Here is a 71,742-nt window from a genome sequence, read left to right as displayed (position 1 = left end):
ATAATTTAAAAAAAATAAAAAGGTCTCACTCCCATAATACAATTGTAGAGATTAAGGTGTCCTCAGATATGGCAGATTTGATCAGCACAAGGAAAAAGGAAACCCGTGTCAGTTAGACATGCACATGTAAGCAGATCACATGATGTACGTAGCTGTAACAGACATTATTTCACCAGTTAACACAATGCATGTTGTTTAGCCGAATGCAATATTTACCATGAGATTTAATGCAGCGATAAATGTCAAAAGTCTGCCGGACGCCAAACTGTTGTAAAACCAGCGCCAAAAACAGTGAAGGAATCTCGTTGGAAGTTTTCCCTTTGATAAATGTGAAACTGTTATTATTTTTGCTCCAGTTTGGCATCTTGGAGACTTTTATTATTGTAGCCATCCAAATCCTGGAACTAATTCTGGCATCTTCCTCTTAACAGATCAGCTTCTACTCCACAAGTTCCCTCCTGAGCGACCGGACACAGTTCCCTTCCTTCTTCAGGAGTGTCCCCAGCGACGCCTTCCAGTCCCAGGGACTGGCCCAGCTTGTGTTGTACTTTGGCTGGACTTGGGTGGGACTTGTGGCTGTTGACAATGATTATGGGCAGCAGGGCATCCAGGTCATCAGTAGAGAGATACTTAAGGCTGGAGCTTGTGTGGCCTTCACTGAGAACATCATTATAAGTCAGCCTGACCGTAACGCTCCATACATTGCTCAGGTCATGAAAGAGTCAACAGCCAAGGTTGTGGTTGTCTTCTCCCCTGGTTTAGATTTGACCTTTATATTAAATGAGATGATGAGACAGAAGGTGGCAGGGAAGATATTGTTAGCCAGTGAAAGTTGGTCCACCGCCCCCTTCCTATCAGTGGACAAATACTCAGGACTTCTTTCTGGAACAATTGGCTTTGCTCTCCCCAGTGGGAAAATCCCAGAGTTTCAACAGTTCCTCAACAGTATCCAACCCTCCATGTCTACAAGAGGAGAGTGGGTGAAGATATTCTGGGAGGAAGTTTTCAGCTGCAAGTTCCAAGACCTGAAAAACTTAACAGGCTCATCAGGGAATTCAACAAAACAGTGTACAGGAGTTGAAAACCTAGAAGGCATCCAGAACAGCTATAATGATGTCTCTGACTTAAGGGCAACCTACAATGTCTATACTGCAGTTCGTGTTGTAGCCAAAGCTTTGCAAGATTTGATCGACTGCCATGAAGGAGAAGGGCCATTCTCACATGGAAGATGCTCAGATATTTGGAGTTTCAGACCATGGCAGGTAGAGATCTTTAACAAACCCAAAATTAGAGAACAGCATAATGCAGAAGTAATGATTCTAGACACCTTATGATTGACCAAGATTAGAGATGAGATTACGTTGTGCAGAGCTTTCCAAACCTCATAGGTTTCTTCTCTGAGAGTACTGTGGCAGCACAGACAGAAGGAAACATGTATCTTCTCCCCACTCCACGTCCCTCCTCATCACCTCAGGAGTAATATGTGTATTTCTAAGTGGGCTGCCAGATTACACATGAAGAAGAAATGTATGAGGTTTGGTAAACTCTGTACATTAGAATTTCATCTCTGAAGAAATCTCCTCAAAGGTTCCCAGGAATAAAAGGGAGGGGTTATATGGGGCAGTAGGAGGAGTTGTAGGGAGCGGTTATATTGGGTAATTGGAAGAGTTATAGGGAGAGGTTAAATGGGGCAATAGGAGGTGTTAGAGGGACCCGTTATATGGAAAAATAAAATGAGGTATAGGGGAGGTAATATGTCAACAACATACCCAATTTGGGTGTAAATTACTAGCACCTCTGGACAGATCACAAGGATTAGTTTGATGCATAATGACTATTAAAATGATAAAAGTCCCTCTGCTTTCGCTGAGTCTCCTTTGATAGCCCCCATTGGATACCATTCCTTTACCAGACCCATTGTCTGCACTAACTCTGGACCCATGTTACATAACGGGACCTCCCTACTCTTTCCGCAGCTCTTGCACTATGTGAAGAAGGTGCGCATGAGACTGAGCAGTGGGAGGGAGCTCTTCTTTAACGAGAACGGGGACCCACCTGCGGTGTATGATATAGTGAACTGGCAGCTGAGCCGGGAGGGCGGAATAAAACGGATCAAGGTGGGCAGCTACGATACAGGAGCTGCCATTGGACAGGTTTTCACCATCAATGCTAGTGCCGTGCATTGGGCGTCAGGTGGAAGGGAGGTAAGGTACTGCCATGGAGAGGAGATACATGTATAGGGAGCGGTAGCAGGAGGCGTTATAGGGAGCTGTTATATGGGCGATAGGAGGAGTTATAGTGAGCGGTTTTATGGGGCAATAGGAGGAGTTATATGGATGTTTGAATTGGGCAATGGGTGGAACTACTTGACATAAATGTACCCGCTCATTCATTTACTTACAAAATGCCTTCTCTGTCCCACTGTGGTTCGATTAAATGTTTCAACCTTCAACTTTCATTGCTGGTGACAACGTGTCATGTCCCAATCATCCAGTCTGTCTCAGTCAGTCAGGACCGAGTTTGTCCTTTTTATAGTACTGAATCTGAGTCATATCTTCCTTTTGTACACTTCATCCTTCCAAATTCTCCTCCAGGTCCCTCTCTCTCTCTGCAGTAACAGTTGTCCCCCTGGTTTCAGGAAGGCAGCACTGAGAGGGAAGCCTGTCTGCTGCTTCCAATGTGTCCTCTGTCCCCAAGGAGAGATCTCCAACCAGACAGGTGAGAAGATCTTAGAAGAACTGGAAAACCAACATCAATTCTGAACATAACATGATAGATTATTACATTTATTATTTTTGTGTCTCTTTCAGACTCTGTTGATTGCTTTAAATGTCCGTGGGATATGTGGCCCAATCTCCAACGGGACACATGCCTCCCAAAGTCCAGAGAATTCATCTCCTATGAAGAGCCATTAGGTGCCACCTTGGCTGCTACAAGTGTCTCTTCGACTTTAGTCCCAGTTGTCATGGTTGGACTTTTTATCCACTTCAAGAACACTCCCATTGTCAGAGCCAATAACTACACCCTCAGTTGTCTTCTCCTGTGGTCCCTGTCCCTCGGCTTCCTCTGCTCTTTGGTTTTCATTGGTTATCCCCAACCTGAGACGTGTCTTTTGCGCCAGGTAGCTTTCGGTATGGTCTTTGCCCTTTGTGTATCCTGTATCTTGGCCAAAACCATCATGGTGGTCATTGCCTTCCAGGCCACTAAGCCTGGTAGCAACCTAAGAAAGTGGACCAGCAATCGGGTCTCTTATCTTGTTGTCTTTTTATGCATCCTTATTCAATCTTTTCTCTGCATCGTGTGGCTCTCATTCTCACCTCCGTTCCCAGAACACAACATCCAAACCAAACCTGGGGTCATTATCATTGAGTGTAATGAGGGCTCCCCCATCGCCTTCTGGTGCATGTTGGGATATCTTGGCCTTCTGTCTACTGTTAGCTTCATCGTTGCCTTCCTGTCCAGACAGCTCCCCGACAGCTTCAACGAGGCCAAGTTCATCACCTTCAGCATGCTGGTCTTCCTCAGTGTTTGGGTGTCCTATATCCCGGCCTCCCTCAGTGCCCGTGGCAAGTACACCGTGGCCATGGAGGTCTTCGCCATCCTGTCCTCCAGCTGGGCTCTGGTGGTCTGCATGTTTGTACCCAAATGTTTCATCATATTGTTCCGACCCGACATGAACTCGAGAGAACATCTCATGGGGAAAGACAGAGGTCAGACTCACAAGATCAAATAAATGTAAAAAACGGGATGTCTACTCGGACCCAATAAACCATTTCTACATTCACCTCTTTGTATATTAATTAAAAAGCTTTACCTCTGTTGCTTTTACGTAATTGTTGCTGGGTGAAAAACTCTGTTTGTAACGGAATAAATAAATGGCGGAGAAGAAGTGATAGAATGAATGTGTAGGTTTCAATTATTAATGATCAAGAGTATGTGCGAGTAAATTAATTACTGTAACAGTGCAGAAACAAGGAACACGGTGACACGTCAGTGGACTTATGCAAATGATGTATCGGTTTAATGAAGTCGTAAAAGAATCCCCCAAGGTTAAAAAGTCAGTGCCCTGCAAAACCGGATAAGTGCAGGGTATGATAAAAAAGGATTTATTGAACTCGTGGCTTATGGAAAATGATACGTGGCAGGCGTGCTCTGACGCGTTTCATGCTGTACAGCACATGTCCCGTCTCCTTTTCCATATGCCACAAGTTAAATAAATCTCTTTTTTATCACACCCTGTTCTAAGCCCGGTTTTGCAGGGCGCTGCCTTTTTCACCTTGGTAGATTCTTTTTCACGAACATTCTGGCAGGAAGTTCCCGGAGACTTTCAGCACCTGGCTGTGGGTACACACCTCAGGGGCTACCTGCCTATTACTGCAATGTTGAGAACTGAATACTAAGAGGCCTGTTCTAGTAGCTTCCATAACTTTGCTGCCATGTCGAATGGTTTGGCATGTTCCCACCGAACGGCTTGTCATTTGTGTTATCGCGGTATTCAGAAAGGATCTGAAAGCATTTCCACAAGTCTCGAACCGGGAGCTAGGAAAATGCCAATACTGCTCGGGACAACAGCGATGGTATCTCAGCCTTTTTCTCAGTTCTGTAAGAGCTGCATAAAGAGAGCAGCACAGAGAGAGCTGCCTCTCCCTGCACAGCACTCACAGCGATCTCCCTGCACAGAGAGAGCCACCTCTCCCTGCACAGCTCTCACTGGAGATCTCCCTGCACAGCTCTCACAGGCGATCTCCCTGCACAGAGAGAGCTGCATCTCTGCACAGCTCTCACAGCGATCTCCCTGCACAGAGAGAGTCGCCTCTCCCTGTACAGCACACACAGGTACTCACAGGCCCGGGGGTGACTTGCGGGGGGAAGGAAGAAAGGTACAGCATGGGCAGCGGCAGTGCCAGCCTCCCCCTCACAAACACTATTACACCATGTATATACAGCACAGATACAGCACGAGCAGTGCCAGCCTCCCCCTCACACACAGGAAGGGGAGGAGCTGTGAGCCAAGATGGCGGCAGACCCTGGAGGAGGGAGAGGAGTGGGAACCAGTTCTCAAGCTAATCTGAATGCGGATAAGAAAGTTTCACTGGAAGCTAAAGTGCAGAAATGTTTGCAAAAGAAAGAGTCAGAAAATATGGAAAAAGAGATGAATGAAAATGTTGGGCAGAAAGAAGCTGAAATGGAGAATACTGAAAGTCCGGCTCAGAACCAGACGGGTAAGAGAACTGCGGCTAAAACCAGCCAAAGGTCTAATGAAGCCAGGAGTAAAAGGCAGGCAGAACATGAGAAAAGGAGACTTGGGGTCACAGAAATTGTTATCCCACAAATTAGCAAGGACATACACACTAATGCACAGGCACCTACAGCTACACCTGAGACAGAGACCCCGCAAGCAGCTGCACCTGAGACAGAGACCCCGCAAGCAACTGTACCTGACTCAGTGACCCCGCAAACAACTGTACCTGACACAGTGACCCCGCAAACAACTGTACCTGACGCAGTGACCCCGCAAACAACTGTGAAGGGGTAAAGATCATCGGGAAGCACAAAACCATGTAAAACAGAAGAAAATTCCCTGATGGTGCAGTATTGTGATTGATATGAAAATAAATATTCAAGGTGCAGTGTGCTAAATACTCACAAATATAGAGTGAGCAATGTTCCCATAAAGGTATCTTTTGAATGACAGCCCGTCGGACCGTCAGACAGGTAAGTGGAATGGTAAGTGCTGGAGACCTTAAATGAATAACATAAACACGGACATAGTGCAGACTGTATAAAAATCTCTTTAAAAGTAAGTGTATGTGCAATGCACTCACATGGTATAAAAAGGGTATAAGCGTTTAGATCACACAGGTCGGATCTCAGCAATGTGTAATAGCTGCTCTCTCAGTCCCCCCTCCGCCTCAGCGGGCGTGCGTGTCACCGGTGCGTCTCACCCAAACCGGAAACCGGAAGTGACGTCATCTGCTCTGGGGGACTCCGATCCTGTGGGAGTTTTCTCTCGTCAGTCTCACTCTACGCGTTTCTCCGTATTGCGGTTTCTTCAGGAGTGCCACTTTTTGATATATTTGTTTTTCACCCGCAAACAACTGAACCTGACGCAGTGACCCCGCAAAAAACTGTACCTGACGCAGTGACCCTGCATGCAGCTGCACCGGAGACAGAGAAACTGCATACAACTGTACCTGATACAGAGACACTACAAGCAGCTGAAGGTTGCAGACAGGTGCAGGAATTAGCAGCCACACCCAAGGCAGACACGCAGCAAACAGCCCAGGCTGAGAGCCTGAATGATGCTGGCAATACACCTGAGACAGAGCAGCAAACAGCCCAGGCACAGGAAGAAGTGTCTGAAATAGAAATGGCTGAAGCAGTGGAGAACGCTGAAGCAGTAGAGGCTTTTGAGGCGCAAGAAATGGAGATTCCTAAAGTGGGAGAGAAATCCATACAGCCTGCAGCAGCATCAAAGCCCTTAGCAGAAACAGGAGCAGCAAAAGCAAAGTCCTTAGCTGAAGCAGGAACGGCAGCAAAACCAACAGGAGCGGCCGAGCCAGCTCCCCCACAGCAGTCAGCATGGAGTACAAGACGCCCAGGTACATCTTATATTTCATTTGATGATGCCAGAAAGCGCAGGAACGTTGTCAGACTGCATTATTGGGGGGATATGGTTCGTATACCGGACAGACTTGTTGTAGGAAAAGACTTGATCAAAGTTTCTCTTGGCTTCCAACCCAGTGAGGTGTATGCTTTGTTACATGCTCCTAATAGCAGGAACTACGAAGTCAGCTTTAAGACACCAGAAGGGCTAGAAAAATTCTGGTTTCGTTACAGAGAAGTGAAGGATAATCCCGAATGGGAATTCTATAAAGTTATCCAGGTATCTCACCCTGTGACCGTGGAAGTGATTATTATCTTTGATATTGAGACTGTAGCGGTTGAAGATATATGTTTTTGGCTGCGATATTCAGTCCGGTCCAGTGAAAAGTATGGATGCTGAAGGTTTCTGGAATGGGGGCTACAAGTTTAAATTTAAGCTCAGATACACTCACAATGTGGCATGTCACCTCCCAAACGCCATATATATTGGAAGGGATCGCGGGCGATGTTTTTATTGGGGACAGCCTAAAAAGTGTTTTAAATGTGATTCCCCCAGGCACTTAAGCTCAGCGTGTGACAAAATCAGGTGCACTTTATGTGGTTCTATTGGTCATCACAGCTCTGAGTGTGACAAGGACATTGTCTGCAACCTGTGCTATAAATGTGGTCATTCCTTTAAATATTGCCAAGAAGCCGAACACAACCATTATGGGCAGAATGAAATGTGTAGTGTACAGATTACCGCATCTCCTAGTGATAAAGAGAATACCACAGAGTCATCAGAAAGTCTTCAATTTGCACCTGCAGAAGAGGTTTTAAAGTCTCTGGGTCTGACATATACACTTCCAGCCCAAAGGGGGTCAGACGGAGAACACAGGAGTGATCTGAGTTTTGTACCAAACACAGAGAATTCAACTCAGGAAGGTGATGTAACCCACAAAGATGGCGACAAACCCCACAAAGATGCCGGCGAACCCCGCTAAGATGGAGGCGAACCCAGCAAAGATTGCAGCACAACTCATGAAGATGGCGATAATGAATGGGAAACAATAAAAAATAAAAACAAGACTGCCCAAACCAGCTCAGCTGGAAAGAAAACTACAAAAACTGGAGATAAAGAAACTGTCCAAGAAGAGATCTCGCTGCACAATACATATGAGGTATTGGAGGAAAAGAGTTGGGGTGAAAAGATGGATGACGCAGACCCCGATATGTCGGACAGTCAGACCTCGCATCGGTCTGGATCTATTCAGGACATTGAGATGGCCGGATCATCAAATAAGAGAAATCTGCCATCAGAAAGACCCCCCGGGAGAAAGAAAATGGTCAAAAAGAAAAATGGTGCAAAAAAGAAAAAAAAGGGTGGTGGTGATTCACTAAATATGCCAAAGTGCCCCTCTCCGCTGAAGGTGGCAACAAATTAATGTGTATAGTGTTAAGGGGAAAAAGACCCGGACTGAAGTCTTTTCTATTCTAAAGGACTTTAAGAATTAGATTTTCTTTTTGCAGGAAACTTGCCTGATTACTTTGTGTTATTTATCTATCAGTAAAGTGTATATAGCAGGGGGAATCTGAGAGGTTGGAGAGAGGCGTTTAGGTATCTTTGAAAAGTGAACCTCTCTAAGATAAAATGTAATGTTTGTGATTTTCTGGATGTTATTCTGTAAGTATTGTATGTATTTTTAAATAATTGTATTTTGTATTTAAAATAAAAAAAAGATTCCCCTCACACACATTACTACACCATGTATACACAGCACAGGTACAGCGCAGGCAGTGCCAGCCTCCCCCTCACACACATTACTACACCATGTATACACAGCACAGGTACAGCGCGGGCAGCGGCAGCCTCCCCCTCACACACACTACTACACCATGTATACACAACACAGGTACAGCGCGGGCAGTGCCAGCCTCCCCCTCACACACACTACTACACCATGTATACACAGCACAGGTACAGCGCGGGCAGCAGCAGTGCCAGCCTCCCCCTCACACACACTACTACACCATGTATACACAGCACAGGTACAGCGCGGGCAGTGCCAGCCTCCCCCTCACACACACTACTACACCATGTATACACAGCACAGGTACAGCGCAGGCAGCGGCAGTGCCAGCCTCCCCCTCACACACACTACTACACCATGTATACACAGCACAGGTACAGCGTGGGCAGCAGCAGTGCCAGCCTCCCCCTCACACACACTACTACACCATGTATACACAGCACAGGTACAGCGCGGGCAGTGCCAGCCTCCCCCTCACACACACTACTACACCATGTATACACAGCACAGGTACAGCGCAGGCAGCGGCAGTGCCAGCCTCCCCCTCACACACACTACTACACCATGTATACACAGTACAGGTAAAGCGCGGGCAGTGCCAGCCTACCCCTCACACACACTACTACACCATGTATACACAGCACAGGTACAGCACGGGCAGCGGCAGTGCCAGCCTCCCCCTAATAAACACTTCCATATTTTAGTTTCCATATGAAATTCACATAGCTCAGATAATTAAACAATTTCAGAGCATAATAACCTCTCAAGGCAGAAAGTTTCCAAAGTCCGTTACCTCGTTGGGAATGTGTTATTCTCAGACGAGCAGTCCCAACGCGTACGCAGAAAATGAACTCATTATCTCATTAAAAGAAATTGCCTTAAACCATTTCAGCGCCGCAGCGGTAACAATGTATGTGCTCTGCATATTATGTTCTGCACTGTGATGCTGTTTATTCCAGCAGTGTGAGGGTTACTGCTTATTTATCCTCCAGGGGAACTGAAATTCCCTAACAGCAAAATTGACCCTGTATAAAAAGGGGCTTTCATATAGAAACGGTATGAGACCGACGCAGAAGAGGTGAGTGTATCCTGTCATCATGCACACAGCTCTGTCACTGCACCACCATCCTGTCCTGCACCCCCTTACACACACACAGCACTGTCACTGCACCTCCATCCTGTCCTGCAGCCCCTTACACACACAGCTGTCATTGCACCTACATCCTGTCCTGCAGCCCACCTACACACACACAGCTCTGTCACTGCACCTCCATCCTGTACTGCAGCTCCCTTACACACACACAGCTCTGTCACTGCACCTCCATCCTGTCCTGCAGCCCGCTTACACACACAGCTCTGTCACTGCACCCCCATCCTGTCCGCCAGCCCCCCCCCCACCCCCCGTACACAGCTCTTTTGAGATCAGTATCCTGTGTACTCAAAAATATCTCTTACCAATAATAGGTTATTAAATATCGCTCTCCCTCTCACTGCACAGCCCTGCCACTCACTAATCAGTGTATCTGACACACAACTTAAGCTAACAAAAAAACATCTTAGCGAAAATCTTGTAGTCAGCGGTTAATAACGCTATGGGTCTCCAATTCTTTAAATCACGTTTACTGCCTCTTTATATACTGTAATAATACTAATAAGGATTCCTGCGGGGAGTTTCCTAGTTCTTGGGAGAGTAACATGGAACTGTAACGCTGAGCTGGGAGCGGGAGAAAAACATCCTTGTAGCATTTATAAAACTCTGCCGTCAGTCCTTCTGCTCCAGGAGATTTCTTTCATTGTCAGGGTGCTATAGCATCATCCACCTCGGAGTTACTCATGGGTCTTATAAAAAGGCTTCTGTCTCTTCCTTATCAAGGGTTGGTCATCTTAACTGATTAAGAAACTGCCCTATCTCACTCAGTGCCGGGTCATCTGATGTATATAAATCACTGTAGGAACTTGAGACTAGTTCTTGTATTCTCCTGATTTGTCTGCATCATTACGCCCTCCTCATGTAACAGACCTGGAATAATTTCCCTATCTCTCCCCCCCTTACATAACCCAAAGGGGTCGGGAGAAAAAGATGTCCAGATAGTCCCAACGCTGCTCTCCTCCTGCAGAGTTTATACCTGTTATGCTGGACCTCTAGCATCTTCCTCTTCATTTCTGCTATCTCTTTTTCCAAACCTTCTCTCCCCAGCTGTAGTTCTGAATACAGTCTTGTAAGTTTATTTATCTGCTGAAGATACTGAATATATATATATATATATATATATATAGGCTGCACAACTTCCCGGGTGTCCTCTACTACAGGGGACTCCTCCACTGGGGACGACTCACTGTCCTGGGGGGCACTATTATGCGCTGTCTCAGGACACTCCCTAAAAGAATGACCCTGCCCCCCACAGAAATGACACGTCAGAACATTAGGGCAGAGAACGATTGTGCCCCAGAACCTCACAGTGACCGCACCTCATTGTGTCACAGCCTGCACTTAAATGTCTGTGTGTACCACATTTAAAGTAAAGCTTGGGCTGGCCATTGTAGAAACCGACCCATCTATCCCCTTAACCTTTGACGTGTTACTGCCCCCTGTGGTTGCCCGTCTGTGCCTGGAGCTTGTTTCTGTGCCCTGTTACTGCCCCCAGTGGAGTGGTTGGCCGGTCTGTGCCTGGAGCCTATCTCTGTGCTGTGTTACTGCACCCAGTGGTTGCCCCGTCTGTGCCTGGAGCTTGTTTCTGTGCCATGTTACTGCCCCCCGTGGAGTGGTTAGCCGGTCTGTGCCTGGAGCCTGTCTCTGTGCTGTGTTACTGCCCCCAGTGGTTGCCCCTTCTGTGCCTGGAGCTTGTTTCTGTGCCCTGTTACTGCCCCCCAGTGGAGTGGTTGGCCGGTCTGTGCCTATATCCTGAAGGAGTGTACCTGTTCCGGTTGAGGAGAGGCAATTCAGCGGGCACCACGAGGCAGGGAAAAAGCCCATTTCTGGGTGAAACGCGTTAGAGGTGCAGGGGTATGCTTTTTCCCCCCTCTTTTTAACTTTGCTTTAATAAAGGAAATGTTATACAGCACAGTCCAGCTTCCGCAACTTTTTTTTTTCCCTGCCTCGTGGTGCCCGCTGAGTTGCCTCTCCTCAACCGGAACAGGTACACTCCTTCTGCTTACTACATCAGCCATGGAGCACACAGAACCGGCGTCTATACCACATGTGAGTACAAGTGCTGCTTAAAGAGAGCTACCCCAGGCATATAGGTTTATCTAGTTCAGGGAGACTGCAGAGGTCAAGGGGGGGGTTCAAAGTCTCCCCACTTACAACTCCGCACATCTCTGCCATACCTTGTGCCATCTAGGGGGTTTATGCATATAGCCTCAAGCATGCATCATCACACCAAGTGATCCGGTTTAAATGCAGTCAGAAATATTCATTCTCCAATTATTGTGGGTTTATACAAAGCTCTGTAGCACTGGTTGATTGGGGCCATCCACCCATATACTTTTTTCCTGTGCCTGTATCCTGTCTCTGCGCTATGTTACTGCCCCAGTGGTTGCCCCGTCTGGAACTGGAGCATGTCTATGTGCCATATTACTGCCTTCCATGGTTGCCCCGTCTGAGACTGGAGCTTGTCTCTGTGTGGTATAACTGCCCCCAGCAGACGATTCCTCTGTATCTGGGTTGTCTCTTCATGCATTTCTCAGGAGGCTCAAACTCTGTAAATAACATCCCCCTCTGTTATTCCTGCAGCTCTGTCACTGAACCTCCATCCTGCCCCATATAACCCCTCCAGGCTGAGAGAATGAGCATGGAAAAAGGGTGATTATTATCTTCAAAATGAGCACAGCTTTGAATTAAGTGAATGACGGGTGTCTCCTTTTCCCAGGGCCAGCGTTTATCCCATGCAGCTCCCGGAGACATCACATTCATCACCCTACAGTTTGTGATGCTAGAACATGCTGCCCTGTTCTATAGGACAATGTGGCACGTTATTCTATTCTACACTACACCATTCACGCTGGGGTGCCGCCTCCATCATGCCGAACTCAGGGGGATTGTGGAGGCCGGAGACATCTTAATTGGTGGGGTGTTACACCTTCATGGGGACAAAATATACCCCCAAATTAGCTTCACAGAGGAACCCGCCCCGATTACCCGCAAAACGTAAGATTTATTTCTTTCCAATTTGACGTAATCATTTGTTGATGTCATCTTTAAAGGGTCAGTACCATGTAGGGGCAAAGTACCCTAATGACTGGGATGTGTTTAATGGGGTAAAGTGTCACTCCCATGTTGGGGCAAAGTGACCTAATGACAGGGATGTGTTTAATGGGTTAAAGGGTCAGTCCCACGTAGGGGCAAAGTAACCTAATGACTGGGATGTGTTTAATGGGTTAAAGTGTCACTCCCACGTAGCGGCAAAGTGACCTAATGACAGGGATGTGTTTTATGGGTTAAAGGGTCAGTCCTACATAGGGGCACAGTGACCTAATGACAGGGACCTGATGGTTAAATTGCCTCATCAGATTTCCCATCCCCCACTCTCACGCCCAGGTTGCGGCTTGATAATTACCAGCGTGTCCAGGCCATGCAGTTTGCCGTGAAGGAGATCAACAGGGACCTTGAGCTTCTACCCAACATCACCTTGGGTCTCCATATCTATGACTCTTGTACTGTGATGCAGAGGGCAGTAGCAGGAACCCTACAGGTGCTGACTGGGCATGGGACGCCTGTGCCCAATTACAGGTGCCATCGAGGTGTCCCCTTGGCAGCTGTCATCGGCCATGCAATCTCTACAAACACCATTATGATGGCTCATATCCTGGGGCTGTACCGTTACCCGCAGGTAAGGTTGAGTTTGCTGTCCGTGGTGCTGAAATAATCATTGGAGGATGAGCATTCCGCATACTAGTCTGCCTGTGTATTACACATGTAATTCCACATAGTCAGATACTGTAGTTTAATTTCTTAGGGATGTCTGAATTGGGGGAGTGTTTGTCAACCAAGTGTTATCTTTTCCCTTATCCCGACATGTCCTTATCAAAGATCCAATACAGATAAGGGTAGTTGGGGAGATGGTCTCTAGCTGTAGATGTATTTGCTGAACCCACAGAGACATCACTCACAAGAGAGCCGGCGGAGGAAATCCCACCCCTACCAAGTCTTACTTTACAAAAATAATTTTAAAAAAATAAAAAGGTCTCATTCCCATAATAAAATTGTAGAGATTAAGGTGTCCTCAGACATGGCAGATTTGATCAGCACAAGGAAAAAGGAAACCCGTGTCAGTAAGACATGCACATGTAAGCAGATCACATGATGTACGTAGCTGTAACAGACATTATTGCACCAGTTAACACAATGCATGTTGTTTAGCCGAATGCAATATATACCATGAGATTTAATGCAGTGATAAATGTCAAAAGTCTGCCGGACGCCAAACTGTTGTAAAACCAGCGCCAAAAACAGTGAAGGAATCTCGTTGGAAGTTTTCCCTTTGATAAATGTGAAACTGTTATTATTTTTGCTCCAGTTTGGCATCTTGGAGACTTTTATAATTGTAGCCATCCAAATCCTGGAACTAATTCTGGCATCTTCCTCTTAACAGATCAGCTTCTACTCCACAAGTTCCCTCCTGAGCGACCGGACACAGTTCCCTTCCTTCTTCAGGAGTGTCCCCAGCGACGCCTTCCAGTCCCAGGGACTGGCCCAGCTTGTGTTGTACTTTGGCTGGACTTGGGTGGGACTTGTGGCTGTTGACAATGATTATGGGCAGCAGGGCATCCAGGTCATCAGTAGAGAGATACTTAAGGCGGGAGCTTGTGTGGCCTTCACGGAGAACATCATTATAAGTCAGCCTGACCGTAATGCTCCATACATTGCTCAGGTCATGAAAGAGTCAACAGCCAAGGTTGTGATTGTCTTCTCCCCTGGTTTAGATTTGACCTTTATATTAAATGAGATGATGAGACAGAAGGTGGCAGGGAAGATATTGTTAGCCAGTGAAAGTTGGTCCACCGCCCCCTTCCTATCAGTGGACAAATACTCAGGACTTCTTTCTGGAACAATTGGCTTTGCTCTCCCCAGTGGGAAAATCCCAGAGTTTCAACAGTTCCTCAACAGTATCCAACCCTCCATGTCTACAAGAGGAGAGTGGGTGAAGATATTCTGGGAGGAAGTTTTCAGCTGCAAGTTCCAAGACCTGAAAAACTTAACAGGCTCATCAGGGACTTCAACAAAACAGTGTACAGGAGCAGAAAACCTAGAAGGCATCCAGAACAGCTATAATGATGTCTCTGACTTAAGGGCAACCTACAATGTCTATACTGCAGTTCGTGTTGTAGCCAAAGCTTTGCAAGATTTGATCGACTGCCATGAAGGAGAAGGGCCATTCTCACATGGAAGATGCTCAGATATTTGGAGTTTCAGACCATGGCAGGTAGAGATCTTTAACAAACCCAAAATTAGAGAACAGCATAATGCAGAAGTAATGATTCTAAACACCTTATGATTGACAAAGATTAGAGATGAGATTACGTTGTGCAGAGCTTTCCAAACCTCATAGGTTTCTTCTCTGAGAGTACTGTGGCAGCACAGACAGAAGGAAACATGTATCTTCTCACCACTCCACGTCCCTCCTCATCACCTCAGGAGTTATATGTGTATTTCTAAGTGGGCTGCCAGATTACACATGAAGAAGAAATGTATGAGGTTTGGTAAACTCTGTACATTAGAATTTCATCTCTGAAGAAATCTCCTCAAAGGTTCCCAGGAATAAAAGGGAGGGGTTATATGGGGCAGTAGGAGAAGTTGTAGGGAGCGGTTATATTGGGTAATTGGAAGAGTTATAGGGAGAGGTTAAATGGGGCAATAGGAGGTGTTAGAGGGACCCGTTATATGGAAAAATAGAATGAGGTATAGGGGAGGTAATATGTCAACAACATACCCAATTTGGGTGTAAATTACTAGCACCTCTGGACAGATCACAAGGATTAGTTTGATGCATAATGACTATTAAAATGATAAAAGTCCCTCTGCTTTTGCTGAGTCTCCTTTGATAGCCCCCATTGGATACCATTCCTTTACCAGACCCATTGTCTGCACTAACTCTGGACCCATGTTACATAACGGGACCTCCCTACTCTTTCCACAGCTCTTGCACTATGTGAAGAAGGTGCGCATGAGACTGAGCAGTGGGAGGGAGCTCTTCTTTAACGAGAACGGGGACCCACCTGCGGTGTATGATATACTGAACTGGCAGCTGAGCCGGGAGGGCGGAATAAAACGGGTCAAGGTGGGCAGCTACGATACAGGAGCTGCCATTGGACAGGTTTTCACCATCAATGCTAGTGCCGTGCATTGGGCGTCAGGTGGAAGGGAGGTAAGGTACTGCCATGGAGAGGAGATACATGTATAGGGAGCGGTAGCAGGAGGCGTTATAGGGAGCTGTTATATGGGCGATAGGAGGAGTTATAGTGAGCGGTTCTATGGGGCAATAGGAGGAGTTATATGGATGTTTGAATTGGGCAATGGGTGGAACTACTTGACATAAATGTACCCGCTCATTCATTTACTTACAAAATGCCTTCTCTGTCCCACTGTGGTTCGATTAAATGTTTCAACCTTCAACTTTCATTGCTGGTGACAACGTGTCATGTCCCAATCATCCAGTCTGTCTCAGTCAGTCAGGACCGAGTTTGTCCTTTTTATAGTACTGAATCTGAGTCATATCTTCCTTTTGTACACTTCATCCTTCCAAATTCTCCTCCAGGTCCCTCTCTCTCTCTGCAGTAACAGTTGTCCCCCTGGTTTCAGGAAGGCAGCACTGAGAGGGAAGCCTGTCTGCTGCTTCCAATGTGTCCTCTGTCCCCAAGGAGAGATCTCCAACCAGACAGGTGAGAAGATCTTAGAAGAACTGGAAAAATAACATCAATTCTGAACATAACATGATAGATTATAACATTCATTATTTTTGTGTCTCTTTCAGACTCTGTTGATTGCTTTAAATGTTCGTGGGATATGTGGCCCAATCTCCAACGGGACACATGCCTCCCAAAGTCCAGAGAATTCATCTCCTATGAAGAGCCATTAGGTGCCACCTTGGCTGCTACAAGTGTCTCTTCGACTTTAGTCCCAGTTGTCATGGTTGGACTTTTTATCCACTTCAAGAACACTCCCATTGTCAGAGCCAATAACTACACCCTCAGTTGTCTTCTCCTGTGGTCCCTGTCCCTCGGCTTCCTCTGCTCTTTGGTTTTCATTGGTTATCCCCAACCTGAGACGTGTCTTTTGCGCCAGGTAGCTTTCGGTATGGTCTTTGCCATTTGTGTCTCATGTATCTTGGCCAAAACCATCATGGTGGTCATTGCCTTCCAGGCCACTAAGCCTGGTAGCAACCTAAGAAAGTGGACCAGCAATCGGGTCTCTTATCTTGTTGTCTTTTTATGCATCCTTATTCAATCTTTTCTCTGCATCGTCTGGCTCTCATTCTCACCTCCGTTCCCAGAACACAACATCCAAACCAAACCTGGGGTCATTATCATTGAGTGTAATGAGGGCTCCCCCATCGCCTTCTGGTGCATGTTGGGATATCTTGGCCTTCTGTCTACTGTTAGCTTCATCGTTGCCTTCCTGTCCAGACAGCTCCCCGACAGCTTCAACGAGGCCAAGTTCATCACCTTCAGCATGCTGGTCTTCCTCAGTGTTTGGGTGTCCTATATCCCGGCCTCCCTCAGTGCCCGTGGCAAGTACACCGTGGCCATGGAGGTCTTCGCCATCCTGTCCTCCAGCTGGGCTCTGGTGGTCTGCATGTTTGTACCCAAATGTTTCATCATATTGTTCCGACCCGACATGAACTCGAGAGAACATCTCATGGGGAAAGACAGAGGTCAGACTCACAAGATCAAATAAATGTAAAAAAACGGGATGTCTACTCGGACCCAATAAACCATTTCTACATTCACCTCTTTGTATATTAATTAAAAAGCTTTACCTCTGTTGCTTTTACGTAATTGTTGCTGGGTGAAAAACTCTGTTTGTAACGGAATAAATAAATGGCGGAGAAGAAGTGATAGAATGAATGTGTAGGTTTCAATTATTAATGATCAAGAGTATGTGCGAGTAAATTAATTACTGTAACAGTGCAGAAACAAGGAACACGGTGACACGTCAGTGGACTTATGCAAATGATGTATCGGTTTAATGAAGTCGTAAAAGAATCCCCCAAGGTTAAAAAGTCAGTGCCCTGCAAAACCGGATAAGTGCAGGGTATGATAAAAAAGGATTTATTGAACTCGTGGCTTATGGAAAATGATACGTGGCAGGCGTGCTCTGACGCGTTTCATGCTTTACAGCACATGTCCCGTCTCATTTTCCATATGCCACAAGTTAAATAAATCTCTTTTTTATCACACCCCGTGCTAAGCCCGTTTTTGCAGGGCGCTGCCTTTTTCACCTTGGTAGATTCTTTTTCACGAACATTCCAGCAGGAAGTTCCCGGAGACTTTCAGCACCTGGCTGTGGGTACACACCTCAGGGGCTACCTGCCTATTACTGCAATGTTGAGAACTGAATACTAAGAGGCCTGTTCTAGTAGCTTCCATAACTTTGCTGCCATCTCGAACGGTTTGGCATGTTCCCACCGAATGGCTTGTCATTTGTGTTATCGCGTTATTCAGAAAGGATCTGAAAGCATTTCCACAAGTCTCGAACCGGGAGCTAGGAAAATGCCAATACTGCTCGGGACAACAGCGATGGGATCTCAGCCTTTTTCTCAGTTCTGCATAAAGAGAGCAGCACAGAGAGAGCCACCTCTCCCTGCACAGCACTCACAGGCGATCTCCCTGCACAGAGAGAGCTGCATCTCCCTGCACAGCACTCACAGGCGATCTCCCTGCACAGCACTCACAGGCGATCTCCCTGCACAGCACTCACAGGCGATCTCCCTGCACAGAGAGAGCTGCATCTCCCTGCACAGCTCTTACAGGCGATCTCCCTGTACAGAGAAAGCCGCCTCTACCTGCACAGCTCTCACAGGCGATCTCCCTGCACAGAGAGAGCTGCATCTCCCTGCACAGCTCTCACAGCGATCTCCCTGCACAGAGAGAGCTGCATCTCCCTGCACAGCTCTCACAGGTGATCTCCCTGCACAGAGAGAGCTGCATCTCCCTGCACAGCTCTTACAGGCGATCTCCATGCACAGAGAGAGCCGCCTCTCCCTGCACAGCTCTCACAGGCGATCTCCCTGCACAGAGAGAGCCGCCTCTCCCTGCACAGCTCTCACAGGCGATCTCCCTGCACAGAGAGCTGCCTCTCCCTGCACAGCTCTCACAGGCGATCTCCCTGCACAGCTCCCACAGGTGCCTCTCCCTGCACAGCTCTTACAGGCGATCTCCCTGCACAGAGAGAGCTGCATCTCCCTGCACAGCTCTCACAGCGATCTCCCTGCACAGAGAGAGCCGCATCTCCCTGCACAGCTCTTACTGGCCATCTCCCTGCACAGAGAGAGCTGCATCTCCCTGCACACAGAGACGCCTCTCCCTGCACAGCTCTCACAGTCGATCTCCCTTCACAGAGAGAGCCACCTCTCGCTGCACAGCTCTCACAGGCGATCTCCCTGCACAGAGAGAGCTGCATCTCCCTGCACAGCTCTCACAGTGATCTCCCTGCACAGAGAGAGCTGCATCTCCCTGCACAGCTCTCACAGGCGATCTCCCTGCACAGAGAGAGCCGCCTCTCCCTGCACAGCTCTCACAGGCGATCTCCCTGCACAGAGAGCTGCCTCTCCCTGCACAGCTCTCACAGGCGATCTCCCTGCACAGAGAGAGCTGCATCTCCCTGCACAGCTCTCACAGTGATCTCCCTGCACAGAGAGAGCTGCATCTCCCTGCACAGCTCTCACAGGCGATCTCCCTGCACAGAGAGAGCTGCATCTCCCTGCACAGCTCTTACATGCGATCTCCCTGCACAGAGAGAGCAGCCTCTCCCTGCACAGCTCTCACAGGCGATCTCCCTGCACAGAGAGAGCCGCCTCTCCCTGCACAGCTCTCACAGGCGATCTCCCTGCACAGAGAGCTGCCTCTCCCTGCACAGCTCTCACAGGCGATCTCCCTGCACAGCTCCCACAGGTGCCTCTCCCTGCACAGCTCTTACAGGCGATCTCCCTGCACAGAGAGAGCTGCATCTCCCTGCACAGCTCTCACAGCGATCTCCCTGCACAGAGAGAGCTGCATCTCCCTGCACAGCTCTCACAGCGATCTCCCTGCACAGAGAGAGCCGCATCTCCCTGCACAGCTCTTACTGGCCATCTCCCTGCACAGAGAGAGCTGCATCTCCCTGCACAGAGAGCCGCCTCTCCCTGCACAGCTCTCACAGTCGATCTCCCTTCACAGAGAGAGCCACCTCTCGCTGCACAGCTCTCACAGGCGATCTCCCTGCACAGAGAGAGCTGCATCTCCCTGCACAGCTCTCACAGGCGATCTCCCTGCACAGCTCCCACAGGTGCCTCTCCCTGCACAGCTCTTACAGGCGATCTCCCTGCACAGAGAGAGCTGCATCTCCCTGCACAGCTCTCACAGCGATCTCCCTGCACAGAGAGAGCAGCATCTCCCTGCACAGCTCTTACTGGCCATCTCCCTGCACAGAGAGAGCTGCATCTCCCTGCACAGAGAGCCGCCTCTCCCTACACAGCTCTCACAGTCGATCTCCCTGCACAGAGAGAGCCGCCTCTCACTGCACAGCTCTCACAGGCGATCTCCCTGCACAGAGAGAGCTGCATCTCCCTGCACAGCTCTTACTGGCCATCTCCCTGCACAGCTCTCACAGGTGCCTCTCCCTGCACAGCTCTTACAGGCGATCTCCCTGCACAGAGAGAGCTGCATCTCCCTGCACAGCTCTCACAGCGATCTCCCTGCACAGAGAGAGCCGCATCTCCCTGCACAGCTCTTACTGGCCATCTCCCTGCACAGAGAGAGCTGCATCTCCCTGCACAGAGAGCTTCCTCTCCCTGCACAGCTCTCACAGTCGATCTCCCTGCACAGAGAGAGCTGCCTCTCGCTGCACAGCTCTCACAGGTGATCTCCCTGCACAGAGAGAGCTGCATCTCTCTGCACAGCTCTTACAAGCGATCTCCCTGCACAGAGAGAGCCGCCTCTCCCTGCACAGAGAGAGCCACCTCTCCCTGCACAGCTCTCACAGGCGATCTCCCTGCACAGAGAGCCGCCTCTCCCTGCACAGCTCTTACAGGCGATCTCCCTGCACAGAGAGCTGCCTCTCCCTGCACAGCTCTCACAGGCAATCTCCCTGCACAGAGAGAGCTGCATCTCTCTGCACAGCTCTTACAGGCGATCTCCCTGCACAGAGAGAGACGCATCTCCCTGCACAGAGAGAGTCACCTCTCCCTGCACAGCTCTCACAGGTGATCTCCCTGCACAGAGAGCCGCCTCTCCCTGCACAGCTCTTACAGGCGATCTCCCTGAACAGAGAGAGCCACCTCTCCCTGCACAGCTCTCACAGGTGCCTCTCCCTGCACAGAGAGAGCCACCTCTCCCTGCACAGCTCTTACAGGCAATCTCCCTGCACAGAGAGAGCCGCCTCTCCCTGCACAGCTCTCACAGGTGATCTCCCTGCACAGAGCGAGCCACCTCTCCCTGCACAGCTCTCATAGGCGATCTCCCTGCACAGCTCTCATAGGTGATCTCCCTGCACAGAGAGAGCCACCTCTCCCTGCACAGCTCTTACAGGCGATCTCCCTGCTTTTATTTACATTTTAATTCTAGGGTAGGGGAGCAGGGGGTCTCCGGAGCTGGACTGCATACATTTTAATGGGCAACCTAAAAAAACAAAAAAAAACTAATTGAAAAAAAATACAATCAATGTTTCTCGTACTTTTAACATCTTCACCATTCAATTCCCATTCCAGCAGCAACAGCAGGAACCTCTTGACACAAAACGCAATGATCCTCAACAGCTTGTAAATTCTCCTTCTTTCTTTGTAATCCAATACAATGGGGCGGATGTTGTCCCTTCGGCTTCTTAAACTTAAATGAGACACGACAGGTCTTATGTAAGGCCTGTGACATCACATTTGAGTGTCAAATGGTACACCCCCAATCCGATTGGCTGGTGTACCATGTGACAGGGTTCTTTTCTTTTTTTTTTTTAAGAGGATGTGTCGTCATCTTAAAGGGAGGTTCGTCACATGGTACACCTCCAATCCTATTTGATGAATTACCATGTGACAGCTTCCATTTTTAAAAAAAGGATGTGACATCATCTTAAAGGATGATGTCACATCCTTTTTTTTTTTTTTAAGGCTGCCATCAAATGGTACTTCCGCCAATCGGATTGGGGGTGTGCCATGTGGTATATCTCACAATACGAAGTTTGGAGAATAGGCCCCTAAGTGTACGTATACACCGCTTATTTGCTCCAGGGTTTGTGGATTACTTGGTGGTGAGGGGATCCGTTCTACCTGACCCTGACCGGCTGGGTTGCATGATGCTTCTCCATACACCTCTTAAAACCCTGTACCTCTGCATTGGAGGCATGGGTGTAGCTATAGCCCGGGCAAAGCCTGGGGGCCTGTGCTCTTTGGTGCCCCCCCGGGTTGGTGTCCCGGCCCTCTGCCCGCACATTAATTCCCTGCAGCGGGCAGGAAGCACAGAGGGAAATCCCTAACTATTCAGGTGGGCGGGGCCTGGGACAGGGGGCGGGAGGACAGAGGGGAAGTCCTTCCTCTGCAGAGCCTCCGTAGGTTGGCAGGGCCTCAAGTAGTGCAGCATGGAACTGGAGCTTGAGAGACAGGCTGGGGAAGGTGAGAGGCAGGGAAGGGTTAAATCACAGGGGTAAAAACAGACATGGGAGAGAGAGAAAGAGAGAGAGAGAGAGAGAGAGAGAGAGAGAGAGAGGAGAGAGAGGAGAGAGAGGAGAGAGAGGAGAGAGAGGAGAGAGAGAGAGGGAGAGGGAGAGGGAGAGGGAGAGGGAGAGGGAGAGGGAGAGGGAGAAGGGGAGAGAGAGGGAGGGAGAGATATGCCCTTGTGCATGTAAAAAAACGAACAACAACATGGGGCAAATGTGTATTAAACAACTTCATTAAAAGCACACGTATGATTGACCACTCACATAGTAAAGGGTTAGATCTGGTGTTTCAAGATTTCTGATCTGGAGCAGTTATAGGGCAGGAACTCTTCAGGACCATAAATGAAAAAATATATAGTGTAATATAATTTAATAAAAAAAACACATACATGAGCAGTGAGCCCATTCAACTCCCACGCTCCCACAAGAACACAGGCAATTTGACCACTCTGGTTCCAGTAGAAGTCTTGATCGTGCCTCTCTGCAGTGGATGTAGCTGGAAGCTGGAGGGTCGGTGTGAGCCTACTCCGGAACGGACAGCAGGGTGACGACACAGCCAATGGGATCCTCCGTCTTGGGCTCCTCCGGTCTCACAGCAGTAACGCCAAGCAGCAGAGCAGACAGGCCACAGAGTGCTCGCAAACATGAAAGGGACCACCCTACGCGTTTCAATCGGTACTCCGATCTTCCTCAGGGGTTCAAGTCATCACCCAGAGGAAGGTCCCTCTGTGAGGACCGAAACGTTGGTGTTTTGATGTACTATTTTCACTAATACACTTTTTTCAATACTACTCCGTTGTGTGCTGTCCCTTGATTCCTGGATTACACGGTATTGTATGTATATATATATATATATATATATATATATATATATATACATACACGAAGAGGAAGACGATAACCTTGCATCCACGCAAGCACTATAAGCGGTCACCATCAGCCTGTATATGATAGAATCATTTCTAAACCAAGCGGTGCTCACGGGTCAGGAATAGCTATGCAACAAGAAAAAAGAAACCTGCTTAAGAGCACTCAGGTATTCCATATGAAAAATAACAATTTATTGATTGACACAAAGAAGATAGATAACAGTACAAAATATTAAAAAATAGGCTAGGACCCCTGACAAAGGATACAACCCAAAAGAAACAATGTTGCATGAAAAAGGGGGTAAATTGGTTATATAACCCCCTATGCCTAGTGTAGACAAAATAGTTGGAATCACTTTGATATGCAGTAAAATCCTTTGCAGGTTATTCCAAATTCCAAATTAATGACACATGCATATAAATGAAATAAATCTCCAAGGGCCTGGAGTGATGTAAGATTCTCCCTCATCAAGCATAAAGGTTCCACCTCTTAAGGCAGATATATGATCCAAAATCCACAGCAAATTGAGTATCTGTGAAAAAATGGTTCCTGTGCTCTGAGGGTCACTCAATACAAGCAATATCATGCATGTGGCGTAAAAGATATAAATGCCCTCAGCCGAGTGCAAAGTTGAATAACCTGTACACTGCACAAATAAGCATCAAAATTGTTCAAAGTCCAGAAGGATAATCACAGCAATGTTAGGTAGCATAGTTACGTGACTTCATAATCCAGGGGTCGTGCCTAGAACCCCCACTCCTACGCGTTTCGTCAGAGGACTTAAACTTGGAGTGGTGAGGAGGCTAGGACAACACACTGTTTAAAAAGGGTGGATTTTCACGCCAAAGAGAACAAGGAAACAGCTGTATGTATTCCCTACCATAATTGAAATTCCGTACTTCTGCGTTTCAAGATGACACGCATAGTTAATGTAGTTAGTTCCGGTATGGCGCCATGATGCGTAATACGCATGCGCAGTACTGCCGTGGCACAGGGGACAATACAACACTTTGAAGCGACATATACTTTATGTGTGGCGCCATAGCTCATAGTAGCACGCGCACTGTAGGCGTAATGTGGGAAATAAGAAGGCACATTTCCATTTGCCTGTATTGCCTATAAGGCGTCATGATATACCCTGCGCATGCGCAATGCTTATGCAGAGCAGGGAACATTTAAACACTATACTAATGGCTAGAAATCCCACAATAATCGCCCATGCGCACAATTATGGCAAGCTATAGGCGCCCCCACCAGGACACATGATATCATTGCATGTCTATACTATACATATCAAATCCAGACCATACATGCGCAATGAGTCCGTTATAATCATATACAGTCAAAGTGATTGCTAGATAGATGGGTATATAAACCCCACACCTGTCAACCACATTTAGCTTTAGATATGCTGTCCACAAGCATGTGCAGATTCCACATCATCTTATTTAAGGAAATTTGTTCATACAAAATATTGTCAGTGTCCATAGAGAATAAATGTAATATGACAATATGCTTTGTCCACATAAATGTCCAGAAACGTGGTATTGTCACGGTTGTGCTCGCCACAAACCAGGGTCGGACCGTGTGGCTGAGGTGGGGTTGTATAAGCACTGACCTTAGACCGCGCAGGCTGATCTGGATTGCGCAGTTCGGAGTCGTACATAGCAGGGTCGGGACTAGAGAAGGCAGCATCGTCAGTGGACAAGCCAGGGTCAGGATTGGAGACTTCAGGGTAAACGTTATCCAACGTTATGTCTACTAGCCATTAACATCTTTGGTGACCGGCCGGTCTGTACTGCTGCACTGCGGGAAACAATCCTTTCCCTCAGTGAGCAAGGTTTTTCTTAGGGCATTGATTTTTTATTTTTTCTGGGTTTATTATACTGTGGTTTTGATTAATTTTCTGTGTCCACCAAATTTATTTTTTAGACAGGCAGGCTCATCAGTCAGTTGTTTGTATTTCTGTTATCTTTTGGATTTAATTAAAGTACCCTTTTTATTTTTGCAAATTATTGTCTGAGTGCTACTTTAGAGGTTCCTTTTTCTTCTGTGTTTATATATATATATATATTTAACACATACCCTCACATACTCTTGGCATTCGGAACAAAGCTCTATCCTGGATCTCATCCTACCTCTCCAATCGTACTTTCAGTGTCTCTTCTGCTAACACCCCCTCCTCTATTGATCTCTCTGTGGGGGTACCCCAGGGCTCTGTCCTGGGACCTCTTCTCTTTTCTCTGTATACACTCTCTCTAGGTGACCTAATAACATCTTTTTGGTTTAATTACAGTATCACCTCTATGCTGACGACACACAAATATATTTCACAACACTCGACTTTACACCTGCTGTACAAACCAAAGTTTCTGAATGTCTCTCTGCTATATCATCCTGGATGGCCCTCCGCCGCATTAAACTCAACATGGCTAAAACAGAGCTCCTCATACTTCCTACCAAACCTGGCCCTACTACCTCCTTCCACATTACTGTTGGAACTACGATCATTCACCCAGAAGCCCAAGCACGCTGCCTTGGGGTCACACTCGAATCCTCTCACATTTGCCCCTCACATTCAAAACATTTCTAAAACCTGTCGCTTTTTCCTCTGCAATATAACAAAGATACGCCCTTTCCTCTGTTGCTCGACTGCTAAAACTCTGACTCATGCCCTCATTCTCTCCTGTCTTGATTACTGTAACCTCCTGCTGTCCGGCCTTCCTGCCTCTCACCTGTCTCACCTACAATCTATCCTTAACGCTGCTGCCAGAATCACGCTACTCTTTCCTAGATCTGTCTCAGCATCTCCCCTCATGAAATCCCTCTCCTTGCTTCCGATCAAATCCCGCATCTCACACTCCATTCTTCTCCTCACTTTTAAAGCTTTACACTCTTCTGCCCCTCCTTACATCTCAGCCCTAATTTCTCGTTATGCACCATCCAGACTCTTGCGTTCTTCTCAAGGATGTCTTCTTTCTACCCCCTTTGTATCTAAAGCCCTCTCCCGCCTTAAAGCTTTTTCATTGACTGCCCCTCACCTCTGGAATGCCCTTCCCCTCAGTACCCGACTAGCACCCTTTCTATCCACCTTTAAGACCCACCTTAAGACACACTTGCTTAAAGAAGCATATGAATAGCACTGTGGCTATTCTGAACACATGATACATAAAGCTTGGCCCCCTGCAGACGCACTTACCAGAACTCCCTCCTACTGTCTCTGTACGTTCTCCCTACCTAACAATTAGACTGTAAGCTACTCGGAGCACGGACTCCTCTTCCTTAATGTCTAAAGCACTTATTCCCATGATCTGTTATTTATATTATCTGTTATTTATATGATTACCACATGTATTACTGCTGTGAAGCGCTATGTACATTAATGGCGCTATATAAATAAAGACATACAATACAATACAATACATACATTCCCTTAATCAAAACTCCTCCCCATCGCTGCAGTGCAAAGATTGGCGCCAAAACCGGGTTGTCAACCGGGCCGAACAGTCAATCCATGGACTCTAGTTACTAAACTTTGAGGTTGTACTGATGTAACTAACATTAATGCCCTGCTTTCTCACGGACGCAATGTAAATGCAACATGTTATTTTATTGCAATACCTACTTTGCCAACTGGGTGTCTCATTGAGTCATATGATTGTTCATGTTTTGCAGCATTGGAGGGGGCCATGGACGGTGATGAAGATGAGGATGGCCTTCATCACGGCAGCCGGACATGGGTGAGTGCAATATGTATTGAATGTATTTATTGTTCTTTATGTATTTTAAATGGGCAAATGCACTATTATCCATTTGTGTATTTGTGTTTTTAATTCTTTTTGGGGGGCACTGAATTGGTACTGCAGGCCCACGGAGACACCTGTGAGTAACACCCGAGGGCCACCGCCGGCCTATGGTATCATTGCTGTGCATATACTGTATATTAGGGGGGGACAGGGGATGTTGGTGTAATATATATATATATATATATATATATATATATATATATATATATATACATATATATATACATATATACATATATATATATATATATACATATATATATACATATATACATATATATATATATATATATATATATATATATATATATCTACAAAAACACAGAAAAAACAGGCGCACTCATAGCGTAAAATTGTATAACAATAAATTTATGGAATAAGGGATAAAAATACACACTCACAAACAGAGCTGAATAAAATGCATTTTTGAGTACAACTCAGCCCGTTCAGACGCAGGAACCCAAAGAGGAGGACTTCAGTGTGATGTCCGCGGTGTGTCTTGCCACAATAACCCCTCTATGTCCCAGCAGGGACCAAAAGCCACGAGGTGCACTTGTTCCGCTTCCCCTTGCTCCGGCACTACACAGAGCATACACTGAATCAAATCTCGCGTGAGCTCGATGACGTAAGCGAGGTTTCAGCCGGAGAGAGTTCAAAGTGTAAACAGGGACTTGAGTGTCTGAATGGCTGGTAGCAAAATGCTAGCAACGCAGCAAAAGTGCAATATATGCAGATGAGTGTCAGTATAAAATATACAAACTGGACAGTAGGCTCCACAGCAATCTCTACGCGTTTCGTCTCGAACGAGACTTCATCAGGAGTAATAGCATAGGCATTAAACACAGTTATATAGTACATAAGACCAATCAGAGCATAGAAGACAGAGGATTAGTAATGAGATACACATGATGAGTAATAGGGTTGGATTAATCCCCATATATGCCAAAGCACACATAGATACGGATTCACAATTTTAATCCTAAGGACCAAATATATTATTGCATATAGTATTAAGCGCTTCAACTAGTGCATTAATTATATATCACAATTGTAAAACAAAAATTAAGCACACAAGTTAGCCAAAAATGTTAACCACAAAGATTAAGTAGAATGTCATTGGTAGATAACTTGCATAGTAACATATATATAATACATATAATACAAGAAACAGATGTCAATACATGTTAAACAATACCCTAAGTATAAAGAGATAGTTGAATAACCACTAAATGTAGAAGGAGATAAAATAGGTATTATAGAGACTCAGAGGGACCCAGGTGCAAAAAATAAGACAAAGGAGCTAACAAAAAAGCTGAAAATGTGTAATAAATATAATATAAAAAAATATATAAAAAATAAATAAAAAAATATAAAATAATATATATGTAAAGAGGGAAAGGAGACAGGGGAAGAAAAAGAGGTGTATGGATGAGAAATAAAAAATGTATGAATAAAGGTGAAAATATAAATAAAAATGAAAAAAAAAAAATAAAGTACATAAAAGTGGCAAATAAAAATAAAAATAAAGATATAAATGTAATAAAAAATGTGTGAACAATGAAGGATACGGACCAATGGTGGTCACGCAAGCAAAGTCAATGGTACCCATATAAATGATGTAGATTAGGCCAAGTTAAGAATGAACAAATGATTTGGTATATAAATGTAATAATACTGAGCCACTGTGGTGTAATGGTGCCCACACGGAGGGAACGAAATAAATCGTTCAACCCAGACCTCCCTGCTATGCAAGTTATCTACCAATGACATTCTACTTAATATGTATATATATATATATATATGTATATGTATATGTATATATGTATATGTATATGTATATATATGTATACATATTAAGTAGAATGTCATTTTTTTTTTTTTTTAAATTGTATTTTTTAGCTGTTTTTATTAGACATCCATTATGCACTATTGGTATATTTATTTCATTATATAAGGATATAGTATATTATAATTATTATTATTGTTTATACAATCATTTTATATTATTGGTCTATATTTAAAATTTTCTATATTTCTGGCTATTCACACACGAGCGCAGACCTTAATTGTATATATATGTATATATATATGTATATATATATATATGTATATGTATATATATATATATATATATATATATATATATATATATATATATATATCACAACAAGAGAAAAAATACTGTGCTTAGCATAGGTTTTTTATTCTTATCTGTATTATTTTTACTTTTATTTTTATAGAGATATTATATAGTGATAGATTGGCGCTAATATTTTTTCTCTTGTTGTGATATATATATGTATATATATATATGTATATATTTATTTATTTTTTGTGGGGCTGTTGTGTGTGCATTTTTTTTATTGTGGGTAGCGGGGGTGGGCGAAGTGGGTATTAGCCCCAACGGTGGGTGTTTAGGGCTTGCGAGTGGGTAGCGGGAGGGCTTAATCCCATCATGACCGTAGCGGTATTAACCGCTAAGATAATGAAGTGGTTAAGTCTACCCGCAAGCCATAAACAGCCACCAAGGGTAAACTACCCACCCGCCCACTGTCCCCCCCCTCCCCACCCACCCACTGTCCCCCCCTTCCCCTTGGCCACTGTCCCCCCCCCTCCTGTCCACTTCCCCCCCCTCCTGTCCACTGTCCCCCCCTCCTTTTCCCCCGTCCCCCTCCCCTCCTTTTCCCCCCCTCCCCCCCCCCCTTTTCCTAGCGCTAAATGTAACTCATGGCCAACGCCGGCTCTCCCCCCCCCGCTCCCCTTTCTCCCCCCCCCGCTCCCCTTTCTTCCTCCCCCCGCTCCCCTTTCTCCCCCCCCCCCGCTCCCCTTTCTCCCCCTGCTCCCCTTTTCCCCCCCGCTCCCCTTTCTCCCCCACTCCCCTTTCTCCCCCCCCCGCTCCCCTTTCTCCCCCCCCCGCTCCCCTTTCTCCCCCCCGCTCCCCTTTCTCCCCCCCGCTCCCCTTTCTCCCCCCCCGCTCCCCTTTCTCCCCCCCCTGCTCCCCTTTCCCCCCCGCTCCCCTTTCTCCCCCGCGCCCCTTTCTCCCCCCCCCGCTCCCCTTTCTCCCCCCGCTCCCCTTTCTCCCCCCCCGCTCCCCTTTTTCCCCCCCCCGCTCCCCTTTCTCCCCCCCCCGCTCCCCTTTCTCCCCCCCCCCGCTCCCCTTTCTCCCCCCCCCCGCTCCCCTTTCTCCCCCCCACTCCCTTTTCTCCCCCCCCGCTCCCCTTTCTCCCCTCCCCCCTCCTCCCTTCTCCCCTCCCCCCTCCTCCCTTCTCCCCTCCCCCCTCCTCCCTTCTCCCCTCCCCCCTCCTCCCTTCTCCCCTCCCCCCTCCTCCCCTTTCCCTCCCCCCTCCTCCCCTTTCCCTCCCCCCTCCTCCCCTTTCCCTCCCCCCTCCTCCCCTTTCCCTCCCCCTCCCTTTCACCCGCCCTTACTCCGCCCGCCTCTGCCTTTCACCCACCGCCTCACAGCCGCTGCATGCACTCAACAGACTCCCGCCACACTCGACACATATCTGCCGCCACACACACCTGCTGCCTCCCGCCCCTACGCACCGACATCACTGACCCACCGCCTCACACCCTAGCAGGACCCCCACTCACAGAGAGCACTCACAACCCACGCGACACCTGCCGCCTCACACGCTAGCAGGACACCACTCACAGACAGCACTCACAACCCATGTGCCACCCGCCGCCTCACACCCTAGCAGGACCCCCACTCACAGACAGCACTCACAACCCACGCGCCACCTGCCGCCTCACACCCTAGCAGGACCCCCACTCACAGACAGCACTCACAACCCACGCGCCACCTGCCGCATCACACCCTAGCAGGACCCCCACTCACAGACAGCACTCACAACCCATGCGCCACCTGCCGCCTCACACCCTAGCAGGACACACGCCTCACATTTTTACATCTGTTATGTCACCAAAATATACATTGTACTGTGGTGTGTTTACAATAAACCATTTTTAAAACAACATCGTATTACATTTTATTCCTTCTTTCTTTTCAACATTATTATCCAACCGTTACAACAAATAATCACCTATTGTTCCACGATTTATAAATAATACTACCTATTACGCATTTACATCCCGGGCAACGCCGGGTCTCTCAGCTAGTTTAAAATAAAATAAAAAAAAGATTCCCCTAATAAACACTTCCATATTTTAGTTTCCATATGAAATTCACATAGCTCAGATAATTAAACAATTTCAGAGCATAATATCCTCTCAAGGCAGAAATTTTCCAAAGTCCGTTACCTCGTTGGGAATGTGTTATTCTCAGACGAGCAGTCCCAACGCATACGCATAAAATGAACTCATTATCTCATTAAAATAAATTGCCTTTAACCCTTTCAGCGCCGCAGCGGTAGCAATGTATATGCTCTGCATATTATGTACTGTACTGTGATGCTGTTTATTCCAGCAGTGTGAGGTTTATTGCTTATTTATCCTCCAGGGGAATAGAAATTCCCTAACAGCAAAAATGACCGTGTATATAAAGGGGCTTTCATATAGAAACGGTATGAGACCGACGCAGAAGAGGTGAGTGTATCCTGTCACCGCACACACAGCTCTGTCACTGCACCTCCATCCTGTCCTGCAGCCCCCTTGCACACACAGAGATCTGTCACTGCATCTCTTTCCTGTCCTGCACCCCCTTACACACACACAGCTCTATCACTGCACCTCCATCCTGTCCTGCAGCCCCCTTACACACACAGAGCTCTGTCACTGGACCTCCATCCTGTCCTGCAGCCCCCTTACACACACAGAGCTCTGTCACTGCACCTCCATCCTCTCCTGCAGCCCCCTTACACACACACAGCTCTGTCACTGCACCTCCATCCTGTCCTGCAGTCCCATTACACACACACGTCTGTCACTGCACCTCCATCCTGTCCTGTAGTCCCCTTACACACACACGTCTGTCACTGCACCTCCATCCTGTCCTGCAGCCCCCTTACACAAACACATCTGTCACTGCACCTCCATCCTGACCTGCAGTCCCCTTACACACACACGTCTGTCACTGCACCTCCATCCTGTCCTGCAGCCCCCCCACACACACACAGCTCTATCACTGCACCTCCATCCTGTCCTGCAGCCGACTTACACACACAGCTCTATCACTGCACCTCCATCCTGTCCTGCAGCTCCCTTACACACACTCATCTCTATCACTGCACCTCCATCCTATCCTGCAGCCCCCTTACAGACACACAGCTCTGTCACTACACCTCCATCCTGTTTTGCAGCCCCCCCCACAGCTCTGTCACTGCACCTCCATCCTGTCCTGCAGCCCCCCACACACACAGCTCTATCACTGCACCTCCATCCTGTCCTGCATCCCCCCCTCACAGCTTTCACTGCACCTCCATCCTGTCCTGCAGCCGACTTACACACACAGCTCGGTCACTGCACCTCCATCCTGTCCTGCAGCCAACTTACACACACACAGCTCTGTCACTGCACCTCCATCCTGTCCTGCAGCCCCCTTGCACACACAAAGCTTTGTCACTGCATCTCATCCTGTCCTGCAGCCCCCTCACACACAGCTCTGTCACTGCACCTCCATCCTGTCCTGCAGCCCCCTTACACACACACAGCTCTGTCACTGCACCTCCATCCTGTCCTTCCACTCCCTCACACACAGCTCTGTCACTGCACCTCCATCCTGTCCTGCAGCCCCCTTACACACAGCTCTATCACTGCACCTCCATCCTGTCCTGCAGCCCCCCCACACACAGAGCTCTGTCACTGCACCTCCATCCTGTCCTGCAGCCCCCTTACACACACAGAGCTCTGTCACTGCACCTCCATCCTCTCCTGCAGCCCCTTACACACACACAGCTCTGTCACTGCACCTCCATCCTGTCCTGCAGCCCCCTTACACACACAGAGCTCTGTCACTGCACCTCCATCCTGTCCTGCAGCCCCCTTACACACACAGAGCTCTGTCACTGCACCTCCATCCTCTCCTGCAGCCCCCTTACACACACACAGCTCTGTCACTGCACCTCCATCCTGTCCTGCAGTCCCATTACACACACACGTCTGTCACTGCACCTCCATCCTGTCCTGTAGTCCCCTTACACACACACGTCTGTCACTGCACCTCCATCCTGTCCTGCAGCCCCCTTACACAAACACATCTGTCACTGCACCTCCATCCTGACCTGCAGTCCCCTTACACACACACGTCTGTCACTGCACATCCATCCTGTCCTGCAGCCCCCCCACACACACACAGCTCTATCACTGCACCTCCATCCTGTCCTGCAGCCGACTTACACACACAGCTCTATCACTGCACCTCCATCCTGTCCTGCAGCTCCCTTACACACACTCATCTCTATCACTGCACCTCCATCCTATCCTGCAGCCCCCTTACAGACACACAGCTCTGTCACTGCACCTCCATCCTGTTTTGCAGCCCCCCCACAGCTCTGTCACTGCACCTCCATCCTGTCCTGCAGCCCCCCACACACACAGCTCTATCACTGCACCTCCATCCTGTCCTGCATCCCCCCCTCACAGCTTTCACTGCACCTCCATCCTGTCCTGCAGCCGACTTACACACACAGCTCGGTCACTGCACCTCCATCCTGTCCTGCAGCCAACTTACACACACACAGCTCTGTCACTGCACCTCCATCCTGTCCTGCAGCCCCCTTGCACACACAAAGCTTTGTCACTGCATCTCATCCTGTCCTGCAGCCCCCTCACACACAGCTCTGTCACTGCACCTCCATCCTGTCCTGCAGCCCCCTTACACACACACAGCTCTGTCACTGCACCTCCATCCTGTCCTTCCACTCCCTCACACACAGCTCTGTCACTGCACCTCCATCCTGTCCTGCAGCCCCCCCACACACAGCTCTATCACTGCACCTCCATCCTGTCCTGCAGCCCCCCCACACACAGCTCTGTCACTGCACCTCCATCCTGTCCTGCCGCCCACCCACACACAGCTCTGTCACTGCACCTCCATCCTGTCCTGCAGCCCCCTTACACACACACACAGTTCTGTCACTGCACCTCCATCCTGTCCTGCAGCCCCCTTACACACACACAGCTCTGTCACGGCACCTCCATCCTGTCCTGCAGCCCCCTTACACACACACACACAGCTCTTTTGAGTACAGTATCCTGTATACTCAAAAATGTATCTTACCAATAATAGGTTATTAAATATCGTTCTCCCTCTCACTGTACAGCCCTGTCACCCACTAATCAGTGTATCTAACACACAACTTAACCTAACAAAAAAACATCTTAGCGAAAATCTTGTAGTCGACGGTTAATAACGCTTTGGGTCTCCAACTCTTTAAATCACGTTTACTGCCATTTTATTTAAAAATAAGTTCTTGGGAAAGTAACATGGAACTGTAACGCTGAGCTGGGAGCGGCATTTATAAAACTCTGCCGTTATTCCTTCTGCTCCAGGAGATTTCTTTCATTGTCAGGGTGCTATAGCATCATCCACCTCGGAATTACTGTACTGATGGGTCTTATAAAAAGGCTTCTGTCTCTTCCTTATCAAGGGTTGGTCATCTTAACCGATTTAGAAACTGCCCGATCTCACTCAGTGCCGGGTCTTCTGATGTATATAAATCACTGTAGGAACTTGAGAATATTTATTGTATTCTCCTGATTTGTCTGCATCATTACGCCCTCCTCATGTAACAGACCTGGAATAATTTCCCTATCTCTCCCCCCCTTCCATGACCCAAAATGGTCAGAAGAAAAAGATGTCCAGATAGTCCCAAGACTGCTCTCCTCCTGCAGAGTTTATACCTGTTATGCTGGACCTCTAGCATCTTCCTCTTCATTTATCCCCTTTCCCAAACCTTCTCTCCCCAGTCGTAGTTCTGAATACAGTCTTGTAAGTTAATATCTGCTACTGATCAAGCTTAATATTGGTTTGTATGAAATGTATAGTGTAACAGCATCCAAAGCTAATGATCTGCCCATTAGTGCTCCTATTAGAATTATTAAAGTGGACATAGCATAATCTGACCACTAGGTGTCCTTTCACTGTGTGATAATAGGATCTGTTATATACTCGAACTATATACTGTAAATATCTAAGTACTATGTACTGTACCAGACTGTTGAATTAGTGAGTTATAACCCCAAATTGGTAGTAGGAAACCAATCCTGGAACCTCTCCCCACTAAACAGTTACAACGAAGCTGTTTAGTTGGGTTAATTGTTACATCCTTCCATTTTAATAGATTTTATTTGTTTGTCTCGTCTGTTCACTTTGCCCCTTCCAAACATTATTTTAAATTAATCACAATTAAAGTTTGTTTTAACTGTTCATGGGTGTTCTCTCGTGCCACAAAAAGGGATCCTTTCTCTCCTAGTTTATATACAATATGATATATATTTCCCAGTGCGCACTGCGCACTTAGTGTTTGAAGTATCTATAGTCTGATTTGAACGCTCTCTACGTTGACCGCGGTTACTATACGCCGTCAAAAGCGTATTTTTGTTCTCTCGGTCTTGTAAGTTTATTTATCAGCAGAATATATTTAAGTTGTGTATTTGATATACAAACACTTGCTTGATAAAATGTGAAAACCTATTTTATATCTAACGTTATATTTCCTCATCATTCTGCGTAGCTTGAAACCTAAAACTGCGTAGAAAGCCTGTTTATTAGAAAGGTTTCACATCGCTGCATCGCAGATCCGTGCTCTGACAGGTTAGAGATTCATTTCCAAACTCCTCTCCCTCTGCGTATGTCTTCTGTAATTATTGACATATTTATTTTGACACATACTGTAAGAGGAACAGGTAGAATAGTGTTGTATGCATGCATGTATGTATATATGTATCTATGTATGTATGTACCAGTATGTATGTATGTAGCCACATTAATGTACATACCACGTCACAGCAGTAATACACGTGACAATCATATTGATAACAAATAATATAAATAACACATAAAGGGGAGAAGTGCTCAGATATAAAAGTAACATTTAGGAAGAGGAGTCCCTGCTCCGAAGAGCTTACACTCTAATTGGTTGGTTGGAAGGACGTATAGAGACAGTAGGAGGGTGTTCAGGTAAGTGCGTCTGCAGGGGGCCAAGCTTTATATACAGTATGAGGTGTAAAACTATCACTCATAGAGCTACTGTACTCATACTGTATGCTTCCTTAAGCACGTGTGTTTTGAGTTGGGTGTTAAAGGTGGATAGAAAGGGTGCTAGTCGGGTGTTGAAGGGAAGAGCGTTTACAAGGTGTGGGGCAGTCAGTGAGAAAGGGTTAAGGTGGGAGAGGGCTTTAGATACAAAGAGGGTAGAGAGGAGACATCCTTGAACAGAACGCCAGAGTCGGGCTGGTGCAAAGCGAGAATAGCGTGTTCCAGGATTGCTTCAGTTACGTATCTGATACAGTAAGGTCTCTGGGGCAGTAAGTATGTAACCAAAGTAACCATGATTACTGTAGCATCAATACAGTTTCCTGATCTCTATGGGTTAGTAATGCATACAGCCTCAGATTGTTCCTCTTATGTGTCAAAATAGAGCCGCTAACTAAAGATACTATTACTTGTATCCCTTTAACACTGACAACCTGGGGACTATGTCCCCCTCACCGTGTGATGTGATATTTAAGATCTGAGAGCGAGGGGGTTTGGGTTATTACCAAACCATGAACAGTGATCCAAACTCACAGACAATTTACTGTAGCCGCTTCCGAATGAAGTCTGCATTATATCGCGGCCATAATTACCACCACAAGGAATTACAGTTTATCACTCACCTGGGACAGGATTATCTCCTCTATTAAAGCTACTGTACAGTCCCTGCATTTATTACACGTTTTAAACCTTGGAAGATCCCCCTGTGGGATCGAAACGTTGGAGTTATATGCTGTATTTAATACATTTATTTTCTTTCACCTGAGTGCTGTCTCCTTTTTGCTGCTATGCGGTAATGTATACTTTTTTTTAAAATATATACATATATGTATATATATGTAGTGAATAAATGAGAACAAGACACACCGTCAGGTAGATATTGGTGGGTGCAAATCCTATATAAATCAAATAAGCTATACGATACCGTTTGAGCGAATATCAGAGGCAGCACTCCAGAAAGTAGTCAAAAAAATAGTATTTAGTGTGACATATAAACCAACGTTTCGGTCCTCCACACGGGACCTTTCTCAAGGTGATATATATATAGCAAATAAACAAGAACAATAGGCACTCTGTCAGGTAAATCAAGATAATGGGTGCAAATCCTGTAGAGAATAACTAGGCAATACGATACCATTTATGAGACGAATATCAAGAGGCAGCACTCCAATGGATGGTCAAAAAAGCTTTGTATTGTTAAGACATCATAACCAACGTTTCGGTCCTACATGCGGGACCTTTGTCATGGTGATGTGAGAAATCATATATATGTGTATATATGTATATATGTATATATATGTATATATGGTCCAACTGTGGCCTTAATTTTATAGTATAATTATTCAAATTTAATTTTTATTTAAATAATGTTCTACTTATAATTTACTAAGGACATTATAGTATATGTACGGCTTCTTTAAGATTAATAAGGTCCTCTAGTTAGAAGGGGTCAGTAAATGCTGCTGACTTTAAAACGATGCCTGAACACCCTGAATAGGCTGCATGGGGTCAGTCCCCCCAGGTTAGTGCATCAAAAGCATTCGAGGTGGGGATCCCCGATATATGTAGCTTCCCAGTGTGGCCTTAACCATTGGACTTTTTCCTTTACATGACCCCTCTTGCCCCATTACCTCCTGTTTTCTCCTGCACATGTTTGCTCCTATTACCCCTTCTGCCCCCCTTAGCTCCTGCTCCCCTTCTTCCCCCATTGGCTCCTGCTCCCCTCCTGCCACTGTTGGCTCCTGCTCCCCTCTGGCCTCCATTCACTGCTGCTCCCACTCCTACCCCCCTTGTCTCCTGCTCCTCTCCTGCCGCCTTTGGCTTCTGTTCCCATCCTGCCCCTGTTGGCACCTGCTCCCTTCCTGCCCCCGTTGGCTCCTGCCACCCCCCCCCCCTTCCGGCTCAGAGGATATATCCATCCCAGCGTTCTCCTCTTTATGGCATGACTCTAGAGATCTATTATCCATACATTGTCACAAAAATGAGGGCTGAATAAAAACCCGGGTGTCCTCCACTACAGGGGTCTCCTCTGCTGGTGTTGTTTCACTGTCCTGGTGGGGCACTATTATGCGTTTCCTCAGGACACTCCCTGTAAGAATGACCCTGTCCCCCACACACCTCATTTTGTCACAGCTTGCACTTAAATGTCTGTGTGTACCACATTTAAAGCAAAGCTTGGGCTGGCCATTGTAGAAACCGCCCCATCTGTCCCCTTAACATTTGCCGTGTTATTGCCCCAAGTGGTTGCCCCGTCTGTGCCTGGATCCTGTCTCTGTGCCATGTTACTGCCCCCAGTGGCTGCCCCGTCTGTGCCTGGAGCATGTCTCTGTGCTATATTACTGCCCCCTGTGGTTGCCCCATCTGTGCCTGGAGCTTGTTTCTGTGCCCTGTTACTGCCCCCAGTGGAGTGGTTGGCTGGTCTGTGCCTGGAGCCTGTCTCTGTGCTATATTACTGCCCCCAGTGGTTGCCCCGTCTGGGACTGGAGCTTTTCTCTGTGCTATATTACTGCCCCCAGTGGCTGCCCTGTCTGATACTGGAGCTTGTCTATGTGCTATATTACTGCCCCCAGTGGTTGCCCCGTCTGAGACTGGAGCTTGTCTCTGTGCTGTATAACTGCCCCCAGCAGACGATTCCTCTGTATCTGGGTTGTGTCTCTTCATGCATTTCTCAGGAGGCTCAAACTCTGTAACTAACACCCCCCTCTGCTATTCCTGTAGCTCCATCACTGAACCTCCATCCTGCCCCATATAACCCCTCCAGGCTGAGAGAATGAGCATTGCAAAAGGATGATAATTATCTTCAAAATGAGCACAGTTTTGAATTAAGTGAATGACGGGTGTCTCCTTTTCCCAGGACCAGCGTTTATCCCGTGCAGCTCCCGGAGACATCACATTCATCACCCTACAGTTTGTGATGCCAGAAAATGCTGCCCTGTTCTATAGGACAATGTGGCACCTTATGCTATACTACACTACACCATTCACGCTGGGGTGCAGTCTCCATAACGACGAACTCAGGGGGATTGTGGAGGCCGGAGACATCTTAATTGGTGGGGTGTTACACTTTCATGGGGACAAAATATACCCCCAAATTAGCTTCACAGAGGAACCCGCCCAGATCACCTGCAAAACGTAAGATGTATTTCTTTCCAATTTGACTTAACCATTTATTGATGTCATCTTTAAAGGGTCAGACCCACGTAGGGGCAAAGCGACCTAATGACCAGGACGTGTTTAATGGGTTAAAGGGTCAGTCCTACGTAGGGGCACAGTGACCTAATGACAGGGACGTGATGGTTAAATTGCTTCATCAGATTTCCCATCCCCCACTCTCACGCCCAGGTTGCGGCTTGATAATTACCAGCGTGTCCAGGCCATGCGGTTTGCCGTGAAGGAGATCAACAGGGACCTTGAGCTTCTACCCAACATCACCTTGGGTCTCCATATCTATGACTCATGTACTGTGATGCAGAGGGCAGTAGCAGGAACCCTACAGGTGCTGACTGGGCATGGGCCGCCTGTGCCCAATTACAGGTGCCATCGAGGTGTCCCCTTGGCAGCTGCCATCGGCCACTCTATCTCTACAAACACCATTATGATGGCTCATATCCTGGGATTGTACCGTTACCCGCAGGTAAGGTTGAGTTTGCTGTCCGTGGTGCTGAAATAATCATTGGAGCATCAGCATTCCACATACTAGTCTGCCTGTGTATTACACATGTAATTCCACATACTGTAGTCTGCCTGTGTATTACACATGTAATTCCACATACTGTAGTCTGCCTGTGTATTACACATGTAATTCCACATACTGTAGTCTGCCTGTGTATTAAAAGTGTAATGCCAGATAGTCTTCCAGTGTATTACACATGCTGTAGTCTGCCTGTGTATTACACATGTAATTCCACATACTGTAGTCTGCCTGTGTATTAAAAGTGTAATGCCAGATAGTCTTCCAGTGTATTACACATGCTGTAGTCTGCCTGTGTATTACACATGTAATTCCACATACTGTAGTCTGCCTGTGTATTAAAAGTGTAATGCCAGATAGTCTTCCAGTGTATTACACATGCTGTAGTCTGCCTGTGTATTACACATGTAATTCCACATACTGTAGTCTGCCTGTGTATTACACATGTAATTCCACATACTGTAGTCTGCCTGTGTATTAAAAGTGTAATGCCAGATAGTCTTCCAGTGTATTACACATGCTGTAGTCTGCCTGTGTATTACATGTGTAATTCCACATAGTTTAATTTCTTAGGGATCTCTGAACTGGGGGAGTTTTTGTCAACCAAGTGTTTTATTTTCCCTTATACCGACATGTCCTTATCACAGAGCCAATACAGATAAGGGGAGTTGGGGAGATGGTCTCTAGCTGTAGATGCATTTGCTGAACCCACAGAGACATCACTCACAAGAGAGCAGGCGGAGGAAATCCCACCCCTACCAAGTCTTACTTTATAAAAATAATTTAAAAATAAAATAAAAAGTTCTCACTCCCATAATACAATTATAGAGATTAAAGTGTCCTCAGACCTGGCAGATTTGATCAGCACAAGGAAAAAGGAAACCCGTGTCAGTAAGACATGCACATGTAAGCAGATCACATGATGTACGTAGCTGTCACAGACATTATTGCACCAGTTAACACAATGCATGTTGTTAAGCCTAATGCAATATTTACAATGATATGTAATGCTGTGATACATGTCAAAAGTCTGACGGATGTCAAACTGTTGTAAAACCAGCGCCAAAAACAATGAAGGAATCTCGTTGGAAGTTTCCCCTTTGATACATGTGGGACTGTTATTATTTTTGCTTCAGTTTGGCATCTTGGAACTTTTAGAAATGTAGCTCCCCAAATACTGGAACCAATTCTGGCATCTTCCCCTTTACAGATCAGCTTCTACTCCACAAGCTCAGTCCTGAGCGACCGGACACAGTTCCCTTCTTTCTTCCGGACTGTCCCCAGTGACACCTTCCAGTCCCAGGGACTGGCCCAGCTGGTGTTGCACTTCGGCTGGACTTGGGTGGGCCTTGTGGCTAATGACAATGATTATGGGCAGCAGGGCATCCAGGTCATCAGGAGAGAGATACTTAAGGCCGGAGCTTGTGTGGCCTTCACGGAGAACATCATTATAAGTCAGCCTGACCGTAACGCTCCACACATTGCTCGGGTCATGAAAGAGTCAACAGCCAAGGTTGTGGTTGTCTTCTCCCCTGGTTTAGATTTGACCTTTATATTAAATGAGATGTTGAGACAGAAGGTGGCAGGGAAGATATTGTTAGCCAGTGAAGGTTGGTCCACCGCCCCCTTCCTATCAGTGGACAAATACTCAGGACTTCTTTCTGGAACAATTGGCTTTGCCCTCCCCAGTGGGAAAATCCCAGAGTTTAAAGAGTTCCTCAACAGCATCCACCCCTCCATGTCTACGGGAGGAGAGTGGGTGAAGATATTCTGGGAGGAAGTTTTCAGCTGCAAGTTCCCGGACCTGAAAAACTTAACAGGCTCATCAGGGACTTCAACAAAACAGTGTACGGAAGCAGAAAACCTAGAAGGCATCCAGAACAGCTATAATGATGTCTCTGACTTAAGGGCAACCTACAATGTCTATACTGCAGTTCGTGTTGTAGCCAAAGCTTTGCAAGATTTGATCGACTGCCGTGAAGGAGAAGGACCATTCTCACATGGAAGATGCTCAGATATTTGGAGTTTCAGACCATGGCAGGTAGAGATCTTTAACAAACCCAAAATTAGAGTACAGCATGATACAGAAGTAATGATTGTAGACACCTTATGATTGACCAACATTAGAGATGAGATTACAGTGTGCAGAGCTTTCCAAACCTCGTAGGTTTCTTCTCTGAGAGTACTGTGGCAGCACAGACATAAGGAAACATGTATCTTCTCACCACTTCTCGTCCTTCCTCATTACTTCAGGAGATATGTTTCCTTCTGACTGTGCTGCCAGATTACACTTGAAGAAGAAATGTATGAGGTTTGGTAAACTCTGTACATTAGAATTTCATCTCTGAAGAAATCTCCTCAAAGGCTCCCAGGAATAAAAGGGAGGGGTTATATGGGACAGTAGGAGGAGTTGTAGGGAGCGGTTATATTGGTTAAATAGAATGAGGTATAGGGGAGGTAATATGTCAACAATATACCCAATTTGGGTGTAAATTACCAGCACCTCTGGACAGATCACAAGGATTAGTTTGATGCATAATCACTATTAAAATGATAAAAGTCCCTCTGCTTTCGCTGAGTCTCCTTTGATAGCCCCCATTGGATACCATTCCTTTACCAGAACCATTGTCTGCACTAACTCTGGACCCATGTTACATAACGGGACCTCCCTACTCTCTCCGCAGCTCTTGCACTATGTGAAGAAGGTGCGCTTGAGACTGAGCAGTGGGAGGGAGCTCTTCTTTAACGAGAACGGGGACCCACCTGCGGTGTATGATATAGTGAACTGGCAGCAGAGCCAGGCGGGCGGAATAAAACCAGTTAAGGTGGGCAGCTACGATACCGGAGCTGCCATTGGACACGTTTTCACCATCAATGCTAGTGCCGTGCATTGGGCGTCAGGTGGAAGGGAGGTAAGGTACTGCCATGGAGAGGAGATACATGTATAGGGAGCGGTAGCAGGAGGCATTATAGGGAGCTGTTATATGGGCGATAGGAGGAGTTATAGTGAGCGGTTTTATGGGGCAATAGGAGGATTTATATGGATGTTTGAATTGGGCAATGGGTGGAACAACTTGACATAAATTTACCCGCTCATTCTTTTACTTACAAAATGCTTCTCTGTCCCACTGTGGTTCGATAAAATAACTCGACTTTCAACTTTCATTACTGGTGACAACGTGTCATGTGCCAATCATCCAGTCTGTCTAAGCCAGTCAGGACTGAGTTTGTCATTTTTATAGTACTGAATCTGAGTCATATCTTCCTCTTATACACTTCATCCTTCCAAATTCTCCTCCAGGTCCCTCTCTCTCTCTGCAGTAGCAGTTGTCCCCCTGGATTCAGGAAGGCAGCATTGAGAGGGAAGCCTGTCTGCTGCTTCCAATGTGTCCTCTGTCCCCACGGAGAGATCTCCAACCAAACAGGTGAGAAGATCATAGAAGAACTAGAAAAACAACATCAATTCTGAACATAATGTGATAGATTATTTAATTCATTATTGTTGTCTCTCTTTCAGACTCTGTTGATTGCTTTAAATGTCCATGGGATATGTGGCCCAATCTCCAACGGGACAAATGCCTCCCAAAGTCCAGGGAATTCCTCTCCTATGAAGATCCATTGGGTGTCACCTTGGCTGCTACAAGTGTCTCCTCGTCTTTAGTCCCAGTTGTCATGGGGGGACTTTTTTTCCACTACAAGACCAGTCCCATTGTCAAAGCCAATAACTACACCCTCAGTTGTCTTCTCCTGTGGTCCCTGTCCCTCTGCTTCCTCTGCTCTTTGGTTTTCATTGGTTACCCCCAACACAAGACATGTCTTCTGCGCCAGGCTGCTTTTGGTATGGCCTTTGCCCTTTGTGTCTCATGTATCTTGGCCAAAACCATTATGGTGGTCATCGCATTCAAGGCCACCAAGCCTGGTAGCAACCTAAGGAAGTGGACCAGCAATCGGGTCTCTTATCTTGTTATAATTGTATGCATCCTTATTCAATCTTTTCTATGTATCGTCTGGCTCTCATTCTCACCTCCCTTCTCTGAACACAACATCCAAACCAAATCTGGGGTCATTATCATTGAGTGTAACGAGGGCTCCCCCATTGCCTTCTGGTGCATGTTGGGATATCTTGGCCTTCTGTCTACTGTTAGCTTCATCGTTGCCTTCCTGTCCAGGCAGCTCCCCGACAGCTTCAACGAGGCCAAGTTTATCACCTTCAGCATGCTGGCCTTCCTCAGTGTCTGGGTGTCCTATATCCCGGCCTCCCTCAGTGCACGTGGCAAGTACACTGTGGCCATGGAGGTCTTCGCCATCCTGTCCTCCAGCTGGGCTCTGGTGGTCTGCATGTTTGTGCCCAAATGTTTCATCATATTGTTCCGACCCGACATGAACTCGAGAGAACATCTCATGGGGAAAGACAAAGGTCTGACTCACAAGGTCAAATAAATGCAAAAACAGGATGCTTACGCACACCCAATAAACCATTTCTGCATTCACCACTTTGTATATTAATTAAAAAGTTTTACCTGTGTTGCTTTTATAATATTCTTGCTGGGTGTAAAACTCTGTTAGTAAAGGAGTAAATAAATGGAGGAGAAGAACTGACGGAATGAATGTGGAGGTTTCAATTATTAATGATCAATCAAGAGTACCGATGCAGCTGCTGTTATTCACACATTTACTGGGTACTGCGCGCGTCACGCCGCGTGCTGGACCCGAGATGGTCAGTTGCGGTTGCTTTGTCTACATCCCACGTGGATTTTAACATGGGGATACCGTCAACCCCATACCGGAGCCTGTAACTCGGGAAGTAGGGGTTCCCCGAGGCTGAAATCAACTTTGTTCAGCTACGGAGACCCCCTGCGTCATTGCTGTAATGTTAGAATGTTAATAAAACCCCCGCGATCGCGCGTCTATTACAGACAGGCAGACCCGGAAACACTCACCCCTGCTGTGTTAATCCGGGGCGCCTTTTGTCTGCCCCGGAAAACTAGTGAGGATCGAGGGCATCTATCGAAAATCCATTTCCAGGTTTGTTCGAATAACAGCCGCTGCATCTGTATGTATGAGTAAATTAATTACCATTAGTGTAAAAGCCATTTAACAACCAACAAGATGGCATGCTAATGGACTTATGCCAATGATGTATAGATTTAATGAAGGGTCAACAATTTGGTTCTACGCTGGAATAGAGATGGGGAAAAAAATTTGGCGAACTTTGATCCGCAGTGGATCAGACGATTCCCCAAAAATGGCGAGTCGAGATTTGCAGATTTTTTATTACTATTGCCGATACACTCGCTGACAGATCGCTGAAGCCACGGCCACTCGCTGGCGGATCGATAGATAGATATGTTTGGGATCGATAGATAGATATGTTTGGGGTGGTAACCAGCTTAGCTTGCCACCCAGTTAGAAAGGGCTGGAGTAAAGGTTTAGTTATACTCCAAGGTGGAGTAGGCTTTTATTGTGTTTATTTTTGTATGTTTTGCCTTGTTAAAGGAACAGGCACAAAAAAAAGCCAGGATTTAATTTCACTTTAATCGGTCTCCATTAAATATACCTCTGCCCACATCTCGTACAGGAATACAGTAAGTTTTATTTATTTTTTAAGGAATTACCCAGGGACGGAAGGAAAGTACAAGGTTTAGTGTATACTTGGAGTTTTATGCTTGTGGTGTATATATCTGTGATCTGAAGTGGGGTCACTTTGTATGGTATGCCGGTAACAACCAAAGGAAAATTATTTTCTTTATGATGGGAAATAAAACCTAGACCCAGTGTAGTGGTTGAAGAATGGGTGTTAAGGACTCCAGGAAAATGTACTTGTCACAGAAATAAAATGGGTAGACGGTACAATGTATGTTAATTGCAATGTTGAATCATGTAGATATTTGTGTAAGTGTGTATTAAAAGATGACTCCAAGTTGCAATTCTCCTTGGAGGGATCTTTTAAATGGGGTTTGGGAGGGAGTGTCTTTATTTATTTTTTTGTTTTTTTCTTCTATTTTGTTATTTACAGGGAGGTTTATCTACATTGGGAGCAAAGCTACGGCAATTTAAACCCTTTTTTTAGTTGGTATGCGGAAACTGAGAAAAGAAACGGGGATAGTTACAGTATGTAAAAAGTTGGGAAAATTCTACCCTTAAAATTCCAGGGACACAACCCAATTCTATTCCTCATACTATACCCTCGCCTCCCAATTGCCACATGAGGGCCAGATGTTTTAGATCTGTTCTCTGAAAATTGACCACCTCTGTATGGGGTTCCTCTTCCTGCAGAACTACCTGATGCAGCTTAATCTCTGAGACGGTAAAAGAGAGCAAAAACAGTGCACTGCCAGGGAGCCAGGTGGTAAGAAAAATAAAATTCTATTTATTCAGCACCACTCGGTAAACATAACCCCAGGGGGTAAGACAAAGACTCCTACATGTTTCGGACCGTAGGGGTCCTTTATCAAGGAGTAACCTCCAGTCCTGGTATATCATTATGGACATTTGTGCACGTAGTTCCACCATCTCTGGAGCACACAATTCTCCATATAATCTCTGAGACGGGTGAATCCAAGTCAGGGTTTAAGTTCCCCTAGAGCTCTGGTCATTTATTTTCCCCAAGGGGCAATACCTACTGGTCCAAGCTCCTCAGTTACCCGCAGTAATACTAGATATCTGGAAGATAGTTCTAACATATATCTTTCAGTGATTTACCTGCTGAGATCTATCCTTTACAATAATTACCAGGACAAGGTTGAAATTATGTACATATTATTGCAGTGTATTCACCATGGACACCTGGGGGGGATGTGTTAAAATTCAGAACCATGTTTCCAATCCTTAAAGATGACCCAGGAAAATGGATCTTAGAATTTAAAGTTGTCTGTACTGCTTATAAAAATTGGAAGGCAGGACCTGACGAAGATTGACTACTCTCGAAACGCGTAGTAGCCCTGTGTTGGTGGAGCTGTAGTATTTTGATCACAGAAGGCCACCGTAGTTCTCACGTGAAAGCTTCTGTCACAGGCCCTGCGACTGGATGCGAGAGCAGGGAGATCCCTGAAGGAGCTGACACAGAGGATACAGGGGCTGGTAGTGCTGTACTTATATGTAAGTTCTGTATACTTAGTCTTTTGGCTTATTAAGGTTTTGCTTCTTACATGAGGATACAGACGAGCCAACGATTATCCTAAAACTTGCCTTAAATTAGCCAGGTACATGCTGGGTACATGCTGGGTACATTTCAGTGAAATTTCTGCAGAGACTAAGGCCCATCGGATTAACAGCGGGGGTCCCTGGCAGTCCCATTCAGATTGAGCTTTATTTGATTTATTCCACATCACCCTGCCATTCCCCGTGTGTATGGTTGTATGACTGATTAGTTCACATGCTATTGCATTCATCTCTGTATCCTTATTCGTTTGTTCCTATGCGCTCACCACATCTCTATGTGTACTGCTTATAAGCCCACAGCAGCTGATTTAAATCAGAACGTTGTACAGTACGTAGTACGGAATCCTGTAGAATTGTATCAACGTATACAGGGGAAAAGAACGGTATCCCATTAGATTAGATTGGAATGAGATTAACAGTTGTAAACTGACGAGAGAGAAAAAAATGAAACCGTTTCTGAATACACTGATACATTTATGGATAAGTATGCCAAATATCCAGGCATTACAGATATTGAAACTACAGGAATGCCCCAGGAGTGTTGAATATTGCTTTTGTCAACGGGCCAGAACCGTCACTTACTACGTGTTGCAGTGAAACGAGAGAGAGAGAGAAAAACAAAACCTGCTTTAGTGATTTCACTCCGACAGAGAGGGAGAGCTGCAGGATTGTTAGAGAGAACCAAAAACAGACATTCCTCTAGTTAACCCCCAGTGGGAACGGTTTGTCGTTGGATCTTGTCAGAGAGATCAATTAGGCAATGTATGTGTCCATAAGGATATAGAATCATCTCCCCCACCCTCTGTGCATTCAGCACAGGTTACTGAGTTGACTACAGTTACTGAACTGTTTTTTAGCTGCCGGATCAGCTGTGAATATTTACACGGACTCCCGGTCTGCCATTGGAGTGGTACGCCGATTCTAAATTTAATACATATCGATGATCTATTGTAAAGCTCTGCCACTCCCCTCAGAATTAGCCATAGTCAAGGCAAAGGGTTAAGCACACACATCAGACAGCAGAGCAGTGCCATTGTTATTGTTTCTGATCTTTTTGTAGGTAGGATTGGTCAGAGATGACCAACAGAAAGAAATCCCATTAGTTTGCACTCAACTAAATTATAACTCTGAGTATAAACAATTATGTATCAAACCATATGGGTACCAGAAGGTTTAAAACACAAAACAAAAAATTATTTATTTCTATATATATATATATATATACACATCTAATTGATATCTACTAAACTTATTTAAAACTAATATAAAATCTCTAAAGATAGCGGCGACGGAGCAGGTCGGCAAACCCCCAGTATGGGTGTATAGATGTAAAACCAGTGTGGTATTCAATATACTGTCAGGGCGGTCCTGTAATTGGATAAATGTGCATATATTCAGAACTAATCAATATTACTCTGAATATGGTTAATCAGCTATGTGCCAGAGGGCTTGGGTAATCCCGGCTGATTATATTACATGCACTGACATATGTGTGCCCAGGACCGTCTAATGTGTGTCACTATACAGATTGCATTTATATGCCCTTAAAGTGTATGCTCCTCAAAGATAGGGCATAATACTCCATGAGAGTGCAAAGTGTCTATAGTGCGCTAAATATCACCCGTTTCCGAGATGTAACTCGTTAGTAGGTGGGGATGCCTCACGCTCCGTCTTCAAGCTCCAAAGAACTGGCTGACGTCATCGGTCTGCGCGTCGCCTAACACCCGACGATCGTTTCACGCCGCTTGGCGCTTCTTCAAGGGGGGAGGAGTGTACATTACCTATATTTTCTGATCTTTTTGCCCTGTTTTTTTCGCATCCACCCCGTAGCGGATCATTTTGAACAAACGGAGGGATTGTCGGTGCCATTTCTAAATCATGCTTTGCTCCACAGGTGGCGCCGATGGCCCCAGCATTGTTGTGAATCCTGTTTTATCTGCAAACAGATTAATGTGGGGGCAAGCATGAAAAACTACCCGAAGCGCTCAACCGGCACCATGGGGTCTATTTGTAAATATCCAAATTGATTTGATTGAATGACCTAAGTGTGCCCACTATCGCTATGTTTTGGTGATATTATGGACATTCTCCGGCTGGATGGAGGCCTATTGCTGCGCCAATAATAAAACAAAAGCAAAGAAACGACTGCAAGAATTCTTTGCTAAGTACGGGTACTGATCAACAGTGATTTCTGGGACCCATTTCATGGGACAAGTGGTACAGGATGTAACCAGGGCATTGGGCATCCCCTACCATTTGGACTGCTCCTATCATCCACAATCTGCAGGGGACATGGAAAGAGCAAATGCCACATTAAAGCTTATAATGGCTAAAATTACACAGGAGACAGGGTTGAAATGGCCTGATGCCTTACCCTTAGCGCTTATGAGCTCCTGCAAGAAAGCACAAGTTGTCCCCACATGAGATATTAACAGGAAAGACCAATGAGGACTGGAATAAATAAGGAATTATTAGTCACGGATCTGATAATGAATGATGAAACTATAAGGCAATATTGCCAGGTGTTAACGAGAAACCTTCAGTCTTTCCACTCTCAGGTCAAAGCCGTCCTGCCAACGGAGTCCAATCAGAAGTACTACCGGTTGGCACCTGGTGACTGGGTAGTCATCAAAGTTTGACCAGGGAAACAGCTTTACAACCAAGGTGGGAAGGTCCATTTCAAGTGTTCTTGGTCACCAATACCGCAGTAAAAATAGAGGGACCAGACTCGTGGGTCCAAGCTGCGCACTGTAAACTGGTACCAGCCCCAGAACAAATGGACTTTGATTGGAAGATACCAGGCCTGGCAAGAGTGGGAAAGACGTTTTATTCATCCATATTTTTTTTTGCTTTTAGGAATACGTTTGTTTGTGTTTACAGGAATACACATTTCTTTTGTATTGGGCCAAAATGAAAAGAATAATTTTACTATTTTTCATTACGGGGGCTGAAATGTTCATTCATTTCTCTGGTAGATTCCTATATCAATTTAACCCAGGTCAAAGATTATGTTTGTGCCCATATGCCATTTAGTTCTCATGGGGGATTACCGTTCGCTCCCGTTCCACATGATATCACTGAATTTTGTATTTCTCCGAACGCAGCCAAAATATGGGATCTTACCAGAGCTTGTCATGGAATTAAATTGCAGAGTTGGGCATGTTGCAGAAATTAGACTCGGGGAAGAGCGATTACATTGCTGTATACTGCATGTCAACGCCTCTATTACAGGAAAAGGACCCCGATATGTGGGACCGTCAGATCCCCGCAGCAGTCTGGATCAAATCAATACATTGAGATAGTGCGGAAGAAACAAAACCCCACTCACATTTGAGGGTAACAGTCTACCAGAGACTGATGTTTATTGTGTTGCTTCTGCAAGAGTTACATATAATAGTCAGACCTGAGTGTGAACAACATAGGCACCTTAGCAGTTGTTAACCACTTTGCTAATTAAGGGGGTAACCCCCCCTCTACCCACCCAGGAGGCCTAATCGCCCTTCCGGGGCAACTACCCACACCCCCTCTACCCATGGATTTTCTCATTGGTAAACCATACCCATAACATCAGCCAATGCGTTTCCGCAGGTGACTTCCTCAAAAGGTAGTTGATACAATTGTAGGGTTCTCCATTGAGTTGGGTAGGCATGAGGGATTCAAGTTGGGACACGTTTTGGAGAGAAGGATTGTCAGCAGTTACTGTATAAATAGATTCTCATATTTAGTAAACTTTGCATTAGAAAAAGTTTGCGTTTGGAGGCAGATATACTGTACAATAAGTAGGGATTTCTAGCTCTCCATCGGCATTCTGTACAACCCATGAAACATCTAGTAATTTCACTCAGTTTGTGCTGAGAAGGAATCAGAAAGTATAAACAAAAATAACATTGGAAAGGGGGGGGGAATAGAAGGCAAAGCCTTTCTATAATTAACCTTCATCCCAAAACCATTCCCTGTCTATAAAAACAGTAGTCTCCTCCAATGTGTAAAGGGGAGACCTCTTCCACCACCAGCATCTCAGCACTAATGTGTTGTTTCACCTTCATACTCCATCAATGTAATGCAAGTAGTTTTTTAAATACATTTGAACTTTCATTTTTTCCTACTGTGTGTTCTTAAGATGTCAAAAAATTCTTAAAACAAATAATTATTCCTAAAAGAAAAAAAAAACATATTGTACTTTTAAACCTGCACAGTGATTCTGTATCTTACTTCACACAGTATCACTAATTTGTCATTGTTGACATGACATACAGTAAAGAACCTTGGCACAATTCTGGGCGTATCGCCAGTTGTCCTTGGAAAAATTAACTAATCCCAAAACAAAAAAAACCCCCAAAATGATTAACTTCTCTTTTTTAAAAGTCTTTCTAGATGTACAATTGTTGACTTTCTACTTTATCCTTTATGTATGTCCATAGATCATCCGTGTATTATAACATAGTGTCTCCCCAGAGCCAGGGGTACCAACACTCGTGCTAAGGTCAGGTAAAGGAAAAAAACCTAGGGCGCTTCCCAAAATAAAGTATCAATGCACCCCGCATGATGTAAAATGGCAATGTACCACAAATGAAACAAATAAATAAATAAAACGCAATAATGCCGGAAAAAGAAGCTGTATCTGGCCCGTGTGTTGTGTAGCTGCTCAACCCGGTAGAGAATCTTCCGCGATCCTTAGGTTAGAGTAGAAACAGGGTGGGGGAGCGCAATACAAAAAAAAGAGAAAATCAATAATCAATAATCATCCTATAATTATGACGAGCAATCACAAATTCTAAATATGGTGTAACATGCGACTCGGTGCACGGAGAAACGGAGGTGGAGTGTGATGGATAGAACACTATAATATGAACCTACACGGCCAAGTGCAAGTCTGTACTACACAAGGTATCTTTCTCTCCAGCCCGTATTTCCAAGGAGTGTCGGCTCTGAGTGATCCGTTCCTAATGCTACTGGTGCAGGAGTGGTGGTGGAAGTGGATGGTAAATATAATAGATGGTAGAATAATTGGCTCACCCGGCCGTGTGTGAGCCACAGCAAAAAGCAGTTCCTTTCATCCTTACAAGTGCAAAAACAAATAGCCAGGCGCTCCTCTATGAGGTATTAATTGTGATATACAGTATAATCAAATAATTAAAGCGCACACTAACTTATATATATGAAGAGTGTCCATGTGTATATAAAAAATATAAAGTGTATAATGTGCAAAAGTCACAGTTCAACCCTATGAAGAGTAGGTCAAGGTTCTCCTGAAGTGGATAATCAGATGTAGCTTTTGGGGAGTGCAGATATCACCATATGTGGAAAAAATGATATATATATTGTGACAAACAGCTTACTCCGGGGCTCCGCCGCTTGTCCGGGACGGTTAGAACACGGTCTTTTGGGGTAGGTTAAATGAGGAGGCGTCACGTACTGTTCCTTTAAACAGGCTGTGCCTGGTTTATTCAGTCCCAGGCACTGAGACTGCCACAGTGCATACAACAAAACACATCAAAACAAAAGCTGCTCACCTGAGCGATAACTTAACTTAGATTTCCCTAACTTTGTAGAGTTAGCCAAATGAATAGAACAATTGTACCTGTGTGGGGAAGGGGCTTCTCCCCACTGTGTTCAGCAGCCTTCCAGGCTCTGGAGAAGAGACAAGAGCAAACAGGAAATCAGTCTTACATACCTGATTTCTAATTAGCATGACAGGTGACAGAAATCCCTCAGTTCCAGCGCTTGCCCAAAACTGTGGGATGGAGTGCATGTATTATAAGGCTGCACTCCCAGGCCAGACAGGATAGAAACTGTTCAGTATCCTGGGAGCCCTATATACGGAATTTATTACCATCCCCTGGTTTCTGTCACATATCCTCCCCCCCAGCTCAGACCATGAGGGATGAGCGACCATGGATATTAGGGAGTGCATCCTTGACAACCCGTCAGCATTGCCATGTTTGTGCCCTGACCTGTGTTCCACAGAAAATTTAAAGGGTTGTAGGCTTAGGAACCACCTGGTCACTCTAGCATTCTTTTCCCTGTTTTGACACATCCAGGTAAGGGGTGCATGATCTGTGACCAACCGGAATTTTCTCCCCAACAGGTAGTATTTGAGCGTCTCTACAGCCCACTTTATTGCGAGACACTCTTTCTCTACTATGGAGTAATTTTTCTCCTGGGGATTTAGTTTCCTACTTAAATAAAGGATGGGGTGTTCCTCACCTTGAGACTCCTGGGAGAGTACCGCCCCCAGCCCTACCTCAGATGCGTCGGTTTGGACTACGAACTCTTTGGAGAAGTCAGGTGTGACCAACACTGGTTGGGCACAGAGAGCTTCTTTCAGGCTTCTAAAGGCCTGTTCGGTTTCGGGGGACCACTTTACCATAAGCGGTCCTCTTGCTTTTGTGAGGTCGGTTAGTGGGGTTGCCTTAGTCGCAAAATTGGGAATAAACCTTCTATAGTACCCAATTAACCCCAAAAAGGTCCTTACTTGTTTTTTTTGTAACTGGCCTTGGCCAACCTTGTATCGCCTCCACTTTGAGTGTTTGGGGTTTGAGTAAACCTCTGCAATAGAATACCCCAGATACTTGGCCTCCTCCAGACCAATGGTGCATTTAGCGGGGTTAGCAGTTAGTCCAGCAGACCGAACTGCGTCGAGCACAGCTTGGACCTTTGGAAGGTGGGATTGCCAATCTTCACTATGGATTACCACATCATCCAGGTAGGCAGCAGCATACCGAGCATGTGGTTTTAAAATTTTATCCATCATTCTTTGGAATGTGGCGGGAGCTCCATGTAAGCCAAAAGGCAGCACCCTATACTGAAAGAGGCCGTCTGGGGTTGAGAAGGCTGTCTTTTCTTTTGCCCTTTCTGTGAGGGGAACCTGCCAGTACCCTTTTGTTAGGTCTAGGGTTGTGAGATATCGGGCTTTGCCCAGTCTCTCTACAAGTTCATCTACCCTGGGCATAGGGTAAGTATCAAATTTTGACACCGCGTTTAGTTTCCGGTAGTCATTACAAAACCTTGTTGTACCATCTGGCTTTGGGACTAAGACTATAGGGCTGTTCCACCCACTTTGGGATTCCTCAATTACGCCTAGTTTTAGCATTTTTTTAACCTCTAAACTTATAGCCTCTCTTTTGGCCTCTGGGATTCGGTACGGTTTAAGGTTAACTCGGACCCCCGGTTCAGAGACTAGGTCATGTTCAATTACGCTAGTTCTACCTGGCTGTGTAGAGAAGATTTCTTTGTTTCTGCTCACTAAATTCTGAACCTCTTGTTTCTGATGAACGGACAGGGTTTCAGCTATGCTAACCTCTGGGTCAATTTCTTGACTCTCTGACGGACCTGGGGTTACTAGGGTTGACAAGACTTCTCTATCTTTCCAGGGCTTGAGTAGGTTTATATGGTAAATTTGCTCAGGTTTCCTCCTACCTGGCTGTCTTACCTTATAATTTACTTCTCCCACTCTTTCCAAGACCTCATATGGCCCATGCCATTTAGCAAGGAATTTACTTTCCACGGTGGGAACCAGAACTAGTACCCTATCACCTGGAAAAAAAATTCTGACCCTAGCACCCTTATTATACGTATTCCTCTGTGCTTCTTGAGCTTTCTCCATGTGTTCCCTCACTATGGGTAGGACTGCAGCAATGCGGTCCTGCATCTGGGCAACATGCTCTATTACACTTCTGTAAGGGGTAACCTCGTGTTCCCAAGTCTCTTTGGCTATATCCAGTAAGCCCCTTGGGTGTCGGCCATACAATAGTTAAAACGGGGAGAAGCCTGTGGATGATTGGGGAACTTCCCTAATGGCAAATAACAGGTACGGTAACAAACAATCCCAGTTTTTCCCATCTTTATCGACCGCCCGCCGTAACATGCTCTTTAAGGTTTTATTGAACCTTTCCACTAAACCATCTGTTTGTGGATGATAGACTGAGGTTCTGAGATGCTTGATTTTTAGGAGTTTACATAGCTCTTTCGTTACTTGGGACATAAACGGTGTTCCCTGGTCAGATAGAATCTCTTTAGGAATTCCAACCCGGGAAAACAGAACTACTAACTCTTTTGCTATGTTTTTGGCAGAGGTGCTACGTAGGGGAACTGCCTCCGGATATCGGGTGGCATAATCTAATATTACCAATATATGCTGATGTCCCCTAGCAGACTTTATTAGGGGTCCTACTAGATCCATAGCAATCCGGTCAAATGGTACCTCTATTATGGGAAGGGGTACCAATGGGCTGCGGTACGCCTTGAACGGGGCGGTGATCTGACATGCTGGGCATGAGGAACAATAATTCGTAATTTCTGCCAGAACCCCAGGCCAATAGAAGCTTCGGAGAACCTTTTCTTTTGTCTTTTCCACCCCTAGGTGTCCCCCCAATGGATGACTATGTACGAGGTGTAACACTACATTACGGAATGTCCGTGGTACCAACAATTGTTTAGTTGTAACTGATTTTCTTTTATCAACCCGATATACTAGGTCGTTCTCTACCTCGAAGTAGGGGTAAGCAAGCGACCTATCTGGTTGGCCAAGAGTACTATTCAGGTCCCGTATATTTCCCCTTGCTACCTCTAATGTGGGGTCCTCCCACTGGGCCTTCTTAAAACTCCCAGGACTGACCTCTAGGTCAGCGAGGGTCTTATCCGGTTCTGGGGTGGTAAGTGTCTGATCAACATCCTGATTTGGGGTATTCCCTACCAAAGTAGTGATGGGGAAGGGAATTTTACAGCACTCCTCCTTTTCCCCCTTCTTATTTGGGCCCTCGTCAACCTCCATTTCTGAAAACGGGAAAGGATTTATTTCTTCTAATACTTCGTTATGGTCCGCTATTGAACTCTGGGCGCTATTCTGAGCGGGGGACCACATTTTTAGAAAATGGGGAAAGTCGGTCCCTATTAACACATCATGTGCCAGTTTGGGTACAATACCCACCTTGAAATCTAAAGAACCAAACTCTGTTTCAAAAAAAACATCAACAGTGGAATATTCATGATTATCCCCATGTATACAACAAATTGCCATTCTTTGTGAACTGTTTCCCTGTTTCTTCTTAATGGGCAAGAGGTATTCGGACACTAGTGTGACCATGCTCCCAGAGTCCAGAAGTGCCCGAACCCTCCTACCATTAACCTTTACAAATGCCCACAGATGGTTATTCAAGGGGTCCTCTGGGCTAGGGCGCATACATTGGGACAACAGCGAATAAGGTTCCACGCTGTTGCATTGCATGGGCTCATCATTTAGTGGGCAGATTTTTGCTGTGTGGCCCCTCTCATGACAATTTACACATTTAGGTACATAGTCTGTGTCCCACTTAGAGCCTTTTCCCGGCTCCCCATGTTGGCTATTGCCCTTAGTGTGCGAACCACTGTTGCTGGTGCTGCGTGAAGGTGGTCGCCGCTCTTCAGCTCCCCTTAACCCCGGTACCCTTTTACCGTCTCTGGAAGAGTCCTGGAACCTCGGGTAGTGGGGTTGCTCCACGACTGTGGGTTGCGGGTGCTCTCCTGCTGCATTGTACCTTTCTACGAGGGCCACAAGCTCATCCGCATTGTGGGGGTCACTCCGACTGACCCAATGGCGTAAGGCAGAGGGAAGTTTCCTCAAGAACTGGTCCATGACCAACCGTTCCACGATGTGGCTTGCTGAGTTGATCTCGGGTTGTAGCCACTTCCGGGCGAGGTGGATGAGGTCATACATCTGGCTTCGGGTGGCTTTATCCATCGTGAAGGACCATGCGTGAAACCTTTGGGCGCGAACAGCCGTGGTTACGCCGAGGCGGGCGAGGATCTCGAACTTCAATTTTGCATAGACGTTAGCTTCGGCTGGCTCTAGATCAAAGTAAGCCTTCTGGGGTTCGCCGCTTAGGAAGGGTGCGATTAGACCAGCCCACTCAGCTTCTGGCCATCCCTCTCTCTGTGCCGTGCGTTCAAACGTGAGAAGATAGGCTTCCACATCATCCGAGGGTCCCATCTTCTGAAGGTAGTGGCTTGCCCTGGTCATTTTCGGAACTGGGGCTGCCGCTGCCAGTGGAAGGTTACTGATAGTCCCCCTCAGGATCTCGAGTTCCTGCTGTAAGCCCTGAGCGAACCGCTGTTGCTCCTCTCTCAGCAAGCGGTTTGTCTCTTGCTGGTTTGCATTCGCCTGTTGCAGGATTGCATTAGTCTCTTGCTGGTTTATTAACAGCTGTCGCTGGGTTTCACTCGCCTGTTGCTGGGCTTCATTCGCGTCTCTCTGGACAGCGACATTGCGTACCAGCGCACTCACCACGTCTTCCATCTTGTTTGGAGAGAGAGAAAAAAAACTTTTTTTTTTTTTTTCTTTAAAGTTCTTTAACCCCCAGACCTTTTAGTGTTCTGCCCGCATTCTCCACCATATGTGACAAACAGCTTACTCCGGGGCTCCGCCGCTTGTCCGGGACGGTTAGAACACGGTCTTTTGGGGTAGGTTAAATGAGGAGGCGTCACGTACTGTTCCTTTAAACAGGCTGTGCCTGGTTTATTCAGTCCCAGGCACTGAGACTGCCACAGTGCATACAACAAAACACATCAAAACAAAAGCTGCTCACCTGAGCGATAACTTAACTTAGATTTCCCTAACTCAGGGTGGAAGTGGCTTTTCCACTTTCCAACAACAAAACAAGGTACTTTTGTAGAGTTAGCCAAATGAATAGAACAATTGAACCTGTGTGGGGAAGGGGCTTCTCCCCACTGTGTTCAGCAGCCTTCCAGGCTCTGGAGAAGAGACAAGAGCAAACAGGAAATCAGTCTTACATACCTGATTTCTAATTAGCATGACAGGTGACAGAAATCCCTCAGTTCCAGCGCTTGCCCAAAACTGTGGGATGGAGTGCATGTATTATAAGGCTGCACTCCCAGGCCAGACAGGATAGAAACTGTTCAGTATCCTGGGAGCCCTATATACGGAATTTATTACCATCCCCTGGTTTCTGTCACAATATATAGTGTAGTAATTTCCAAAATTAAATGACAACTAGGTTTTGACAGAGATGGGGACTCACACTTTTCCTGTCAGGTAACAGCAGTGGGTATTCAGATATGATATGGGTTCTTCAAATTAGTAGAAGGCAACTGGTCTCAGCCTGGTCTTCCTCAATGTAATAGAGATGACACTCAGTGCAATATTTCATGTTCAACAGAATATTTGTATTTAGGCAAGAAAATATCTGCGCTCCCCAAAAGCTTTAATCCTTTAATCTCTTTAATCCTTAGTCTGGGTCCCCAGGACACTCCCCCCACGCTTTCCCTCACTCGCAGTAAGGCAGGTGTTGGTATCCCATGTGTACCACAAACATTCAGGATAGTAGGAATTAGAATGCAATATTTATTCAACACGATGAAAACAAAAACAATAAACCACTCGCACTGTGGGATGTGGAAGTCAATGGGGCTGTTCCGGTCTCCTTGCTGCACGGAACTCCGCTGGCCGCCGCGTCCGGAGATCAGAGATGAAGTCCCTAGCGAGCCGCTGACTACGGAAGCATACAACGTCCAAACAGGTCCACGCTCACCGAACAACGCGTTTCGCACTGATGCGTGCTTCGTCAGGTTGGAACGTCTCATTTTCCATATGCCACGAGTTCAGAAAATCTCTTTTTTATCATACCCTGTACTTAGCCCGGTTTTGCCTTTTTAACCTTGGGGGATTCTTTTACGACTTCATTAAACCGATACATCATTTGCATACGTTCACTGACGTGTCAGCGTGTTCCTTGTTACTTCACTGTTACAGTAATTAATTTACTCGCACATACTCTTGATCATTAGTAATTGAAACCTACACATTCATTCTGTCACTTCTTCTCCACCATTTATTTAATCCGTTACCAACAGAGTTTTACACCCAGCAACAATTATATAAAATCAACAGAGGTAACACTTTTTAATTAATATATAAAGCTGAATGTAGAAATGGTTTATTGTGTCTGAGTAGACATCCCGTTTCTATATTTATTTGACCTTGTGAGTCCGACCTCTGTCTTTCCCCATGAGACGTTCTCTCGAGTTCATGTCAGGTCGGAACAATATGATGAAACATTTGGGTACAAACATGCAGACCACCAGAGCCCAGCTGGAGGACAGGATGGCAAAGACCTCCATGGCCACGGTGTACTTGCCACGTGCACTGAGAGAGGCCGGGATATAGGACACCCAGACACTGAGGAAGGCCAGCATGCTGAAGGTGATGAACTTGGCCTCGTTGAAGCTGTCAGGGAGCCGTCTGGCCAGGAACGCAACAATGAAGCTAGCAGTAGCCAGAAGGCCAAGATATCCCAACATGCACCAGAAGGCGATGGGGGAGCCCTCGTTACACTCAATGATAATGACTCCTGATTTGGTTTGGGTGTTGTGTTCGGAGAAGGGAGGTGAGAATGAGAGCCAGACGATGCAGAGAAAAGATTGAATAAGGATGCATAAAATGACAACAAGATAAGACACCCGATTGCTGGTCCACTTCCTTAGGTTGCTACCAGGCTTGGTGGCCTTGAATGCGATGACCACCATAATGGTTTTGGCCAAGATACATGAGACACAAAGGGCAAAGGCCATACCAAAAGCAGCCTGGCGCAGAAGACATGTCTTGCGTTGGGGGTAACCAATGAAAGCCAAAGAGCAGAGGAAGCAAAGGGACAGGGACCAAAGGAGAAGACAACTGAGGGTGTAGTTATTGGCTCTGACAATGGGTGTGTTCTTGAAGTGGATAAAAAGTCCAAACATGACAACTGGGACTAAAGAGGACAAGACACTTGTAGCGGCCAAGGTGGCACCCAGTAGTTCATCATAGGAGAGGAATTCTCTGGACTTTGGGAGGCATTTGTTCCGTTGAAGATTGGGCCACATATCCCATGGACATTTAGAGCAATGAGCAGAGTCTGAAAGAGAGACAACAATAATGAATGTAATAATCTATCATGTTGTGTTCAGAATTGATGTTGTTTTTCTAGTTCGTCTAAGATTTTCTCACCTGTTTGGTTGGAGATCTCTCCTTGGGGACAGAGGACACATTGGAAGCAGCAGACAGGCTTCCCTCTCAATGCTGCTTTCCTGAAACCAGTGGGACAACTGTTACTGCAGAGAGAGAGAGGGACCTGGAGGAGAATTTGGAAGGATGAAGTGTATAAGAGGAAGATATGGCATATACTGTACTATAAAATTCAAACTCTGTCCTGGCTGGATGAGACAGACTGGATGATTGGGACATGACACATTGTCACCAGCAATGAAAGTTGAAGGCTGAGTAATTTTATCAGTTTGACAGTTGGTCACAAAAAAAATTTTGTAAGTAAAAGAATGAGCAGGTACATTTATGTCAAGCTTTTACTCCTATTGCCTAATTCCCCCATCCATATAATTACAATTATTGCCCCATATAACTGCTCCATATAATTCCTCCTATTGCCCCTTATAACTGCTCCATATAACGCCTAATAATGGCTCAAATAACTACTCCCTAGATCTACTGCTATTACCTCATAAACCCCATTCCAAAAAAATCCTTATTTTGCCCCATGTAACCCCTTCCTAAAACTTCTCCTATTGCCCCATACAGCTGGTTCCTATACTGTTGCGGCCGAGTTTATTCTTACCTTTGCCCGGTCTCGGCCGCAACAGAAACCGGGCGCGCGCCGAGGTGTCCCGGGCGCGCGCCGGAGACTCGGAGGATCGGTCCTCCGATCAGGGCTTCCCCCTCCCCTCTCCGGGTCCGCCGGGTCCCCCACCGCAATCCCCCACATCGCGGGACACCAGGGCTCCCTCGGATCCCGATGAAGCGTGACCGCGCATCGATGACGCGCGGCACACCGAGGGAAATAAACGAGCAAGCCGGGACACCTCCCAGCTTGCGGCACTAGCCAGGTAAGGATAAAGTGTGCCGCCTCTGTAACTCCTCCAATTGCCTTATATAGTCTCTCACTATAACTCCTCCTATTGCCCCATATAATCGCTTCCTATAACTCCTCCTATCGCCCATGTAACCGTTCCCTATAACTCCTACTACTACAGTACAGCTGATACTTGTACATGTATCTCCTCTCCATGGCAGTACCTTACCTCCCTTCCACCAGACGCCCAATGCACGGCACTGGCATTGATGGTGAAAACCTGTCCAATGGCAGCTCCGGTATCGTAGCTGCCCACCTTGACCGGTTTTATTCCGCCCTCCGGGCTCAGCTGCCAGTTCACTATATCGTACACCGCAGGTGGGTCCCCATTCTCGTTAAAGAAGAGCTCCCTCCCACTGCTCAGTCTCAAGCGCACCTTCTTCACATAGTGCAAGAGCTGCGGAGAGAGTAGGGAGGTCCCGTTATGTTACATGGGCCCAGAGTTAGTGCAGATAATGGGGCTGGTAAAGGAATGGGATCCCATGGAGTTATCAAAGGAAACACATTGGAAGCAGCGGGACACTGCTGCCCAGAGGTGACGGTCATTTACACCCAAGATTGGGTACGTTGTCGACATATAACCTCTTCATAGAGTTAATTGAATTTTTTCATATAACTGGTCCCTACTACGCCTCCTAGTGCCCTATATAACCGCTCCATATAGCTCCTATTGCCCCATGTAACCACTGCTTATAACTCTTCCTATTGCCCCATAAAACCCCTCCCTATAAATTATCCTATTACCCAACACATCTTCTCACTATAGGGTAGATCCTCAAAAATCCATGAAATATTTAACGATGTTAACTTCAATTAACATCTTGTGATGTAATACCGAGGATCTACAAAGCTCAGTAACGATGCGTTAAGTGCTAATTTTAGAAGTAATAAGCCCTTGATTTAATATAACGAGCGTTAGTGTAATGATATGCAAAACATGTGCTCCCTGTAACAGCGCCGATGCCCAGAGCTCTGTTATACTTACTGCAGGGATTGAATGGAACCTTAGTCAGGTCAGAGCTAAAGGTGGCGTTACTCCCATCCACACCCTGAGATAGGTCTGTTATAGGGCCAGGATAAGTGTAACACCACAGTTAGTTATCATTTAACTATCGTATTGTTATTTACCGGGATCATTTCCTCTCCTGTCATCTCTTTTTTAGCTTTAATTATTCAACTATTAAGGGACCGGATAGCAGGAACCCCAGCTTTGGGTAAGACAGGCTTAACTCTATGTTATTTGAAGCTAACGCAAGGGAGTGTTAACTTCACATGGCGTTAAGGCTACATGCAAATGAGGAACCTAACGACCATTGTCTTTGCATATATTTAGCTCTGTAGATACTCATTAAACACAGGTAAGCTAATGGGCATTATATATTTAGGTAACATCATGTGTGTAGCCCTGATTTAATGAAGCTCTGAGTATCTACCCCATAACTCTTCCTATTACCCCAAAGCTATGCTCTGTGTCTTGACCAGTGTAGTACAAGGTCCTAGGCGCCATATCGGTGGCCTGGAGAAATGGAGATGGGTTGCAGGCTGGGATACCGTTGAGGAGACAGACAAAGTGAAAACAACTGGGTGCTCTCACTATAAGTGACAGGTACTAGTGATACTGATACTAGTGATATATACACAGTGATAATGAAATAGTGAATAATGAAATGTAATATAGATATGCTGCTCTGACACCCAAAATAGAACATCCTCGTAGTTCTTGCACAGTAAATCCTCTTTGTATTGGGGAGCGCAGAATCAGTGGATATGAAAAAGAAAAGGGAAATCCACAGTGCAATAATGCAACAAAAAAAAAGTCAAGTAATAAACCAAACTTGATGTCTATGTGAGTTATGGCATCAATAGACCTAGGGTTTAGTTTATGACTTTTTTTTTGCATTCTTGCACTGTGCATTTCCCTTCTCTTTTTTATATCCACCGATTCTGCGCTCCTCAATACAAAGAAGATTCTTCAGAGATGAAATCCTAATGTACAGAGCTTACCAAACCTCATACGTTTCTTCTTCATGAGTAATCTGGCCACGCAGTTGGAAGGAAACATATACCTCCTGAGGTGATGAGGAGGGACGTGGAGTGGTGAGAAGATACATGTTTCCTTCTGTCTGTGCTGACACAGTTCACTCAGAGAAGAAACCTACGAGGTTTGGAAAGCTCTGCACACTGTAATCTCATCGCTAATGTTGGTCCATCAAAAGTTGTCCAAAATCATTTCATTTTTACTGTACTCTAGTTTTCTGTTTGTTAAAGATCTCTACCTGCCATGGTCTGAAACTCCAAATATCTGAGCATCTTCCATGTGAGAATGGTCCTTCTCCTTCACGGCAGTCGTTCAAATCTTGCAAAGCTTTGGCAACAACACGAACTGCAGTATAGGCACTGTAGGTTGCCCTTAAATTGGAGACATCATTATAGCTGTTCTGGATGCCTTCTAGGTTTTCTTCTCCCGTACACTGTTTTGTTGAAGTCACTGATGAGCCTGTTAGATTTTTCTGGTCCGGGAACTTGCAGCTGAAAGCTTCCTCCCAGAATATCTTCACCCACTCTCCTCCTGTAGACATGAATGGGTGGATGCTGTTGAGGAACACTTTAAATCCTGGTATAGTCCCGCTGGAGAGGGCAAAGCCAATTGTTCCAGAAATAAATCCTGAGTATTTCTCCAATGACATGAAAGGGGTGGTAGCCGAAGCTTCACTGACCACCAATATCTTCCCTGTCTCCTCCTGTCTCAATAGCTCATCCAGAATAAACGTCAATTCGAAACCATGGGAGAAGACAACCACAACCTTGGCTGTAGACTCTTTGATGACTCGGACAATGTGTGGAGCATTGCGGTCAGGTTGACTTACAATAATGTCCTCCATGAAGGCCACACAAGCTCCAGTCTTAATTATCTCTCTCCTGATGACCTGGATGCTCTGCTGCCCATAATCATTGTCAACAGCCACCAGTCCCACCCAAGTCCAGCCGAAATGCAATACTAGCTGGGCCAGTCCCTGGGACTGGAAGGCGTCGCTGGGGACAGTCCTGAAGAAGGAGGGGAACTGTGTCCGGTCGCTCAGGAGGGAGCTAGTGGAGTAGAAGCTGATCTGTTAAGAGGAAGATGCCGGAGAGGTTGGTGAACAAAACTGAATCAGAATTGGATCAAGGATTTGGGGGTTAAATGTTCTATAGTCTCCCAGAGGCCAAACTGGAGTCAAAACTGGAGCAAAACTGGAGCAAACTTAAAGCAAAAGAACAGTACCCTTTTTATCAAAGCGAAAACTCCCAATTGATTTCAACGATATGCTGTCACTGTTTTTAAAACAGTTTGGCATCTGACTACACTGACAGACTACAGTATGTGGAATTCCATGTATAATACACAGGCAGACGACAGTATGTGGAATTACATGTATAATACACAGGCAGACAACAGTATTTGGAATGTTCATGCTCCAATGATAATTTCAGAACCGCGGAAAGCAAACTCAACCTTACCTGCGGGTAACGGTACAGCCCCAGGATATGAGCCACCATAATGGTGTTTGTAGAGATAGCATGGCCGATGACAGCAGCCAAGGGGACACCTCGATGGCACCTGTAATTGGGCACAGGCGGCCCGTGCCCAGTCAGCATCTGTAGGGTTCCTGCTACTGCCCTCTGCATCACAGCACATGAGTCATAGATATGGAGGCCCAAGGTGATGTTGGGTAGTAGCTCAAGGTCCCTGTTGGTCTCATTCACGGCAAACCGGATGGCCTGGACACGCTGGTAATTATCAAAACGGAAGCTGGGGAGAGAGGGGGATGGGAAATCTGATGAGGCAATTTAACGCTTTGGCCAAAGGGTTAAACTAAATGACCCTATTTCAAGAGAATATATGAGTATTTTACTGTGTTTTTCTGTCATGTTGGATGTAGCATTGGGCTTCTCTGTCATCTGTTGTATACATATGCCAGGCTCAATAGCACTCCATTTTGACACATATACATATATATATTTTGTGGGGGCTCAGGGGTTTTCAAAAAGAGCTTGCTGGGGTTCTGTGTTTTGTTAACCCATTCTCAGCTGTTCCAGCTGGTGGAGGTTAGTGGCTCCTCCTTCCCAGGTTTTAAGCCCGCCCCTCCCCACTTCCCTAGTTTGCAAGTTCCTCATTCTGCTGGATATAGACCCCTGTGGTCTTTCTCCCTCCTAATAGAGGTAAATGAGAATTTTAATCCTAATAGAGGTATATTAGTATTTTATCTGGTAGTGTTAGGACTTGCGAACAGGTGTCTGCCTTGACGTGGCTCGCAAGCTTACAACGCTTTGGCCAAAGGGTTAAACTAAATGACCATATTTCAAGAGAATATATGAGTATTTTACTGTGTGTTTCTGTCATGTTGGATGTAGCATTGGGCTTCTCTGTCGTCTGTTGTATACATATGCCACGCTCAATAGCACTCCATTTTGACACATATACATATATATATTTTGTGGGGGCTCAGGGGTTTTCAAAAAGAGCTTGCTGGGGTTCTGTGTTGTGAGGCAATTTAACCCTCAGGATATTTTGAGGTTCAAACCAGGAGTCATATATTAATGACTGAAGAATGGGGGTGTATAGATATTCTATGACTTGATAGTAAAGGACAAAGAAATATGTCACTAGGTCACTTTGCTCCTACGCGGGACTGACCTTATAAGCCATTAAACACGTCCCTGTCATTAGGTCACTTTTCCCCTACATGGGACTGACCCTTTAACCCATTAAACACGTCCCTGTCATTAGGTCACTGTGCCCCTACGTGGGACTGACCCTTTATCCCATTAAACACGTCCCTGTTATTAGGTCACTTTGCTCCAACATGGGACTGACCCTTTATCCCATTAACCACGTCCTGTCATTAGGTCACTTTGCCCCTACGTGGGACTGACCCTTTAACCCATTAAACACGTCCCTGTCATTAGGTCACTTTGCCCCTACGTGGGACTGACCCTTTATCCCATTAAACACGTCTCTGTCATTAGATCACTTTGCCCCTACGTGGGACTGACCCTTTAACCCATTAAAAATGTCCCTGTCATTAGGTCACTTTGCTCCAACATGGGACTGACCCTTTAACCCATTAAATGCCTCACTGTCATTAGGTTACTTTGCTGCTCCGTGTCACTGACCCTTTTAAAGATGACATCAACAAACTGTTTTTAAGACAGATTACAAAGAAATACATCTTACGTTTTGCAGGTGATCGGGCCGGGTTTCTCACTGTAGCTAATTATTTGGGGGTATATTTTGTCCCCATGAAGGTGTAACACCCCACCAATAATGATGTCTCCGACCTCCACAATCCCCCTGAGTCCGGCGTTTTTGAGGCTGCACCCCAGGGTGAATGGTGTAGAGTAGAATAGAATAACGTGCCACATTGTCCTATAGAAAAATTGCAGCATTTTCTTGAATCCCAAAACTGGAGGGTCATGAATGTGATGTCTCCGGGAGCTGCACGGGATAAACGCTGGCCCTGGGAAAAGGAGACACCCGTCATTCACTTAATTCAAAGCTGTGTTACTTTTTTTTAGTTAATCAAGCATCCTCTTGCAATGCTCACTCGCTCAGTCCTGAAGGGTCCTGAGGAAGGATGGAGGTGCAGTGACAGGTGTGTGTTACAGGAATATAAGAGAATTGTGCAGGGCAGGATGGAGGTGTAGTGACAGAGCTGTGTGTGTGGGGGGGGGGGCAGTACAGTAATTGCAGAGTGGGCTGCAGGGCAAGATGGGCTGCAGGGCAAGATGGGCTGCAGGGCAGGACGGAGGTTCAGTGACAGGGCTGTGTGTGTGTGGGGGGGGGTCAGTACAGGAATAGCAGAGTGGGCTGCAGGGCAGGATGGAGGTGCAGTGACAGAGCTGTGTGTGTGTGTGTGTGGGGTCAGTACAGGAATAGCTGAGTGGGCTGCAGGGCAGGATGGAGGTTAATATATATATATATTAACAGTGTTCGACAAACCTATACATTTGCTCACCCCGGGCGAGTGGATTTAACATCGTGGCGAGCTCCTATTGGCCCAAGCAGCACACGTGTGGTACTAGGTGGCGAGTAGATTTTTTTGTTCGGCGAGTAGATTTTTTGGTGATTTGTCGACCACTGTATATATATATATATATATATATATATATATATATATATATATATATATATATTTACACACATATCAGAAGACCCGGCACTGAGTGAGATGGGGCAGTTTCTAAATCGGTTAAGATGACCAACCCATGATAAGGAAGAGACAGAGGGGGTTATGCACAAAGCAGTGATAAGTGTTTTTTTAAGTGAGATACATGCTTTATGGCGCAATTTATGGGGCATTTTGTTATCAATGACTGTGTTTTGGTGATAAAAAGCCTTTTAAACGCGATACTGCAGTGTCATCACTGCTTTGTGAATCGCGCTGCACGCAATATTGCGCCATAAAGGCATTTATCTTACTTAAAAACACTTATCACTCTTTGTGCATAACCCCCAAAGGCCTTTATAAGACCTCATCAGTAACTCCGAGATGGATGATGCTATAGCACCCTGACAATGAAAGAAATCTCCTGGAGCAGAAGGACTGACTGCAGAGTTGTATACACTGGCGACACACTTTATTAAAGTGCGGCCAGTTCCGCAAGCCGGGAGATTTCCCGGCTTGCTAGTGGCATACCGTCGGCGTGCCGCGCGTCACCGATGCGCGGTCACGCGTCATCGGGTGCCTGCGCCCCCTGCACGCGCGTCCAGGGCTCCCCGAGGGAGCCCTGGTGTCCCGCGATGTGGGGGACGGCGGCAGGGGGTTCCGGTGGACCCGGCGGACCCGGAGAGGAGAGAGGGAAGCCCCGATCGGCGGGCCTCTCCTCCGCTGCTTCGGCGCGCGCCCGGCACCCTCCGGCGCGCGCCAGGTTACTGCTGCGGCCGAGAACGGGCAAATGCTCGAATAAACTCGGCCGCAGCAGTAAATGCTACAAGGATGTTTTTCTCCCGCTCCCAGCTCAGCGTTACAATTCCATGTTACTTTCCCAAGAACTAGGAAACTCCCCGCAGGAATCCTTATTAGTATTATTATTTGTCATCATAACTCTGTGCCCAGGACATACGTGAAAACGAAAGGCAACTCTCAATGTATTACTTCCTGGTAAAACAATTTTATAAATAAATACATAATATAATACGGGCAGAATACGTGATTTAAGGAGTTGGAGACCCATAGCGTTATTAACCGTTGACAAGATTTTCACTAAGATTTGGTTTGTTAGGTTAAGTTGTGTGTTAGGTACACTGATTAGTGGGTGACAGGGCTGTGCAGTGAGAGGGAGAGCGATATTTAATAACCTATTATTGGTAAGAGATATTTTTGAGTACAGCAGGATGCAGGACAGGATGGAGGTGCAGTGACAGAGCTGTGTGTGTGGGAGGCTGCAGGACAGGATGGAGGTGCAGTGACAGAGCTGTGTGTGGGGGGGGCTGCAGGACAGGATGGAGGTGTAGTGACAGAGCTGTGTGGGGGGGGGGGCTGCAGTACAGGATGCAGGTGTAGCAGAGCTGTGTGTGTGTAAGGGGTACAGGACAGGGTGGAGGTGCAGTGACAGAGCTGTGTGTGTAAGGGAGCTGCAGGACAGGATGGAGGTGCAGTGACAGAGCTGTGTGTGGGGGGGGGCTGCAGGACAGGATGGAGGTGCAGTGACAGAGCTGTGTGTGTAAGGGGGCTGCAGGACAGGATGCAGGTGTAGTGACAGAGCTGTGTGTGTGTAAGGGGTACAGGACAGGATGGAGGTGCAGTGACAGACGTGTGTGTGTAAGGGGGCTGCAGATCAGGATGGAGGTGCAGTGACAGAGCTGTGTGTGTGTAAGGGGTACAGGACAGGATGGAGGTGCAGTGACAGACGTGTGTGTGTGTATGGGGTACAGGACAGGATGGAGGTGCAGTGACAGAGCTGTGTGTGTAAGGGGGCTGCAGGACAGGATGGAGGTGTAGTGACAGAGCTGTGTGTTTGTGGGGGGCTGCAGGCGAGGATGGAGGTGCAGAGACAGAGCTGTGTGTGTAAGGGGGACTGCAGGCCAGGATGGAGGTGCAGTGACAGAGCTGTGTGTGTAAGGGGGTGCAGGACAGGATGGAGGTGCAGTGACAGAGCTGTGTGTGTGTAAGGAGGCTGCAGGACAGAATGGAGGTGCCGTGACAGAGCTGTGTGTGTGTTAGGGGGCTGCAGGACAGGATGGAGGTGCAGTGACAGAACTGTGTGTGTGTAAGGGGGTGCAGGACAGGATGGAGGTGCAGTGACAGAGCTGTGTGTGTGTAAGGGGGTGCAGGACAGGATGGAGGTGCAGTGACAGAGCTGTGTGCGCGGTGACAGGATACACTCACCTCTTCTGCGTCGGTCTCATACCGTTTCTATATAAAAGCCCCTTTATATACACGGTCATTTTTGCTGTTGGGGAATTTCTATTCCCCGGGAGGATAAATAAGCAGTAACCGTCACACTGCTGGAATAAACAGCATCACAGTGCAGAACATAACATGCAGAGCACATACATTGCTACCGCTGCGGCGCTGAAAGGGTTAAAGGCAATTTCTTTTGATGAGATAATTAGTTCATTTTATGTTTACGATTTGAGACTGCTTCAATTTTGTAATTACTCACTCCCCCCTGTGGGACACAACACACTGGACTTTGAGAAACGTTCTGCCTTGCGAGTAGGTTTTATGCCCTGATAAAATGCTCAATTATCTGAGCAACGTGAATTTCATATGGAAATAAAAATATGGAAGTGGTTATTAAGGGGAGGCTGAAAGGGACTGCCAGGGAACCCGGCTGTGTGAATCCGATGGGCCATTAGTCTTTCTGCAGAAATGTCACTGAAATGTTGCAGTATGTACCCAGCATGTACCCAGCATGTACCCAACATGTACCCAGCATGCACCTGGGATTGCCCCAGATTTTCCAAGGCAAGTTTTAGAACACTCGTCGGCGCACCTGTACGTACACTTAGGGGCCTATTCTCTAAACTTCGGATTGTAAGATATACCACATGGTACATCCCAATCTATCTCTGCCCCTCTCTCTCTCTTTCCTTCACTCTCTCTGCTCTCTCTCTCCTTCTCTCTCTGCCCCTCTCCCTTTCTCTCTCTCTGCCTCTTCCACTCTCTGCCTCTCTCTTTCTGCCTCTCACTGCCTTTCTCCCTCTCTCTGTCTCTCTCTTTCCCCCCTCTCTGTCACCCCCCCCCCTCCCCCCTCTCTCTCTCTCTCTCTCTCTGGGGTCTCTCTCTCTCTTGTTGGTCTTTCTCTTTGCACTCTGCTCTCGCTCTCATGTCTCTCTTGTACTTCATTTTCTCTTTATGTCTCTTCTTATCTGCCTTCTTCCCTTTCATGTCTGTTTTTACCCCTGCGATTTAACCCTTCCCCCTCCCTCTTACCTTTCCCAGTCTGTCTCTCAGGCTATAGCCCCGCCCACTGACCGAGGCCCCGCCCCTTCACCTCCCTCTCACCTTTCCAAGCCTGTCTCTCAGGCTGCAGCTCCAGTCCCACGCTGCACTACTTGAGGCCCCGCCCCCTGACCTAGGGACTCTGCAGAGAAATACATTTCCCCTCTGTCCTCCCTACTGCATCTCAGGGCCCCGTCCCCCGACCCAGGATCCTTTTAAGATGATGTCACATCCTTTTTTTTAAAAATGGAAGCGGTCACATGGTAATTCAAAAATAGGATTGGGTGTGTACCATGGGATGCCTCACATGGTATATCTCACAATCTGATTGGTTGTTCTGTAGTACAATGTGACGGCATCCATTTTTTGTAAAGGACGAGACGTACCACCCTTTAAGATGACGACATCCTTTTAAAAAAAAAAGAACTCTGTCACATGGTACACCAGCCAATCGGATTCGGGGTTTACCATTTGACACTCAAATGTGATGTCACAGGCCTTACATAAGACCTGTCGTGGCTCATTTAAGTTTAAGAAGCTGAAGGGACAACATCCGCCCCATTGGATTGGATTACAAAGAAAGAAGGAGAATTTAGCAGCTGTTGAGGATCATTGCGTTTAGTGTCAAGAGGTTCCTGCTGTTGCTGCTGGAATCCAAGTTGGATGGTGAAGACGTCAAAAGAACGAAAAACGTTGATAGTAATTTTTTTCATCGTGTATTTTTTTTTTGAGGTTGCCCATTGAAATGTATGCGGTAATAGGCAGTTCGCCCCTGAGGTGTGTACTCACAGCCAGGTGGTGAAAGTCTCCGGGAGCTTCCTGCCCGAATGGTTGTAGTAGTCTTAAAAAAAGAATCTACCAAGGTGAAAAAGGCAGCGCCCTGCAAAAACGGGCTTAGCACGGGGTGTGATAAAAAAGAGATTTATTTAACTTGTGGCAAATGGAAAATGAGACGGGACATGTGCTGTACAGCATGAAACGCGTCAGAGCACGCCTGCCACGTATTATTTTCCATATGCCACGAGTTCAATAAATCCCTTTTTATCATACCCTGCACTTAGCCGGTTTTGCAGGGTGCGGCCTTTTTAACCTTGGGGGAATCTTTTAAAACTTCATTAAACCGATACATCATTTGCATAAGTCCACTGGCGTGTCAGCGTGTTCCTTGTTTCTTCTTGTTACAGTAATTAATTTACTTGTACATACACTTGATCATTAATAATTGAAACCTACAACAGCTGTTAGATGGGCTGATCGGCCGCTTTCCCCAGTGGCTAACTCGCTGTCGGTATGGGAGACCGCTAAATTTAAACATGCCTTGACCTCAAAACACTCACTGATGTCCCCATTATGGGGCAACCCCGACTTTGCGCCAGGATTAGCAGAAAGTGCCGCAGAGAATAGGAAAAAATATAGATATCTTAGGTTAAGAGATCTGGAGGGTATACCAAATAAGATGAAATCATTTGAACAAATCAGATCCGAAAAAAATATCCCG

The 71,742-nt window shown here is 46.3% G+C and overlaps 4 protein-coding genes across 4 annotated transcripts; 3 read left to right on the top strand and 1 right to left on the bottom strand.

Annotated features, from left to right (window-relative positions):
• The first annotated feature begins 2,404 nt into the window (after positions 1–2,404).
• LOC142471059 (vomeronasal type-2 receptor 26-like) lies at positions 2,405–3,733 on the top strand. The gene is made up of 3 exons (XM_075577858.1): positions 2,405–2,464; positions 2,595–2,718; positions 2,811–3,733. Exons 1-3 carry the CDS (start codon positions 2,405–2,407, stop codon positions 3,731–3,733), a joined length of 1,107 nt encoding a protein of 368 aa, XP_075433973.1.
• A 12,227-nt stretch (positions 3,734–15,960) lies between these two features.
• On the top strand, positions 15,961–39,205 carry LOC142471058 (vomeronasal type-2 receptor 26-like). Its single transcript, XM_075577857.1, has 5 exons — positions 15,961–16,020; positions 16,151–16,274; positions 16,367–17,266; positions 17,842–17,897; positions 38,924–39,205. The coding sequence occupies exons 1-5, from the start codon at positions 15,961–15,963 to the stop codon at positions 39,203–39,205; spliced, it is 1,422 nt and encodes a 473-aa protein (XP_075433972.1).
• A 214-nt stretch (positions 39,206–39,419) lies between these two features.
• On the top strand, positions 39,420–44,246 carry LOC142471399 (extracellular calcium-sensing receptor-like). Its single transcript, XM_075578205.1, has 5 exons — positions 39,420–39,703; positions 40,971–41,801; positions 42,445–42,672; positions 43,062–43,185; positions 43,278–44,246. The coding sequence occupies exons 1-5, from the start codon at positions 39,446–39,448 to the stop codon at positions 44,198–44,200; spliced, it is 2,364 nt and encodes a 787-aa protein (XP_075434320.1). The 5' UTR covers positions 39,420–39,445; the 3' UTR covers positions 44,201–44,246.
• Positions 44,247–45,934: 1,688 nt separating this feature from the next.
• Positions 45,935–62,323, bottom strand: LOC142471057 (vomeronasal type-2 receptor 26-like). Its single transcript, XM_075577856.1, has 5 exons — positions 62,270–62,323; positions 60,986–61,213; positions 59,901–60,024; positions 58,909–59,808; positions 45,935–46,059 (listed from the first exon to the last, which is right to left on the bottom strand). The coding sequence occupies exons 1-5, from the start codon at positions 62,321–62,323 to the stop codon at positions 45,935–45,937; spliced, it is 1,431 nt and encodes a 476-aa protein (XP_075433971.1).
• Positions 62,324–71,742: the final 9,419 nt, after the last annotated feature.

The sequence above is a fragment of the Ascaphus truei genome, chromosome 20 (genome assembly GCF_040206685.1).
Source record: "Ascaphus truei isolate aAscTru1 chromosome 20, aAscTru1.hap1, whole genome shotgun sequence".
In the NCBI taxonomy this organism is placed as follows: domain Eukaryota; kingdom Metazoa; phylum Chordata; class Amphibia; order Anura; family Ascaphidae; genus Ascaphus; species Ascaphus truei.
Note: the sequence above shows the minus strand (reverse complement) of the source record. Positions and strands in the feature narration are given on the sequence as shown.

Coding starts and splice junctions, on each gene's coding strand:
- LOC142471399 (XM_075578205.1), top strand. CDS start 39,446: ATGCGGTTTGCCGTGAAGGAGATCAACAGGGACCTTGAGCTTCTACCC. Junction 41,802..42,444: donor GGAGTTTCAGACCATGGCAG/GTAGAGATCTTT, acceptor CTCTCTCCGCAG/CTCTTGCACTATGTGAAGAA. Junction 42,673..43,061: donor GGGCGTCAGGTGGAAGGGAG/GTAAGGTACTGC, acceptor ATTCTCCTCCAG/GTCCCTCTCTCTCTCTGCAG.
- LOC142471057 (XM_075577856.1), bottom strand. CDS start 62,323: ATGGCGCCTAGGACCTTGTACTACACTGGTCAAGACACAGAGCATAGC. Junction 61,214..62,269: donor ACACAGAGCATAGCTTTGGG/GTAATAGGAAGA, acceptor CTCTCTCCGCAG/CTCTTGCACTATGTGAAGAA. Junction 60,025..60,985: donor GGGCGTCTGGTGGAAGGGAG/GTAAGGTACTGC, acceptor ATTCTCCTCCAG/GTCCCTCTCTCTCTCTGCAG.
- LOC142471058 (XM_075577857.1), top strand. CDS start 15,961: ATGCCTTCTCTGTCCCACTGTGGTTCGATTAAATGTTTCAACCTTCAA. Junction 16,275..16,366: donor AGAGATCTCCAACCAGACAG/GTGAGAAGATCT, acceptor TGTCTCTTTCAG/ACTCTGTTGATTGCTTTAAA. Junction 17,898..38,923: donor GAGACTTTCAGCACCTGGCT/GTGGGTACACAC, acceptor TCCTTTTCCCAG/GACCAGCGTTTATCCCGTGC.
- LOC142471059 (XM_075577858.1), top strand. CDS start 2,405: ATGCCTTCTCTGTCCCACTGTGGTTCGATTAAATGTTTCAACCTTCAA. Junction 2,465..2,594: donor ACCTTCAACTTTCATTGCTG/GTGACAACGTGT, acceptor ATTCTCCTCCAG/GTCCCTCTCTCTCTCTGCAG. Junction 2,719..2,810: donor AGAGATCTCCAACCAGACAG/GTGAGAAGATCT, acceptor TGTCTCTTTCAG/ACTCTGTTGATTGCTTTAAA.